The 72,089-nt window shown below is 36.1% G+C and overlaps 2 protein-coding genes across 7 annotated transcripts in view; both read right to left on the bottom strand.

Annotated features, from left to right (window-relative positions):
* LOC131168167 (G2/mitotic-specific cyclin S13-7-like) overlaps positions 1–687 on the bottom strand; it is a 2,877-nt gene extending 2,190 nt beyond the window's left edge. Inside the window, exon 1 of the mRNA XM_058127432.1 lies at positions 488–687. Coding sequence (XP_057983415.1) covers positions 488–524 — 37 coding nt within the window. The 5' untranslated portion in view covers positions 525–687. The remainder of the gene's footprint in view (positions 1–487) is intronic.
* A 20,901-nt stretch (positions 688–21,588) lies between these two features.
* Positions 21,589–45,253, bottom strand: LOC131168168 (stomatal closure-related actin-binding protein 1-like). Of its 6 annotated transcripts, none has more exons than XM_058127437.1 (14): positions 45,203–45,245; positions 44,975–45,045; positions 43,937–44,238; positions 43,498–43,626; positions 40,731–40,823; positions 39,877–40,017; positions 37,916–37,984; positions 37,178–37,261; positions 35,889–36,069; positions 33,806–33,922; positions 33,525–33,583; positions 22,744–22,878; positions 22,284–22,433; positions 21,589–21,894 (listed from the first exon to the last, which is right to left on the bottom strand). In XM_058127437.1, the coding sequence occupies exons 3-14, from the start codon at positions 44,219–44,221 to the stop codon at positions 21,856–21,858; spliced, it is 1,482 nt and encodes a 493-aa protein (XP_057983420.1). In that variant the 5' UTR covers positions 44,222–44,238; positions 44,975–45,045; positions 45,203–45,245; the 3' UTR covers positions 21,589–21,855. The 6 variants fall into 6 exon arrangements, with proteins under 6 accessions (XP_057983420.1, XP_057983417.1, XP_057983418.1 ...); XM_058127434.1 differs by having other exon boundaries at positions 39,877–40,020; positions 45,203–45,242; XM_058127435.1 differs by lacking the exon at positions 44,975–45,045 and having other exon boundaries at positions 39,877–40,020; positions 45,203–45,253.
* Positions 45,254–72,089: the final 26,836 nt, after the last annotated feature.

The following is a 72,089-nucleotide window of genomic DNA, read 5'->3' on the forward strand; positions in this document are numbered from 1 at the left end:
GAAAAATTCGATCCTCAAGGAACTCTTGAAGATCAAATATCATGATTGTCTACAAATCGGGTAACTTTTTTATAGAAGGGAAATAGCATTAAAGATAAAAGAAACTCAAGAAAACCTATTATTTGCCTAAAAGAAGACAAGAAGACAAGCAATTACATCTGGGATCCGAAAATTTTTGTACTGCTATTTTGACACTGGAAAACTATTATAGATCGTTAATATGCTATATATACCCGCATCTGTTCAAATCGTTCAAATCAAAGAAAGAGCATGGAACAAAAATATAAAAGCTATAGATGCCGTGTCATTAAAAAATAAATAAATAAATAAATAACATGATTGAAAACAGATGAGAGAACATCTGATAAAGTAGCGCAGAACATAGTGAAATACATCTAGAATCACAGAGTCGTCGATAAAAAATCAAAGAAAGTTCATCAAGAAACCATCAGGTGAGAGATGACAGAGAGAGGGAGGGAGGGAGTACCTCCGGCTTTCGAGGGAACAATGGGTCTTGAGGCCATCTCAGATCCTTGAATCCGATCAAGAACAAGTATTAGGCGAACGCTCTTTCTGGGCCGATCTGCAGTTCTTCTTCTTCCTGTGCCGATCTGCAGTGGCCAAATCTCTTTCTCTCTCTCTCTCTCTCTCTCTCCCTCTCCCTCTCTCTCTCTAGGGTTAATGCGAATCGGGAATGAGACTGAACGCCTCGTCTCCTTTTGAAGCTGGTGAACCGACGCTTCATTACAACGGTCGGATGTTATTTCAATTTCGACCGTCAGATCTCTCCGTTGATCGAACGGCTTGCATTGGGTTCGTGTTTCTCTATGGGTTTCATAGCCGTTAGGGCGTTGGGGGGGACAAGCCTTCAGAACCATGGCTCTGTAATTTTTTAAAGTATTTAAAAAATTTATAAAAAATAAAATAAGTAAAAGTTAAAATATTTTAACCTTAATTTTATATTGGGTAAAAAACGGCTCTGTAATTTTTTAAACTATTTAAAAATTTATAAAAAAAAATAAAACAAGTAAAAGTTAAATATATTTTTACTTTGATTTTATATTAGATAAATGATACTAACCTCCTTATGAGATTTAATAAAAAGGTAGAGATATCTCTGAAAGTATGTTTGGAGAGCCTTAGATTTGGATAAGATATAATGTAAAAATAAATTAAAATTTGTCTAAATTTATCCAAATTCAAATTCAAAGTTTAAAATTTATACTCACAAATACAAAATAAGATTTTAAAATTTCAAAACCAGATTTCAAAATTTTCTCTTGTCAAAAAGGCATAGATTTCTCCTTTTATTTAGTAAATGGACGAACTTTTTTCGGAGAATAAATGTCCCAAAAATGAAACATCAAGAAAGATATGTGGGATTTTTGAAATCTCAATGAAAGATGTGTGATTTTCGAAACCTTAGGGATGTTCTTGTCTCTTTTTTTTTTTTTTTTCAAACCTCAAGGGAGTTTAGAGTATTTTTCCTCTTATATTTATTTTGAGCAAATGATTGTAATAATAATAATAAAAAAAATTGAAAAAAAAAAAAAGAAGAAGAAAAGAAATGAAAAATAAGAGTCAAAGTTTTTTAAAAAAATTTGATTAGAAGAATTGTTATGATTAATTAGATGAACATTTAAGAATAGATATGAGTAGTTATAAGTGTATTTTGGAATGATTATGGGCAATTATATGGATAAATTTGATATTTGTGAAAAAAGACACCAAAAGGGAATCTGTACAAAGATTTTGAGAAAATAATTGAATAATAATAATAATAATAATGGCAAAAGACACTCAACCCTTCTGAAATTTGACAAAAAGATAAAGATCTCTCCCAATGTTTTAAAAATGTCACAAACCTCTCCTGAGGTTTGTTAAAAAGATACAAACTTCTCCTAAAAAAGCTTTTTTTTTTTTTTTACTATTGCATAAAAACCTCTCAAGTTCATCCCTTACTTAGGCATCGGAGAGGTCCCCCGGAGTACACCTCGGGTCCTTCAAGCCACTTTCATTTGTCTCTTTTCAAGTGGTTGTGATCAAGAATCAATTTGTAAAGATTGTTCAATTTTCGGTGCAACATTTACTAACAAAATTTTTTATCTTGCCAAATCTCAAGAGATGTTCTTAATATTTTTAAAACCTCAGGTGAGATCATTAAAATTTTTGAAATTTTAGGGGAGGTCATTGTCTTTTTGTCAAATTTTTAGGGGAGATTAGTGTCTTTTGTCCTAATAATAATAATAATAAATATAATTTGAAATATTTCTAAATTTAATTAGAAGAGTAGTTATGATTAATTATAAGAGTATTTTTGAATAATTATGGATAGTTGTAAAGATACATGTGATATTAGTGAAAAATGATTCCTTCATAGTATTGGAGATTTTGAGGAAATATTAGAAGGCATAAAAAAGCAGATGTGGGAAGTTATATGGGTATTTTAAGACAATTATAAATAGTTATATAAATAAATTTAACATTTATGAAAAATGACCTCAAAGAAGAATTCCCTTAAAGAGTATTAGAGACTAGAGACTAGAGATTAGAGATTTGAAGTTATCATTTCAAGAAAATAGTAAATACAAGGAAATGTCTTACCAGTAGTATCATGGAACTTTGATTTCTTTATAGTTGAGAAGCGACATGTGACATTGGAAATTACTTTTAGCCCCTTCCACCCTGACTCTGGCCTCTATGGTCATGCATTTGCATTAAACTTTTTTATTTTTTTGAATAAAGTTACTTACAAGCACACAATCACCTAAAATGAACATAATGTTATTTTTCATTATAATAATTAATAAATTTATTTTTTGCATATGAAAATATTTAATTATTTATTTTAAAATTATTTTATTTTATTTTATTTTTTGTGAACTAGGGCTCTATTTGGATTTGAATTATATTCTAGAGATGAAAAGAAAAAAAATTAATTTTCATTGTGCATTTTTTTCTTATATTATATATATATTGTAATATGTGACTCATATATTGAATGGAAGATATGTATAAAGAGAAAATATGAAGAAAATAGGAATGCTGACTTGCAAGAGGAAACCATCAACTGCTTCCCAATAATCGGCGACGATTTGGTCCAGTTTAGTAAAACGGACGACGATTCTAAAGCTGTTATATCGACTGTTTGCTCTCGATATTAAACCGTTGACGATATCTTTGTAAATCGTCAATGGTTTGGCTCGATTACTCAACGTTTGTTTTCAAAATTTGAATTGAGAAGTTGGACAGGTTAGGTTTTGGAGGGAAAGCCTTCTGGACACTTATATATACATGATGTAAATATGTAATGTTCAAGTCTTTTGAACACAAGAAAGTGAAATTACATTGGCAATTGCTCTCGTGCATGTAGGCATTGCCGAACCACATAATTCTGTGTCATTGTTATTGCTTTCATTATAATCTACGTAATTGTGTTTTATGTATATTTCATTATTGGTTGTTGCATTGTAAGATCGTTTTTTTCCGCCGCGCATTCAATTTTCATAACAAATAGGTATCAGAGCATTATTGGAATGGCTTCTAGAACTTCTTCTGCAAAGTTCAATGTTGTTAAGTTCGATGGAATGAGAAGCTTCAGTTTATGGCAGAGAAGGGTTAAGGATTTGTTAGTGCAGCAACGTATGGTGAAGGCTTTATACGAAGCTCAACTGGAAAGCATGGATGAAACAAGTTGTAATGAATTTGAAGCAAAGGCGGTCTCGACTATCAAGCTTTGTTTGGTTGATGACGTGTTGTATCACGTCATGGATGAGGATTCTCCGGCAGCAATTTGGAAAAAACTCTAAAGCCGGTATATGTCTTAAGTCTTTATATCAAACAAGTTGTTTCTTAAACAAAGATTGTATTGCTTAAGATAGCGAACAGATCAGATTTGAACCAACACATCAATGCATTCAGTTAGATTGTAAGTGATTTGATCCGAGTTAATGTGAAGTTCGCGGAGGAAGACAAGACATTGATGCTATTGAATTCCCTACCCGCGTCTCACACGAATGAGAATTTGGTTACCACTAACATAGGGTAAAGAAACCCTGGATTTGAAAGAGGTAACAAGCGCATTGTTGGGATTTCATCAAAGAAAGAAGGCCAGCGATGAAATTTCACAAGGTCTTGGCTTGTGGTAAAGGATTGTTGTGATATGCAGCTCACATACTGAGTTAAAGGCATGCACAAAGAGAAAACATGATGGAAATCAAGATGCTGGTGTTAGCAAGGGAAACCGTCGATGGTAGCCTAGTAACCATCGACGGTTTGGCCCAATTTTAGAGAGATTTTGTTCTTTGTCTGAAACCGTCAACGGTATGTCTACAAAGAGTCAACGGTTTGGCTCGAGAACCCAGTGCAGATTTTCAAATTTTGAATGGGGACGTTAAGTTGATTGGGGTTTGGAGGGAAACCCTCCGCGAACTTTATTTATACATTGTTTATAATGTATTTGTATGTTTGTTCGTATCTCAAACACAAGATAGTAAGAAAAACTATTGATTGCCCCTATGGATCTAGGCTTGCCGAACCACGTAATTCATTGTGTCTTTACTATTGCTTTCATTATAGTCATTATGATTATCATTTCTGTATATTTTACCATTGAGTGTTGCGTTTGTTTGATCCTATATTTCGTTATGCAATTTAATTTTCACAACAAATAGGTATCAGAGCATTGTTGTAATGGCCTTTGAAACTTCGTCTGTAAAATTTGATGTTGTCAAATTTTATGGAGCCAAAAACTTCAGTTTATGGCAAAGATTGGTGAAGGATCTATTAGTGCAATAAGGTATAGTCAAGGTCTTATATAGAGTTCAAATGGAAGGCATGGATGACATAAATTGGAAGGAATTGGAAGCAAAGGTTGTGGCTACTATCAGATTGTGTTTAGCCGATGACATGTTGAACCACATCATGGAAGAGGATTCTCCTACTGCTGTTTGGCAAAAGCTTGAAAGTCGGTATATGTCTAAGTCTCTTATGAATAAACTATTTCTTAAGCAAAAGTTACATTGGCTTAATATGGTGGAAGGTTCGGATTTGAACCAACATATCAACGCATTCAATCAAATCATAAGTGATTTAATGTAGGTTGATGTGAAATTAGAGGAAGATGACAAGACACTGATGCTATTGAATTCACTACCAATGTCTCACACATATGAATACTTGGTTACGATTTTAACATAGGGTAAAGAAATCCTGAATTTGGAAGAGGTAATAAGCACATTGTTGGGTTTTCATCAAAGAAAGAAGGTCAATGATGAAATTTCACATGGTTAAGGGCTTGTGGTGAAGGGTAACCATGAATGTGGGAGAGGAAAATTCAGGAATTGATCAAATCAAAATAAGTCTCGATTGTAGTCTAAGAAGAAGAAGGATATCCGATGTTTTAAGTGTGGTAAAAAGGGGCACTTAAAACCAGAGTATCTGAAATGGAAGAAGGGGAATGTTGAAAATAAAGAGGGCTCTTCAAAATGAGCGAATGTAGTTAAAGAAGGAAATTCAGAAAGCAGTGATGGTGATATGCTTTTAGTTCATCGGGGTTAGATCACCTCACGGACTCTTGGATCCTAGACTCGACGTGTTCTTATCACATGACACCAAATAAAGAATGGTTCAGCACCTACAATTCAGTTAATTCTAGTTCCATTTTAATGGGTAATGATGTTTCATGTAAAATAATTGGAATAGGAAACGTAAGAATTAAGATGTTTGATGGTATTGTGAGAACCTTATGTGATGTAAGACATATACCGAATCTACAGAAGAGTTTAATTTCATTGAGCACTTTAGATTGTAACGGATTTAGTTACAAGTCTGAAAGTGAAATTATGAAGGTGTGTAAAGGCACTTTAATGGGATGAAAAGGTAGAAGTTAGCGGAAAACATCTATACACTACTGGGCACTACAGTTATAGGTGGAGTTGTAGCCATAGATTTTAAGTTTGATGACACCGTTTTGTGGCATATGCGGTTAGGGAATATGGGTGAGCAATGGATGAAGGAACTTCATAAAAGGAAACTCTTGAAGGGTATGAAAACATACAAGCTGAATTTCTGTAAGTTTTGTGTTCTTGGAAAATAGAATAGGGTGCAGTTCAAAATAGCCACTCACAAAACGGAAGGTATTCATGACTGCATTCATTCAGATGTTTAGGGCTGGTGAGAGTAGAATCACGGGGTGGACATATGTATTTTGTGAGTTTCATCGATGATTACTCACGAAAGGTCTAGGTGTACTTCATGCGACACAAGTCATATACGTTTGCTAGGTTTAAATTATGGAAAGCTAAAGTGAAAAACCAGAGTAGGAGGAGAATTAAATACCTTAGGTTATACAATGGGACTGAATACGTTGATTTGAGGTTCATGGAGTTTTGTGAGCAGCAGGGCATAAAGAGATATTTCACAGTTCGTCGAACACCACAACAAAATGGTTTGGCATAAAGGATGAACCAAACTCCGGTTGAGAGAACTCAGTGTCTCGGGTTAAATACAGGACTAGTGAAGAAGTTCTGGGCCGAGGCAGTTAGTATGGCATGTTTCTTAGTAAACTGATCGCCAAGGGGATCACTAGATGGGAAAGTTGTAAAGGAGGTAGGTAATGCGGTAGACTACTCTGGTTTAAGGGTATTCGGTCGTCCTACTTATGTGCACATATCTAGTGAGGGGAGATTGAAACTTCATGCAAAGTATAAACACTGCATTTTTTTGGGGTATCAGATTGGTGTGAAAGGGTTCAAGCTGTCAGATCAAATGCCAAACAAGGTGGTGATTAGTAAAGATGTAGTTTTCGATGAGAAAATTATGGTGAAGCATACTCAAGAAGATGAAGAAGAGAAACAGAAGCCAAAAAAACTAGAGCAGAGACGAGCATGTTGTACAGGTGGAGTTAAAAACTCAAGGCAATGATGATAGTCCTCAGATTGCAGGGAGTTCTAATTTGGGAAACTAGTAGATTGACAGTGTTCCTATACGGAGATCAAAACGCACTATCAGACCACCGCCTAGGTATGGATTTGATGATCTGGTATCTTATGCTTTATTACCAAGGATCCAACTACTTTTCAAGAGACAGTGCACGACCAAGATAAAAGTATATGGATGGGTGCTATGATGGAAGAAATGAAGTCATTGCATAAGAACCAGACTTGGGATTTGGTGGAGCTTACAGATGGGAAGAGGGCGATAGGTTGCAAGTGGGTATATAGGAAGATGGAAGCAATTTCAGAAAAGAAATAAGAGAAATTCAAGGCACGATTAGTGGAAAAGGGATACTCACAAAAGAAAAGAGTAGATTATGATGAAATCTTCTCACCAGTGGTCACTCACACTTCCATTAGGGTATTGTTGGGATTAGTGACACATTATGATATGTAGTTGGAACAAATGGACGTGAAGACAACATTTCTCCATGGTGATTTGGAGGAGCAGATCTATATAGTACAACCAGAAAGGTTCAGTCAACCCGGACAAAAGCATTTAGTTTGTAAACTGAAGAAGTCACTTTACAAGCTTAAACAGTCTCCAAGTTAATGGTATAAACGTTTTGATTCCTACATGATCCAGATAAGCTACATAAGGTGTGAGTATAATTGATGCATATATGTATAGAATCTTGATGATGGTTCTCTTATTTTCTTGTTGCTTTATGTTGATGACATGCTAATTGTAATGACCCGAAGAATAATGGTATTTAAATAATAAAGAACATGGTAAAATGGAATTTGAACAGAAGGAGGTAGCAGCCTTTGTCGACGACGTGGCAACTTGGGCAACTCTGAATTTTGTCGATGAAGGGGAAGTTCATCAACGAATTTTCTCTTAACCTCGTCGATGAGATGACGTGGCTCGTCAACAAGAAGATACCGAGAGGTTGTTTTGGGTGACTCTGAATTTCGTCAATGAAGGGGAGAGTTCGTCGACGAATTTCCTATTGACCTCGTCGACGAGGTGACGTGGCTCGTCGACGAAGCCTCTAGTATAAATAGCCTAAAACTTAGTTTAAACGCAGAAAAAAATCATAAAATCACTATCTCTCTCTCTCTCTCTCTCTCTCTCTCTCTCTCTCTCTCTCTCTCTCTCTCTCTCTCTCTTCTCCTTACGGTTTCTCTCTCCTCTCTCTTCGATTTTGGCTCCTTCGTTCACCGGATCAACAATCTAAGGCCACCACGACGCTCCTGGGGAAGTTCTATCCAAATCTGCCGAAGCGGATCATTGGTGGAAGCAAGTTAAAATTCATCCCTAAGTTGAGGTAAGACTTTTTATACAAAATTTGGTCTTTTCATAGTTATAGGAAATGATATTCACGTGAAAAATACTGAAGTTTAGTTATGGGAGTTGTTGAATTTAGGGTGTTAAACGGGGAACCTTACGGGTGCAGGATGAGTGAAATTTTTGGGGAGTTTCTTTCCAGTGTCAGGTAAGGGAATAAACTAAAGCAATTATTTTTTATACAAATTATTATTATTTATCAGCAAATTAATTTTCAAGAAAGCATGTATTATATTTGAATATTATTGAGAAAATGTGTATTATTGGGACAATACTGTTGTTATACAGAAAATGTGATTTTAGAATGAAATGTATGGATTTACTCAGCTTTGTGTGACATGAATGTTATTTTTCATGAAAAGTATTATGATATGGCAATTTTACGAGTAAAGCATGTTTTTAGGAATTATGAAATAATACAATACATTATGATTTTGAAAACATGATAATTGATTTATTTATTCAAAATGTTATGTAAGAGATATTCAGCGCAAGGCCGTGATTGATAACCAGCGCAAGGCTGTGTTTTACATATGATTTCGACATAAGGCCGTATTTTATGAACTGTTCGGCGCAAGACCGTATTTATGAAATTATAGAAAATGCTATCAATCCATTTATGTTAAACGCTATATTATCATGTATTATATGTTATCAAAACCCAGATGTTTGTTTAGTTCAGTTTCAAGAGCACGGTATTGTAGTTATATAAATAAGATATTTATGTTCAGATTGGTGTTAACCACCTCACAAGGGGGTGGGAGATGGATAGTCGATGTGGCTTTCAATGTAGAGTTGTAAACATCCACCTAACAGTTCGGACCAGAGTATGGGGGGGCCTATCGTACTTACAAACATTCAGCAGTGGTCGGCCAGCCATTGTCGGGTCCCACCTTCGGGCTGCACAACTCGTTATGGGGGGTAATATATGATATCAGCTAGCTATTCATCCTGGGTATGTTTTCAGTATTATTAGCTATACTAGACAGTTATGATTAGTATGATTTATTAAAAATATGAAGGTATATGTTTATGCAGTTATTAAATGATTAATGTTTTCTCATATAAAGAATGTATTGTATATCTATATTATCATTAAATATTCATGTTGTCATACAACTGTATTTAGTTTATTTTCCCTTACTGAAAAGTGTCTTACCCTCGAACTTAAATAATTTTTAGGAAACCCAGAAGGATCGGCGGGGGGTCCTGGCCGCTGTTGTACCACCCCGTTAGGAGGGTAAGTTTGGACTAGGATCAATGGTCTTGTTGTAGGATCCTAGGAAATACTTTTGGTATTTTTGGATATTTTGGGAGATTGTATATAAACACAGTGTTTTGGATTATCGTTAACTTCGGTATTATGTATTTTATGGTAATGAGGTTGATGATTTACATTTACTGCTGTCTAGGTTCCGCTATATATGACAGGTGTCCCCGCTACCCATGAGTTCGGGTTGACTATTTTACTTATTATGTTTTATTATATGATGAGATAAGCAGGTCGTTACACTAATTGCTGCGAAGGACCTAACTAAGGTAAATGAGTTAAAGACTTTGTTGAATAATGAGTTTGACGTGAAGGATCTTGGTGAAGCCAAGAAGATACTTGGGATGGAGATTAGTCGGGACAGATATGCAAAAAGATTGTGGTTGTCTCAGGGTGGTTATGTGGAGAAGGTGTTGGAGATGTTTAGCATGGCTGATGCAAAACCGGTAAGTACACCTTTAGAGAATCACTTTAAATTGTCTACTACTCAATGCCCAAGGATGGATGATGATATCTGAGAAATGTCAAAGGTCTCTTATGCTAGTGTTATGGGGTGTTTAATGTATGTTATGGTATGTACAAGACCAGACTTGGCACATGCAGTCAATATGGTGAGTATGTTTCTTTCAAATCCAGGTAGACAACATTGGGATGCCGTCAAGTGGATTTTCAGATACTTACGAGGTACTTCTCACTATGGCATCATGTTTGACAAGGAATAGAGTAATCCGTCAGTTGTGGGATTTGTTGATGTAGATTCTGCGAGGGATCTTGATGACAGGAGGTCTACAACAAGGTATGTGTTTACCTTTATGGGAGGACCCATTTGTTGGAGGTACATGGTACAATCTTTGGTGACATTATCAACAACTGAGCCAAAGGATATGACAGTCACCAAAGCTGCTAAGGAAGCATTGTGGCTAACTAGACTAATTAAAGAGTTAAGTATACAACAAGGTGGAGTTGAGCTGCGCTGTGACAATCAGAGTGTCATCTATTTGGTGAAGAATAAAGTGTATCATGTTAGAACCAAACATATAAATCTAAGGTTCCACAGGATCCGAGAGTTGATTTTTTCAAGTCAACTTATGCTTGAGAAAGTTCACACTTTTGTGAACGCAACGAATATCTTGACGAAGCCGATTACCATGGATAAGTTCAAGCATTTCTTGGACTTGCTGCATGTCTTCAGTTGATAGAAGGAATACGGTCCCAACCTAATATCCCAAGGTCAAGGTGGAGTAGCGGATTTATGTTTTTAGTTTCTCCTAAGGGTGCATATTCACCAAGATGGACATTGTTGTGATGTGTGACTCACATGCTGAGTGAAAGACATGCACAAAAAGAAAACATGATGGAAATCAAGATGCTGGTATAAGTAGGGGAAACCGTCAACAGTAACTCTGTAACCATCAATGTTTTGGACCAGTTTTAGAGAGATTTTGCTCTCTATCTGAAACCATCGATGGTATATCTACAACCAGTCAATGGTGTGACTCAGGAACCCAACACAAATTTTTAAAATTTGAATAAGGATGTGAAGTTGGTTTCGGTTTGGAAGGAAAGCCTTCGGGAACTTTATTTATACATTGTTTATGATGTATTTGTATGGTTGTTCATGTAACGACCTGTATGTTTTACCATAAATTATTTTTTTTGCTCATATGATATAACAATCTTGATAGAACATGATTAACCTAGACCCGTGGGTACTAGGGATAAACCTGTCATATAACTCTGATTCCTAAGTAGCAGGAAACGTAATTTACAAACATGTTATCCAACCAACCACAATACCAGAGTCCTACTAAAACTATTATATATACAATCAAAAGACCAAAAACTAACCTAGGGTCACTTCCCAAAATAAATCTAACCCTAGCTTAACAACTCACCCTTCTAACAGGGTAGGACAGTCGACCTCTAACACTGTGAAGCTCTATCCGCTCTTCTATCTGGGACGCCTAAAATGTTTATATAGCTAGGGTAAGACACCTCTCAATAAGGGAAATAAACTAATATCAGTGTGTGGCAACATGAGTGTTTTCATGTTATACATAATATCAGTACATACATCATATCTAGTAAAAACTGTTGATATCATATCTGAATAAAACATGATTCCTCATAACATAAGATAACGTACTAAATTACTAAACATGAAAATCATCTTATATAATTGTACAATACATGGATAATACCCCAGATGGATAGCTAGCTGATGTCATGTTTTACCCCCACATGACTAGGTTGTGCAGTCCGAAAGTGGGACCTAACAATGGTTAGCCGACCATGCTAGATCTATCATAAGTCTGTAAGTAGGATGGGCCTGTCCCATCTGGTCCTGGACTGCCAAGGGGACGACTCCACTCTACACTGAAGCCACATCGACTGCCATCTCCTACACTACTGGTCGTGTGGTAGCACTATCATAATTCTAAACATATAGCTACAGTACCGTGCTCCTGAAACTGAAAATAAACTATACCATCCGGGTTCTAATATCATATAATAAGTTTCATATACTGAACATAACTGTTTCATATTTCATAATAACATCTGTCATGATACAATTTCATGAATTTTTTCTTATCATACATGATTATGGCATCTGCGCCAACATGAATCACGACATCTGCGCCGACATTACATAATATACTGAACATAATTTCTCTGTACTGTTTAATATTACAATCATAAAATCATGGTTCCTATATTATTTTATAATTGCTCTAAAAACTATAATATCATGCTTGATCTGAGAAAGCATATTATTCTGATATACATAATTACATGGAAATTTAAACTCATGCCACACAGAAATGGGTAACATTCTAAATGTAAAATATGTTCTAAAATCATAATTTCTGACAAAACACATTTAAATCATATCCCTATTCATAACAGTATTTCCCAAACATAATTCTACAATATACGTACTTTCTTGAAATTTAATGTTGTAGAATAATAGATAATTTTATGAAAAATTTTGACTTAGTTTATCCCCTTACTTGGCTTACTGTGAAGCCCAAAAAACACCCAAAACCTACACCTACAGTGTTCTCAGCACAACACCCTGAAATTAACATTTTCCCCAACAAAACTTCAGTATTATCTTTCCTAACATATTATCCTCAGTCCAAAAACACCAAAAAACCAATAAAACAGAGATTAACTAACTTACCTAAATTTTGGGATGGTTCTCAAGTTATCCTAATCAACAAATCACTCCAACAGGTTTGTAGAGAATCTTCCCAGGAGTAACGTGGCGGCTTCAGATCGTCAATCTGGCAAAGAACAGGTCCGGATTTCTAAAGAGAAGGAGGATAGAGTCGTAGGAGTGAGAGAGAGAGTGTTTCTGTAAATTTTTTCGTAGAAAAAGTGAGTTCTTAAACTTATATAGAAAGCTTATCCATGTGGCCTCATCGACGAGCCACAACTCCTCGTCGATGAGTTAATGAAGGGCGCTCATCAACGAACACCTTCTCCTCGTAGATGAGTTTAAGAGTCAAGAAAAAGTCCTCTCAATAACTTCTCATCGACGATACGCATGTCCCCATCGACGAGCCCAAGAATATTGCTCGTCGACAAGAACTTCTTCACTCGTTGACGAGACGCTACTGAAAACCTTTAAGAAAATTCCTTTTTCTCTACTTATTTTATTATTTAATTGTTATAATTCTCGGGTCTCTACAGTTAATGTCTTTGACACAAGATAGGAATAAAAATTGTCGATTACTCCTGTGGATGTAGGCATTGCCTAACCACATAATTCGTTGTGTCTTTACTATTGCTTTCATTACCGACATTGTGATTGTCATTTCTTTATATTTTACCGTTGAGGGTTACATTTGTTTGATCCTATATTCGATCCATTATGCAATTCAATTTCCACAACAAGGGTAACTAGGAACAAGGGAGAAGCAACTTCCGAAGTGGATCGAGTTATAACAAGTCTCGGTCGCAGTTTGGAAAGAAGAAGGACACAAGGTCTTTTAAGTGCGGGAAAATTAGGCACATAAAATCGGAGTGTTAGAAGTGGAAGAAAAGGAATGCTGAAAATCAAGAGGGTTTGTCAAAATATGCAATGTAGTGGAAGAATGAGACTCGGGGAGCAGTAATAGTGATATGCTTTTTGTTTCATCTGGTTCATAATGCCTTACGGATTCTTGGATCCTAGATTCAGGATGTTCTTATCACATGACGCCAAATAGAAATTGGTTCAACACCTATAGGTCATTTAATTTTGGTTCTATTATAATGGAAAATAATGCTTCATGCAAAATAGTTGGAATAGGAAATGTCAGAATTAAAATGTATGATGGTGTTGTGAGAACTTTATGTGATGTAAGGCATGTACCAGATCTACTGAAGAATGTGATTTCATTGGGCAATTTAGATTGTCATGGGTATAATTACAAGTCTAAAAGTGGGATAATGAAGGTGTGTGAAGGCAACTTGATGGTGATGAGGGGGAAAAAATTAGCGGGAAATATCTATGCACTACTGGGTACCACAGTTATAGGTGGAGTTGCAGCTGCAGATTCTGAATCAGGTAATACTGTTTTATGTAAAACAACCACACACAAGACAGAGGGTATTCTTAACTATATTTATTTAGACGTTTTGGGACCAGTGAGGATAGCATCACGGGGTGGACATGTGTACTTCGTGAGTTTGTCACGAAAGGTCTTGCTGTACTTCATGCGGCAAAAGTTAGAGATGTTTACCAAGTTTAATTTGTGGCTGAGGTGGAAAATCAGACCGGAGAGAGAGATCCTCAGGTCAGACATTGGAACTAAGTACGTTGGTTCTGTTCAAGGAGTTTTGTGAGCAGCATGTCATGTTGTATGTAGGGCTTACAAGGAACTTCTTGGTAGAGTTAGTGAGTATGGTGTGTTTCTCGATTAACTGATCGCAAAGGTATCACTATATGGAAGAATTGCAATAGAGGTTTAGACAGGTTATGCGGTAGACTACTCTGGGTTGAGAAAGTTTGTAGGTCCAACCATACACGTTTCTAGTGATGTGAGCTCTAAGCTTGGTGTAATGTCTAGATGGAACATCTTTCTAGGGTATAAGAAAGGTGGGTTCAAGCTATGTGATCCAACGGAAAACAAGGTGGTAATCAATGGAGACATGATTTTTGGTGAGAAAGCCATAGTGCAGCATACTCGAGTAAAGGAAGAGAAATGGGTGCCAGAAAACTGCAACAGCAATAAACATGTGATGCATGCGGAGTTACAGACTCAGGGCAGAGATGACATTATTCATAATGCAGAGAGTTTTAACTCGAGATACCAGTAGGATCACAGTGGGCCCAGATGCACTATCAGGTCACCTCTCAAGTATGGATTTGATGTTTCGGTGTCTTATGCATTCATTACTACCACAAAGGTTCCTACTATTTTTCAAGATGTGGTGCAAAAAAAAAGGGAAAAATAGATGGGTGAGTGCTATGATGGAGGAGATGAAGTTACGGCATAAGAAATAGATGTGGGAGTTAGTGGAGCTTTCAGAAGGGAAGAGGGTGATAGGATACAAGTGGGCGATTTTTCTTTTATTTTATCTAAATGACATGTCAATTGCTAAGAAGACTTTGATTGAGGTTAATTAGTTGGAGACTCTATTGAGAAAATATTTTGATATGAAGATTTTGGGTACGGCCAAGAAGAGTCTTGATTCAATGATTTGCAAGGACAGAGTTGCTGGGAGATTGGGATTATCTTAGGGTGGCTTTGTGGACAAAACTGCACAGAGATTGTGGTTATCTCAGGGTGGCTTTGTGGAGAATCAATGTAAATTGTCTAACGCTCAGTACTCAAGGATGGATAGTGATGTTTGGGATATGTCAAAGGTCTCGTATGCCAGTGTAATAGGGTGTTTTGATAGGCAACGGAATGATTTGTCAGTTGTAAGATTTGTGAATGTAGGTTATGTAGGGGATTTGGATGACAGAAGTTATACAACAGGGTATATATTAACTATAGTGGGAAGGCCTATTTGTTGGAAGTCCAAGGTATAGTCTCCGGTTGTTATATTTACAACTGAGTCGGGGATCATAGCAGAAGTTGAAGCTGCCACGAACAAGTTCAAGTTTTGGTTGGACTTGGTTTATGTCTCCAGTTGCTAGACGGGAGGCGGTCCCAACCTAATGTCTCAAGGTCAAGGTGGAGCAGTGAGTTTATGTTTTCATTTTTCTCCTAAGGGGTGTTTATTCATCAAGGTGGATATTGTTGTAATATGTGCCTCATATGTTGAGTGGAAGACATGTACAAAGAGAAAACATGATGAAAACAGGAAGGCTGACTTGCAGGAGGAAATCGTCGATGGTTTCCCTCTAACCATCGATGATTTGATCTAGTTCAGTAAAATAGTCGACGGTTATGAACCTGTTACATTGACTGTTTGCTTTCGGTATTAAACCGTCAACTATATCTCTACAAACTGTCAACAGTTTGGCTCGGTTACTTAGTGTTTGTTTTCAAATTTTGATTTGGGTCGTTAGATAGGTTGGGTTTTGAAGGGAAAGCCTCAAAAAAAAAAACTTATATATACATGATTTATGTTATGACTATGTAATGTTCAAGTCTTTTGGACACAATATAGTGAAAATTACATTGTCGATTACTCTTGTGGATGTAGGCATTGCCAAACAGCGTAATTCTTTGTATCATTGTTATTGCTTTCATTATAATATGTGTTGTCCCTAGAGTCGTGTCTAGAGGGGGGTGAATAGACTCTTTTGCGGATTAATAGATTTTTCTACAAAAAAAAATAGGACTTGGCAAGATACAGGAAATTTAAATCACAATATAAGCAAACTGAATAACGCAATGAATAAAGGAGGTAAGAGTGAAAAGCTTAACACCATAGTTTAACGTGGTTCGGCTTCTTGCCTACGTCTACGCCTTGAGAAACACTCAAGAGTTGCAAAATCCACTAACCAATCTCTTTTAAACACGGAGAAGCCTTTACAATCAGGGAACCAATCCCCTCACGCTCACCAAGAGCCGATTTATGAAGTTCAACAAGAACTCCTTTGATTTAATTCACCAAGAACCCTAAGTTCACCAAGAACCCATTTACAATCAAACGGAAGTGGAAAGAATGTGGTTGGTAGAAAAGATGCTTCTTCATGAGATGAATACAACACAAAGTCTCACACTATTCTCTCTAGTAAAGATTCTTCACAAGAATAAAGAGCAAGAGAGATTTGAGCAATGAATGATGAACTAAATGCTTGCAATAATCAATAACCAACTATCAGAGATGTTTATTAAATTCTAGTAGGTTGTATATATAGGCAAAGGGACAAACCGTTATATGACCGTTGGGCATTTAAAACAATTAAATACTTTGAAAACTAGTTGTTTTATGCCCGTTGGTTTCATATTCCGATGCAAACTGTCAACTGTTTACCTCAAACAGTTGACTATTTACCCCAAATAGTCGACTGCTTCATATGGGTAGAATCCATATTTAGCTACTGCTTTAAACCATCTAAGCACTTGGCCAAATAGTCGATTGTTTGCCCTGTTTTTTCTACTTAGGTGCTTTATCTTGGTTTAAACTAAACCGAGACAAGTGTTGATGAGAGATATTGACACTAATGTCAATTAAAACTTGTCCTTATGAAACTACATTTGATTATAAGATATCTTGTATGAAATGCCATTGAAAACTCATTAAGAATTGTTGATATCCTATATACTAGCATGAATATGCAATTGATCAACTTTTACTAAATATACTTGCTAGAATCATAACTACAAGAATTACAAATCATTCCTACTTCAAACACATCCCATTATACATATGTGACTTTACATTAGCTTTAGTTGGTTGTGCTTGGGCTTTTTCGAGTGAGCTTTGATCTTTTTTTCTTGAATGTTCACCTGATCTTGCGTTTGATCCAGTATCTTCATGTTGTACCTGTGCTAACTAGATGTGTAATTATTAGTTTAACACTAAATCAAAATTGAGTTGTTATCATCAAAACATGTCATTTAAAATTACATAGTCACTCAAGCTAACAATCTCCCCCTTTTTGATGATGGCAAATCATTGGTGTTCTTATAGGATATAATCTAACCCCCCCCCCCCCCGTCCTCAATTTATGCATACTCATTGAAAGATATGATAATTTACTCCCCCTTACTGTATGCATATTAGGTATGATAATAACCATTCAACTCTATATTTCATAGTCATGTAAGTTTCAGAAAGTTCATTTAATATATACCAGCAAGCACTTTCATCGAGGGACAATATATCCAGCACATCTAAAGTTCATTTTGAACAAGTCACTCATTTCAGATATGGCAGCAATATCTCAACAACATCGATACCAAATAACATATGCAATGTCAATAGTAGCAGTAGTACTCAAAAACATGAATAAATAACATAGTTCAACAAAATACCAAGAAACACGAAATTGGCACCTTGAATGATGTGTGGATTTTGACAATATATAGTACAAAACTACATTCTGAATCCACACAAATTTAAATTTAAATCCTAAAATCCATACTCCTAAACACTGAGGCGTCACATGCCTAATATTTCAGACCTTTGTGAAAGGACCGTGCAGTGCTAGCTAAAACACTCTTGTTTAACTAGCCAACCTAGCATTCACCACAATTCACCAATAGGATTTTTTCATTGTTATTCAAGAAAATATAGGCAAAAGCAATAAGCAACTTATGAAAGTAATTGCATGCAAGTAGTAAACATTAAAATAACGTAATTCATTATCAACACCTCTGTTAACCCTTTATTAACAACGTGTGTGTAGCGAGGGAGGCAAGTAGGCTAAACATGTTTACAAAAACTAGTCAGTTTTGCAAGTTGATGAACACTCATCCTCCCCTAAAGAGCTTTCTATGCTATTCTCACTCTGGTATTAGAAAACAACACTATGATCGAGGAGTCATACTCCCCTTTTTAGCGTACGTAGGGAAAACTATCTCTAAAAAATAACCTTACACTAGAATTCACATGAGGGAAACTTATCCCAAACACACGAGACAAGCAGTCACAAGTAAGCATAATGCCTTGAACAAGCTCAGCTCGTGACATTCCCTACTTATGCAATCGATGCCCTTGTAAACTTTGACCCTGGATACACTTCAACTTTTCCCATGAATGGTTGCATATCTTCTACAGAAAACCAATTGATTTCTTCGTTGTCAAGGCATTTCCACTTCACTAAGAACTCCTGCCACTTCTTTCTTGAGGTTGTGAACTCTCGGCCTGCAAGGATATCTTCAACTTCTCATCTATTGGGTTGCATTGTCTTTAATTCTACTTTAGTTGACTGACTTCAGCTTGGATCTTCGATGTCGGCATTGAACGGCTTGAGGCTACTGACATGAAACACATGATGCACTTTCATCCAAGTCGAAGAGTTAATTTTGTAAGAGGCCTTTCGGACTTTAGCCAAGATGAGGACTCGTCTTTCATATTTATGAAGCAGTCTCCTATCTCATCCTTGTAGTGACCTGATATGTTCAGGATTGAGCTTAACAAGCACCAAGTCACCTACGTTGAAGTGTTGCGGTCTTCTCCCTGATACTTATCCATCTACTTAGAAGCTTTCTCAAGGTAGGCTTGGGAAATATCTGTATTCTATCTCAATTATTTGATGAAGATGTACGCTCTGAGACTTTTTCCTCTATATGGCTTGTCCACTATGCTAGGTAAACAAGCTCAAAAGGACTCTTGTTGGTTGTTAAGCCTTTTAGGCACTAAAATAGAACTAAGCCAAAATCAAGTAGTTGCACTTAATTCTTCTGGTTGGCGTTGACAAAATGGTGCAAGTACTCTTCTAGTAGCCCGTTGAATCTCTCGGTCTGTCTTTCTATCTATAGATGGTAGCTTGAAGAGATGTTAAGCTATGAACCAAGGATTTTGAAATTTTATGTCCAAAAATGGCCGATGAATCTTGATTCTCGGTCACTGACGATATCATGGGGAACACTACAATACTTCACAAATATTCTTAAAGATTAGTTGTGTTGCCTCCTCTTCCAAACAGTACTTCGATGCGAGTATAAATGTATTGTACTTCGAAAATCTATCTATAACCATAAGTATAGGCTTTGCCTCGCCCACTCTCAGCAAATTGGTGATACCATTCAAGTTGACGAATGCAGCTACGACATTCTATACCTTGATGAACTAGGTACTTTGTGAGTACCTTGACAAGTTTGTCGTGGTGTACTTGGATAATATTGTTGTTATAATTCTACTCTTGAGAAACATACAGAGCATCTACAAAAGGTGTTCGACGGTCTAAAATAGAACAGTCTGTATGTGAAGAAAGAGAAGTGTTCTTTCGCTCAGCGAAGCATCAAATTCCTTGATTATGTGATTAAGCAAGGTCATATCAAGATGAATATGAAGAAGATGAAAGTTATTCAAGAATGGAAGATCCCAACGACAGTGAAGGAATTGTGTTCCTTTCATGGTCTTCCCAACTATTACAAGAAGTTTGTAGAGGGATATTCGAGGAGAACCGCTCCTTTAATAGAATTACTTAAGAAGGGTCAGGGGTAGAATTAGACAGAGAAGTGTTAGGGAGCCCTGATGGCTTAAAGGATTCTATGATGAGAGATACGGTACTTGCTCTTCCGGACATTATAAAGCCCTTCGAGGTACACACAGATGCATCAAACTATGCCCTTAAAGGATTCTTGTTACAAAAGGGACATCTTGTTACGTACAAGAGTCGTAAGTTTATTGAAGCGGAACGAAAGTACACAGCACAAGGAGAGATGTTAGTGGTGATCCATTGTCTCCACATGTGGAGGCATTATCTACTTGGATTAAGGTTCGTGGTGAAACAGATAACTTAGGTGTTAGCCACTTCGTCACATAGCTGAAGATGTCACCCAAACAAGGTTGATGGCAGGAATTCTTAACAGAATTTGATTTCTCATTTGACCAGAAGGCGAGGCATATGAACCAAGTTGTTGATGCACTTTTGAGCTTCATCTAGATTTTCCTTTTAGTATGGAAATTACTTATCCTACATATGGGAGGTTAAATTTCAAGTCAAAAATTTGAATTTGTGTAAATTTGGACAAAAGGAAACACAAGAAAATTATATTAAATTTCCTCCAAAGCCAAAAATTTATTGCCCCAAGTGCTACCTTATGGTAAATTATTCAACGCATCGTGCTAACCAGAACAAATATCAATTGGACATTGTTTTCCAAATTCAAAAATGTTAAGGACCTATTTTGTATTATTGTTGTTTTCTATTTCCATTTCTCTATTGTAAAATATTATAAAAGTACATTTATTTATATTGTCAATTTTCTATCTCTATTATTGATTTTCAACTATTCGTCAAAAACTTGAAAACTAGATTGTTTGTCCAAAAACTAAAAATCAAAATTTATGACTTTCATTTGTTTTGACAACCAGATATAAGAAATTTTAATATCTTGAAATAATTTTTTAAATTAAATTATTCATTTTATACTCTTCAAGTAAAAGTAAAATCAAAATCATATAAATTTAAATATAATTAAAATAAAAATACAAATATATTTAAAAATAATAATAAGGCCAATTAAAAAAAAATACTTGTTTTCTAATTGTCATGTCCAATAAATTTATTATTGTAAAGTATAATTTGAAGGAAGAACAATTACAAAAAAATAATTATAATAAATTTTATTTTTATTATAGTAATTTTTAACATGTATTATTTGCAATTTTATTATTTTAACCATATTTTTATAATATTATTTGATTTAATAATGAAAAGGAGCCTTTTTTTTAATTAAGTTTTTAATACATTGGTTTTATAAATGTTAACAAGCAAGTTGATTTATAGTTTATATATTTGATTTTTTATTTTCATTTCTAGAATTTTTTACAATGATACCAAATGACCCTAACATAGTCATTTGGGCACAACTTGCAATCCCATGCCAGAAATATCACATATACACAAATGCAACATTAAGCAAATCAGATGCAAATAGATCACTCAATTAAATGCAACATTAAGCAAATCAGATGCAAATAGATCACTCAACTATTAATTGAACTTTTTACAAGCCCTCTGTTTTGTTTTTTTTACTTTAAAAAAATCGTTACAACCAATGATTAGGCAAACAAAAACCATGCCTAGGAAGGATGCAACCAGATTAGTTGAAGGCCAATTACAATAACAGACACTCGATATATATCCCATTAGAATCACACAATTACAAAATACTCACCCTTGGAATGATTGCACTCAAAATTGCAAAAACAAAAGCAAAAATTAGTTAAGAGGATTAAATCGAAGCTTGATCGTCAGGTCCAGCAAGCGTGACCTGTCATTCAAGAATTTTCCACTTCAGAAAGAAAATAATAACTACAAATGCAGGTTCAATGGAAATATTTGCTGCTGCCCAACACTTGGTGAAAATCAAAATTAGACAAAAAGGTATAGAGCATTAAAGATTTTTTGAGATATTCAAATGAAGCGATTTGAGTTTGAAAGGGCTTAAACGGAGACATGTTTTGTCATAAAATGATTCGGGTTCGAATGGGTTTGAGCAAAAGACATGTTTTGTCATAAAATGAGTTGGGATCAAATGGGGTCAGTATGGCAACCGCACTTTTCTGCGTTGCAGTCTTGGGTAGCTTCACGAGGAAATGATTTTAACAAAAAACATGTATGTTGCAACTCGCCAAAATACAATGCAAGCAAGTTACTTACGTTGCAATCTAAAGCATATCTCCTGGCAAGCATAATGGCTGCATTCCTGTCACGTTCAGACTCAAAAGCTAATACAAATGAGAGTCCCTTCCTTGCTTGCCAAAACAATGCCTTGGCTGCAGCATTTCCACCTCCCCTTGCTCCACACAGCTAGAGGTCAGCAAAGAAAAATAGTAAGTAATGCCTGCTGCAGAAATACTTAGACAGGTCAACCAGAGAAAAACAAAAATGGCATAACAGGTCCAATTGAGAATAAATAGAGAGAGAGAGAGAGAGATGGGGAAAAAAAAAAAAGGCACACTCAAGTCCACCTCCACAGGAAAGAATCTCTGCCTCTCTGTCTCACATTTCAAATGCCAGGAGAAACATAGTGGAGTAATTTGTACTCATGAGATATATAACTGTAAATTAAGTTAACATCCAATTTGTTCTTTGATCTTTAATTAAATAGAACGTGTACCTGCATTGACATGGAATAAGATTCTCTAGCCTTTGTAATCCAGCCCTTAGATAATTTCATCCTCATCTTTCCCACATGAAATATATGAACAGAATGTGACGCATAATCCTGTCCATTCATCTGGGAAATACCCACCTGCAAAAAATATATATATTACCAAAAAAATTGGTGCAATAATCAACATTGTGTAACCTCTAAATTGCAGACTCACCCATAGGAACAAAACTTGTGCAGATGTTAGATCCAGTAGCCTACCATATTTCTTTCTATGTAACCTTGAAGCATTAAGTTGCATTTATTCTGATTCACATGTATATATTCATGAGTTTCTCAAGAGAACTTGCACAATAGGAAACTACGAAATTATAGTCTCTGCCCCATTAAATTTCCCAAAGATGTCAATCATTGCAGTCGCCTTGTATAAAAATAACTACTTTTAACAACTCTTGCATGCCTTGCCTGTGCAGTTGGAGATAAAATTCTCTCAAGTAGGAACCATTGCAAACCTTGATATCTCAATTCAAGGCTGAATGCATTGCTAGCATTGATTTCAGTTCACCTTGCTGGTCCAAGATTAGATAAAGAACAGCTTCAGATGAATCATAATCAAAGAAAATATCACAAAACAAGAAATCACCCAACGGAACCCAAATTACGTCAGGAAAGACTGACAGGAGCTTTACTACTTTAATCTTTGTATTCCCTCTCAGATATTCTCTGGCTTAAGATGAGTAGTGACTTCTCCGTGATAGGAATGGGAGGACATGGTGTATATCAGAGATAATCTAAAAGAACCAAGTGGTGAAGAAATTGCAGAAGCCAGTCATCGTACTTCCTATTTCTGCTTGTCACTAACTCACTATGTCTAAGTTATCTCCATGGAGTAAATTTTTCAGGTAAGTTTGCTTAATTTGGAAATAGAATTCATTGTAACATCTTAAATATTTTGACTCCTACTTAAGCCCCACAGTAATGATCAACAATAGTCTGGGTCTGACACAAGTTAGCTGATTGTGTTTGGGAGCATTAGTTTTGGGCCTTGGATTTGGATTTGCGCAGATTTGAGAGAAACTCAATACAGTTTGATATTATGGCTTGTCCAAGTCCACACAAATCCAAATCTAACATCCCAATTTCATGCTCCCAAATGCAGGGTGAACTTTAGAAGTAGATCAATCGCCATCTTCCATGAGCAAAAGATACATCCTAGTACCAGGGAACCAGATAAGGGCATACCCAGTGTAAGCTATTTGAAGTTGATCCTTGTGTTGCTAACTATGGAAATCTTAAAACTGGAAATATATGGGTATCTGTCATTTAGACAAATCACTTGAACTCCAATTCTTCAAGGAATTGGGCAATGCCGAATTGGGCAATGGCATTGAAATTGAAATCTGGTTGGTATTGAATGTGGTAGGCTTGGTGGCAGAGACAAATTCGTGCAGAACAGCAAAAATGATTACTTGGGAGCCTTGGTGGCTGAGAGATGAGAAGCTGACTGTGACAACATGATGAATATCAAGCCAGTTTTTTTAGAATAATAATAAGTCCATGGTGGCAATAAGATGGCAGAAAGCCAGCAATGGATGCAGTAAGGAACCACCTGTACGTAGTCACCATTACTAAGCTAAAAATGGCTGCTGCAGTGGTCCAGATGAATTGCTAAAGGCACTGATATTTTCAAAGCAATCTTTGGGCCATCAAAAGTGAATGGAGGTGATGCAACTAATGGTTGAAGCTGTTGGCACTCTGGTGGATCTAATGGCATTGCCAGCAGTAAGTTGCTACAGTGATTGTGGGGTTTACCATTTACTTCAATTCTTGTTGCTTTGTGGCAGCTGCTGCGGTTTTATAAGGTTCAAAAAATGATGAAGTGGGAAGCTTTTGAGCAACGGCCAGTATAATTTTGAAGCTTGCTACAATTAAAACTCAAGTCAAATTTGCCTCCCTTCCACTTAGTCAAATACAGGGAAGAATTATATATGAAAACTACATGGAAAATTATATATGAAAACCCTATTACCCCTGAAATAACCTGGTCGAAATGTTGTTAAGAAAAATGCAATGGCCTCAAAAGAGACTGCCCATCACAAAATTCAATTGACAGCTCAAAAATGCCAAAAAAGCCCTTAACTGCTTAACAGTTTTAAGACAATCCTCCAATAAAACCTCAATTTAGGCCACCAAATGGCCTGGACAATGGATCATGAGAGCCACAACAATGGCAAGTAGCTGACTTCCATTCTACATAAACTTCGATAGTCCAACAGCGTCTGAGATGACACCACACAATTATAAAGCTGATGGCCAAGAAGGGCAAACATCGCAACCTCTGGGCTGAGAGTACCATGCGACCACATTTTCAAATAGATCGTCCGCGGGGCTTCCAGCCCCACACGGAAGCCCAAGGACACCCCTCCAGGATGTCAAGAGCCTGCCTCTAAGCTCTCCTTAGGATACCAGAGGGGAGGTAGGTTGTTCACCTGGTATTCCTCCAAAAGTAATGTCTCTGAAGCATTCTTGTTAACATATGAGTAACCAACAAAGGATCTAATAATCATACATCTTCTTGAGAAAGCCACCAAGGCATTGCCCGAAGCCACCACAACGTCATAGAGACATGTCGAAACCATCCCCATGACAACTCCATAATCAAATCCATGTTAACCAAAGTAATGTAACAGTCTTGGGCTCAACTTTGGTGAGGTATTGTCTACTTTGGCCCACTGGCCTCACGGGTTTGTCCTATAGAAGGCCTCACTTAGTTGGGAATCCAAACCATCCTTATAATCCCAAGATCTCCCTAGTACACATCTGATGCGAACTGTGACAGGCTTTTTTGTTCGATCTCTGACGTCCTCACCACATGATAGCACCCCTAGGGTGGCTCTGATATCAAATGTAACGGTCTTGGGCCCAACTTTGGTAAGGTATTGTCGCTTTGACCCACTAGCCTCACGGGTTTGTCCTAAAAAAGGTGCAGGTATTGTCACTTTGACCCACTAGCCTCACGGGTTTGTCCTAAAAAGGTGCCTCACTTAGTTGGTGTCCAAACCATCCTTATAAGCCCAAAATCTCCCTAGTACATATCCGATGTGGAACCGTGACATGCTCCAAGGCAAAACAACTAGCCAAAGCCATGTGTCACGGTCACAAGACTATAAGACCATGACATCTTCCCCCACTCCATCTCATCAACGTCCTAATTGATTAACATGCACAATCTAACTACCAGTAACACTCCAAGAACAAAAATAAAAGGCATTTGAACAACCCAACTCCAAAAATCCAACTCTTCGAAACACCCAAACTCATTTTTGTTTCCACAGGAGACGTGAAACCAATTTGATCCAAAGGTGCTCTCAAAACACATCTCTGAACACAAGGTCCTCATCCCAACTAAGATCAAAACAAAACATCTAACCAGTTAGATTTAGAAATGGATCATGACCACCCTCGAAAAATAGGTAACTATAGGATACCCTAGCCAACATAATTTCTCACATGAATTACTTTTTCAAAATAGGATACAAAGTTAGGATTGAAATGACCATAAACCCAGAAAGGATATTTCTGATAGTGGATGCCTAGAAAGATAAGCCCTCGTAGAAGGATTCTCTGCAAATCCCCAATATTCTCTCATTGAGATGTACAAAGTCGAGGTTTTAGAGAAAGAGCAAATAGTCCCTTGGTTACACAACCTAGGAGCAATCAAATTCTCAACCTACAACACCTCGGACGGTCTCTTAACTGAAACCATTAACATCCTAGATCTAAAGAACCAGCCAGTAGAAGAAGTTACCTTATCCCTACCTAATAGGTTGAGAAATGGAAGCAATTATCTTCCCAGGAGTAGGAGAGATGCACCTCTCAAACCTCTGCCATGTTAATACAAATTTCCAACACAAGTGTCATCTTAAGTAAGGACAGTTACTGGTTAGAATCTTCATCTAACATGGACTTAGGACAAATAATGAATACCTTAGTGGATGCATCTTTCATCAATAATCAGTTGGTAGACAATAACCACAAGACTAGTCTTTTGAACTTGGAAGTTTAAATCCTCAAGGGAAACCCTCATAGAACTCCAAAAAATGACTGAACCTGTTATGAATAAATTAGTGGTAGTATACCCAAGATTTCCCTACCATGGTTTCTTGGGGAAATGCACTTTAATTAAGTGATTACATGGCCTTATTAGACAAGGAAGATTTGCTAGAGCAAACCAATGACTTATAATCAAGACTTTTTCCAAAGTTTAGAGCCTTAGCCAACAGGTCAAAATTTTTCAGAGAAATCCCAAACCAATTAAAGAAGAAAATTCTAAGGAAATAACCAAAAAATTGGCAACCTTAGAAGCTTCTACTCAAAAGCTGATGCTGGCTCAGAGCTCTAACAAATCTTGAAAAAATTGAACAATACCCTTTTAGGAACAACAGAGATCCAAAAGCTCAAAGAGAGAATTGCCAATTCAAAAGAACAATTCAAGAGATTAACCCTACAATATCTGTCTTAGTAGAATTAAATAAAATATAAAACAACATTCAAAGTGTTTAGAAAGGAGAACCATTTAAAGCCAAAGTTCAATTTGGAGCAACTACGCAACCAGCAATCTTTGATTGATTGATTATACAAGCCATCGTCTAGTTCAAAATCAAGAGAGAGGACCAATGTTCATATAAAACATATGATACAATAACCTTTTAAACCTTCCAAAAAATTAATGATGCAGGCAATTTCTCTATTCCAAATATAGAGCAAAAGGTTTCATACAACACCTCTAGAGCTCCAAAAAAGGTATCTCTTAGAATCTACAAATCCATGACCAAGGATCATGCTTGTGAAACAAATATTTTGGTCCATATTTGGGACAAGCAAACTAATCAAACCAGTGGATGGTACGCCTCTCAGCTTTAAAGGTTCTAGTAAAATGGCGAATACACCTCTTACCCTTGAACTTAAACACTTAAGGTTAGAAGACAAAAAGCAACAGGTAACAGGAATTTGGTCAACCAACCAGTACTCAGGGGCCGAATTATCAGAAATCTATACTGACTTCCTGATTAAAGCAGGAAACAGCCAGACAGGAATATAGATGAAGCAGTCACTCTAGATTGCAAAGCCTATGTAGAAATAAGGGAAGGTAGCCAAGGAATAAGTCATAGACTCAAAAGCTATTACTCTTGGAGCCACAAACAGTATCCATACTATGCTAAACATAATGAGTTCACTGCAGAAAACAGGGTGATAGATAAATCAGTGTACCTCAAACCTTCAGAAACCGAAGCCAAGTACCTAACACAGTGATGGAGAACCACCAATGGCGAACTTATATGTTTATATTATAGCTAGGATTTTTATTTGTTTGGGGAAAATCTGGTTATTTTACAAGTTTTGTTAATTTAGGACAATTTTATCTATTTAAAGTACTTTGTGTTCCTGTCCTATATCACAGTCTTTACCAGTAGATGAACTAAGCATAATCCGGTACTTTGTAATCCAGAGAACAAAATCCAGAATGTCAAAGTGAGGCAACAGTGTCTGATTATGTGCTAGAAACTGGTAAAGGAATCACAATAAGATTATAAGACCACAGAAGAGTCAGCACAAGTGATCGAAGATATGCCTTTGGCAAATATCAATAAAATATGGAGCAAGAAGACTTAAGAGGACTAATGAACTATAAGTCAAAGAGGGGGCTACATATACAAAATTGAAACGGAGACTGTTGCTGCAGCAAAATCAGGACCAGCAATGCAAAAATCTGGACCTGAAGGACATGATTTTGAGTAAGGCGGCTGTCCAGACACCACCACTACACTGGAATAAAACGCATGGGAGATTCATGTAAGTGCTCTCTTGTTCCAAGGAGAGGGAGACTGAAGGGAAGCAGATAGCTCCTGGAGACTTCTTCCCAGTCATGAGCAATTAGGTGGAATAAGAGCTCTCATCATTTTGCACAAAACAATAAGCAACTTGACAAAAGTGTCCAGTGGCTTTGGAGAGAAACCGTGATGCCAGCTTTTTGATTCAGGGGCTACAGATTGAAGAAAATGAATCAGAAGAGGAAAGTGATTTTGATTTTGTGCATGTAGATTGAAAATACCATAATATTTGTTATTTAAAAGGAAAAGAGTATACATCAATGTTTCAAAAGGCTCAATTGAGGCTCGCCTTGAGGCTCAGTGCAATTAGGTGGAATAAGAGCTCTCATCATTTTGCACAAAACAATAAGCAACTTGACAAAAGTGTCCAGTGGCTTTGGAGAGAAACCGTGATGCCAGCTTTTTGATTCAGGGGCTACAGATTGAAGAAAATGAATAAGAAGAGGAAAGTGATTTTGATTTTGTGCATGTAGATTGAAAATACCATAATATTTGTTATTTAAAAGGAAAAGAGTATATATCAATGTTTCAAAAGGCTCAATTGAGGCTCGCCTTGAGGCTCAGTCTAAAATATCAAATTCAAAAAAGGTTGACGCATTACACACTGAGGTATACACAATTGTACAAGAAGCACGCCTTTTCTACCTTTTCACTTGAGGCTTACGCATTTTGGGCATGTAATTCTAAAGTTGGATTTGGCTGGGATATTTTAACTACATATTTATATAAAAGGACAACATAATAGAAGTTGATTTATAAAACTCTTGAACATCAAGTTTCCCCAAAAACTGAGTAGCTTCTTAGATATAGAAAATAATTAAACTTTGTGATGTTATAGCTATCTCTTGCCAGAATATACGTAATAAATCAAAGTTAACAATTTTTTAATGGCCAACAAGTTTGTTTTCAAATTATTCTCAAAATGCTTCCGCCTCAATGCCGTAAGTCTTATGCCTCGCCTCTTAAAGGTTAAACCACCTCGCCTTATGCTTTCGCCTGTTAAAACATGGATTGTGTGTGTGTGTGTGTGTGTGTATTCATGTATCCTTGTCGTGCCATATCCTCATTTTTTTCAAATTGTCATATCCCTGTATCAATAGTGTGGCCTATCCGTTAAGGGTGAACAAACGGTCGGTTCGGTGAAATTCGGTTAATTAACCGAATTAACCGAAAATCTCAGTTAACCATTTCCATTAACTGAACCGACCGAATAAGGGCTATTAACCGAACCTCACCCGACCGAATTACCTGTTAGGGTAATTCGGTTAACCGAATTTAACCGAAATTATTTAAAATTAATTATTAAAAACAGAATATACTTATAATTTTTTTACCAATTCTACATCTGCCATTACCCAATATTAAACTGTTTTTCTGGAAATTGATCAATTAAGAATTTTATTCCAATCAAGTGCACACTCCAGCATTCTAATCTCAGAATCCCTCTCGCCCACCCGCTCCAGTCCAGTAAGATCACGCACCTGCACCGCTGCACGCAGACCCCGTCACAGTGTCACTCCAGAGTCCAGAGCCTCGGCGCAGAAACCCTACTACCAGCAGTAGCCCTCCTCGACTCCTCCGCTCTGCCTTTTTTCCCCCATCCCTAACAATTAACAAATTAACATATTAATTGATTTTTGAAATTTAATTAATTATTAAATCGGTTAATCGGTTAACCGAATTTATATTTCCTATTAACCGAACCGAAACCCGATTCACCGAATTTTGGTGAAGCCCAACCAAACCGGCCGACCCAATTTTTTTGCCCAAACCGAACAGACCGATTTCAGTCGGTTAAATCGGTTAATTCGGGTTTCCCCGAATTATGCTCACCCCTACTATCCGTGTCTCATGTTAGTATCAGTGCTTCCAAGGATTTTCAAGTATCAGTGAGAATCTTGACAATTTATTTTTGGATAACTTAGTCTGGTCCTGATGAGGCTTCTGTATTAGAAAAGGCTTCTCATGTTTCTGAAAAGTCCCATTTTTTTTTTTTTTGGAAGGGTCCGTTATTTTAAAATATGAGAAGGTCCAGATTACAGGTTTTCAATTAATTGAGGAAGATTTTAGAGATTTGAAAATTCCTGGTAATACTAAAGCCTACTTTGGTCATCAGTAATGATCAGTCAGTCAGGAAATGAGGGAATGAACAATAACTGCTTATGTAACAATAAGGAATAGGAATGACAGCCATGAATGAGAATGGGCCATGTTTGTACAGATTAGAAATTGGAAGGACAGTCCCACTCAGTTCGTTTTCCTAATCTTTTTGTGTAAAATTACAAATCCTATCCATTGATTTGAAGAACTTCCAAGGTAGTTTCTTCTTCTTTTTGAATTCCTGATTTGAAGATTTTTTTAAAATAAATTTCAGCTTGGAAATTTCAACTGTAGGCATATGGTTTTTTGTGTCGTGTTAAGCCAGCTGTGAAGAGGTGGAGAGCAAAAGGCCATAGGAGACCTCAAAGTCCAAAGCCCTCTCTCTCTCTCTCTCTCCAGACTGGGAGTTCAGAGTTCATAAAATGCTGCAATTTCAAGGATCGATAAGCAAAGAAATGGAGAAGAATAGGACAACAAAAAAACTTGGAATTTTTTACATGCGAATCTGTAAATAGCTAAGGCCTTTTATAGAAAAGAAAATATTTTAAAAAGAACAGAGACCTGCTGCTGATTCTTCTGCCTGCAAGAGAGAGGTGTTGTGAATTGTGTTGGGGAGCCGTGCTGCGCTCTTCAAACCACATAATCTACTACTTTCCCATTCCCTTTTACACCCACCTTCCAGTGGCAATATTCTAATAACTAGTCTTTTATTTCAGGTCATTCCTTACATTTATCCCCATTACAAGTGACCAAAGATCCAAGTCTGAGACTTCAATCCCATTCCAAGTCTTTCATAACCAGTAACCAAACAAGGCCTAAAATTAACAGAGGGTCTTCTTCCCATACATTGCACCTAGGAGGGTGAGTCCTCTGCTCATAATAGAAATAAGGAGAGGACTGAAAGAAGAAATTTGGAATCACGAGATTCATTAAACAAGATGGGTCTACAGCTGGTTTATCCTGGGGCTAACAAAGTCAAAATCGATATTAACGCCCAAAAAAAACAAAAAAAAAAAAAGTTCTAAGAATAGGAATTGGCAGGGAGAAATGGATAATTCAAAGAGTTCAGTTAATTATGGAGGGGCTTTTTAAAAGATGTTTTCTTCATAGGTAATTGGTTATGTTGGTTTTAATGTCTTTATATCTTTTCTGTTTTGAGTAGAGTACACCCATATCTTTTTCTATTAGTAATTCTCTCTTACCTCTACTAAAACTTCTCTTGTTCTCAAGAAAAGTAGACCATATCCATGCTCGTAGCACAAATGTTGTGGCATGGTCACCAAAGGGGAGCCAGGATTGGGAGTTGGAAGAGGTGGGGAGTCTGCTGGAGGTTCTTTATGGCACTAGAATAAACCTTGTTTTGGACAATTGCATTAAATGGCTGGTGAGTAAGAATTCAAAATACACAGTTAAAATTTTTCCATAATCAGATCATCAGAAGCAGCAGCCTTCAGTTCACTAAGAACTGTGTGGAAAGCTAGTACTCCCAAGAAAGCAACAATCTTTGCTTGGGATGCCTCCTGGGAAGCTATTCTCATAGGGTCAACCTGAGAAGAAAAGGTGCATGTGTAGGGCCTATGGGACTCTATTCACCTCCTGCTGCAGTTTTCATTTGCCTGGGAAGTTTGGAGCCTGGCAGTGGATTCGAGTTGATATGAGGTTGTGCCAAATTGAATCCATTCTTTAATCAGAAAAAAACGAGAAAAGAATAGGAGAGCATTCAAAGGAAATGAAATGACTACATATATTGAAAATTCATTCATATACACTTTTTTTTTAAAGTTTGGGAGATTTTACTCAAGATTCAACTTCCTAGATTGAATTTCTGAATCAATAATTTTTACTTTTCCTCTCTTTTTGTATTTGAGTTGGGGACCCTGACAGAGGACTGCTATGCCACCTTTTAGACATTTTTATAACAGGTGTCGGTTTTGGAAATAAGGGATTTTACATTAATTTAGGATTTGGGCAGTATTGTTAGTCTACAAATATAAACCTATGCATGTAAGGAGTTTTTTTTTTTTTTTTTTTTTTTACTCTCTCTCTCTCTTGTTCTTCTTGCCCTTTGTGTCCCTTATCTTCTTTCTCTTCTTTCTCTCTCTTTTCTTTCTTGGTTGTCTTACATCACCCCTTGGTGCCCTTTAAAGCATACTTTACCTATAAAAAAATATGGAAGCTTAAAGGTAAGTTGATAAAGCATATTGCATTTTGTGAAAAAAATATGTAGATAACCATGATCAGAATTTAAACAGAAGACCCTTTAATGCATAAAGTTGCACATACATGGACATGGACATGGACACAAACAAGGGACACTATGGGTTTAGACATATTTCTTGGAAATATTAAATGTTAGTTTGTTTATTTTCTTTTATATTTTTCTGCATTTGGCCTAGTTTATGTGTAATTTACATACACTTCTTAGATGCTTCTAACTTTATTTTTCTCTCTCTACTTCAGCTTCAGTTATCTTTAAAAAAACCATATTGAGGTTCAATTGCATAAACAAAATAAAATGAGAATCTTATCATGACATGTCATTGTTGTGCCTAGAACACATCAAACAAGTTTAAAATGTGTCCAAGAAGTGTCTGATATTTTTTAAATATATATATATATAAACAAAGTTGTGGACACATTACAGATACATGTCTAAGCAAAGTCCAAGAAATGTCAGTGATCAACATGGACTGAATTCCTTTATAGAAGCATTCGTGTGGCATGTACAATGGAGCACCGAAAAAAAAAGGAGATTTACTCGTAAGCTTTGCTAAAAAATAAATAAGGTGAACATACATTGAATTCAGTATTGGGTTTCCGCAAAAGCGTCTCCACAAAACTTCCCAACCCTACAGCTGTAACAAACAGTTGAATTGGCCTTACCTTCCAATACAAACAAGCATAAAAATATAAAGACAAGCATTAAAGCTATAACAAGAAACCAAAATCTGAAATTTTTTATTCAGATCAATTGAGATAACCATAAGGAATGTAAAAAGAGGAAAAAAGAAAAGCACCGTCATGTTTCTATATTAACATGATAGGTTGGACATACAATTTGGATGATCAAAACTAACCAGGATCAATTGGACCGGCAGTCATCAAGGTGATCTTTTGGCCATTTGAAGCAATTTCAACTTGCAAGATACGTCCAACATCCAAGGGCTCTGGAGCATACACTGATTTATTGGCACCTGATAAAGATGAAAGTTGAAAGTTGAACCAATTAATGAAGTAAGATGTATACTAAAAATTGAAACTGCAGGCTCTGAAGCATAAGATGAATTAATAGCGCCCAATGATGCAAAAATTGAAACCATTTAAGACATGAAAATATATATATTGCCTTTTCATGGGAACAACAAAAGCACATCATATTTGAATCCAGAAGCAAACCGTTTAGGGTTTTGCTTCAATATTTAGAAATTGCAGCAACACCATAGATATTATATTTTCAGTCACTATATATTATATTTAGTGAAAATAAGCACGCATCAGAACTATGGTTGAACCTAAGACCTGCTCATGTTAATAATATGCTTGAATTGCCAAAATAAATAAATGACTACCATTATATAATTATTAATAAGAAGAAAACATACAGAACAGAAAATTTTTTAGAGACCCAGTTTTTTTTTTTTTTTTTTTTTTTATAGAATAGACCACTTTTCTTTTCCAAAGAAAGCACTGAAGTTTTTTAACAAATGATTGCGACATCTGATAAACCCATTTTCTTTTCCATTTTTCCTCTTTTATTCAGTGACAAATGGAAGCTAGGTCAAGTAGAGAAGTTTATCAATTCAATAAGGAATATCTTCACTCAGTGCATCTTGCTTAGCTGTGGAAAATCATTTGCCTAGATCAACCAATGTATCATTTGGTATTTTATGCCCTCCAGATGCAGGGACCTACAAGCAGACTTATTAACTCATTTGTAGCAATAGAGGGAAAGTATATGATAAATTCAAGTAAGTCAAGCATAGCAGTTTCCAATGCACAAGGCTGGTTGTTTCTAGGTCAAAATATAGAAGCAAGGCTATTTAATTCATTTGTAACAAGACAGAAAACAGATGATAAATTCAAGTAGATCACAACATACAGGCTCCCAGTATACAAGGCTGATTACCTCCAAGTCAAAAATTAGGGGCAATAGTAATAAAGCCCAAGAATAAATCACAATTCAGGAAATGTGTCGAACTGCCAACTTCCAAGTTCATTCCAGAAAACTAAAAAAAACAAAAAAAGAAACAAAACAAACGGGAGATAAATGAAGGCACATGTGACAAACAAAACATTTTATCATATTGACACTAAACATAATAATTTTCTTTTAAATTATTTTAAATTGAATGATTGCTGGTATTAGTTATGTCTATTTTAGATATCAATGGAAAATATAATTTTGGTAACCTACTATTGCTAGGCCTAGCACAAGAACTAGGTGATCATTCCTCCGCAAAACATTAATCAAAATTAGCATCAATATTTATCACTACATTGAATTGTTTGCAACTCTTTCTCCAGTTCTAACCAAGTTAATTTGCAAGCAAACATAAATAATCATGAATCCATTAATGCAAGACAATGACAGTGATGAAATGCATAGTATAGTTATATTAGCAGGACTGACTCAGGCGCAGTCCCCCCCCCCCCCCTGGTGCTTTTTAAAAGGACCTTTTAAAAAGGAGCTTACTAAAAGTATTTTTAAAATTGTTTGAACCCTGTGAAAAAGGAGCTATTAGAAAGAGAGCTAACTTTGAGCATTTGGTAAAAAAGTTGTAAGATGTCTAAAAGTAATTAAAATGTGACTAAAATGGATATGTACTTTTAGGAAATGTAATTAAATGCTTTGATAGTTTTGTAATATTTGAAAAACAAATTAAAGACAACAATGGAATAGAATATTTTGTTGTAGAAAAAGCTAGCTTTTAGCTTTTAAAAGCTTCATATCTGTTAACTTCTAAAAGCTCCCCAAAAAGGGCTAAAAGCTGGCATTTAAAAGAATAGGTCAAAAGAGAGCATGAAAAAGAAAGTGTTAATATACTTAAATGTACTAGTGTCATAAAACTTGAATGTCTTCCATAAAACTTAAGTACAACTCATTTAACTAAAACACAAAATGTCAATCACATATAGATGGAGGTTAACAGAATAAAACACCTGAAATGCACTCCCTTTTGCTATCATCAGATGATACACGATACCATTGAAAAGAACAACGTGAAAGCTCAGGAGCCATATCCAAGCAAGGTTGAAGTCGTAGACATGAACCTAAAGTTTCAGAACCATCTAACTTATATAGATGGGATCTACACTCCACAGCTCTCTTGCTTATTGCAATCTGGAAAAACATAAATGGCATCAGTTTGTACAGGAATCAGTACACGACCAAAGCTCTGGCCTATATATTCGTTACTGACCTGGTGTGATTGAGCAACTGTGTGTGCGTGTTTCCATCTCAAAGAACTTTTTTTAATAAACAAAGAATCATATTAAGAGAGAGAGAGAGAGAGGGAGAGAGAGAATAAGCAAAGATTATTAAGAAATGACACTCAACTGTACAAGCACACAAAAAGTAAGAGATGAGATACCAAAAGGACCAAGGGCCTACAAGGCTAGGCTAGAACCACCCATAAGAAAAGTTTATCCAGAAAACACATATAGTCCTAGCTAGTCAACATCACACATTGATAAAATAAAATCACATCTGTGGATCCTATGTCTCCATATTCTAGCATTCTAAGTTTATGGGTAGAATTTTCAGCTGCTAAGCCTGTACAAGTACCAGTCTACCACCTCAAATGTGGACACAGATTGGACAACAAAAAGGAGCCAAAGGAAGAAGAAACAAAGAATACACCTAGTAAATAAGAAAAGAGACCAAATAGAGCCATATAACAAACTATGGCGATAGTTGGATACAAATTGACCAGAAAAAATTAAGGAATTACAACAAAACAAAAACAGGGACAGAGTACTGAGAAAAAGTAAAGGGTGGTGACTTGAATGTCTAGAAACTACAAAATGAAACTGGCAGAGAGTGTTATTGGGTGGACAGAAAGGCAGAGGAAATCCTGATAAGGGCAGAATAGAAGTATGGTGCGAAGTATACGACGGCAGCATGATATATACTGAGGTAAATATTCAGAAGAAAAAATTAAACTACTTATATAAATAAGGGGAAACTTATTTTGGAAACTTCATAAATAATGGACTAACAAATTTCAGGAAAAATAGACTACACATGGAAAGTAGACACGATCAATATTCACTTTTATCTTAGTTTCAAGAAAGAGAAAGCATTAGATGGAAAATGTTATAATCTAAGTTACCCAACTTTCAAAATCAAAAATGTTGACTTACAGAGTAAATTAAAAATTCATAACAAATATCTGTGGAAAAATACTGATTTAATTTATTATTTTTTTTTAAAAAAGGTAGATTTCAACCTCTTTCTGAAGCTTAACCGAAAATATGGACTTCTCTCGAATTTGCAATCTGAGTGCACGAAGCTCGTGTTCCATGTCCATCACCTACAAAACATTATGCTGCAGTCACTCGTAATCAAATGAGTATTTCATCAAAACTAAGTAGTTGACATCCAAAAATATGTACACCAAACAACTCTACAAACATAAGGGGGGAAATCTGCATATAGTATCAACAATGAGAAAATTTGCAAAGAACCCAAAAATAAAAATGTTTTTGACTGCAACAAGTTGACGAGTTTATAGGAACAATGCCAGCTATGCTGAGGCTAAAGACTGATGCCATGTTTTATAAGACCACAGAATCATCAGCAGAAATTAATAAGTGATAATATAAAATGGAAGTAAAGGAATACACAATTGGATTGCTGGTTAAGGCAACAAAGCTAAGACTACGTCCACGTTGCCTCAGAACGAAGATTGTCCCTAGTACCGAGACCAACAAATAACTATCATATTCATCACCATCAAAATTTGCTGCCGAAGACTTAAAAGACCATATATGGAATCAGGTATTAAGACTTAGAGAGGAAAATTACCCTTCTGCCAAGAAGAAAGTGACATGAATTTTATATGATAATGCATAAAGCTGATCATTTGTGTTAGAAACAGCATTAAAAAAAACCACAACTGTTTTAAATGAATATATCATGTGGTATATGTTTCAATAAAATTATATAACCCTATATCTTAACACACCTTGCATGGCTGATGCAACATTTTAATTCTTCTAGCCTCTTGAACCTCTCCCATCATTTCCTCCAAGTCCTGACAATATGGAACATCAAATTGAAGACCATAAATCTCTCCTAAATTCTACTTAAAAGAACAAGGCTGCACATCATGAATTATAAAATGTAAAGCATTAAAAATTTAGCTGCACATCATGAATTATAAAATGTAAAGTATTAAAAATTTAAAACATACTGCCACATCAATTAGATGTAAGGCAGACAAATACTGAGGCTTTTCAAAAGAGCAGGAGGATTTAAAGAACTTGAAAATATAAATAAAACCCAAAGACAAATATCTGAGAAGTATACATTCAAAAAATTGAAGCAGATGAATTTAGTGCACACGTATTTTTCCAAGTATGCTCACATCTATGAGTTTTCAAATGAAAATTATTATGTAAATTATGATAAATGTACATAAGAAAATATAGTTGCATTCCTACCAAAGCTTAATGCTGTATCAATTCCCACAAATACACCACAACATAGTAAAAGAAAAGGGCTACCAATGGAAGAGACCAGAAAATGCCAAAATATCGTAGCTCATGCCATAAAATGGTCTTGAAGTATATTATTATCATATCTAATATCTTTGTTTGATAACTTGAATTAAATGCTGGGAAAATTAAAAACCTCCCAAAAAATATAAAACAAGAAAAAAGCAACTAAAATTCAAGAACCAAAGGAAGAATCAAATGAACTAGGTCTCAAGTTCCTAATATAAGGAATCTAGAATTTTTTTTAATTACACTTCAAAATTCAAAAAATGACTTCTAATTTATGGTTTAAGTTTTTTAGTTTAAACTAGCAACCCTTTTAGGTTATATATATTTTTTCTATTATTTTATCAATAAAGAGATTCTAATAAATATGGGTGATGGAGAATCCCCAAAGGAGAACTTTAGATGTTCATATTGTAACTAGATTGTTATATTTAGTTTGATAAAAATAATTATTTTAAAATTTTAGTTTATTTAGGTTTATTTTGGGTATTTAAGTACTTTGGACTTATTTTGTAATTCCTTGTCTTGTTGGGGCTCTTCTGTTTCCTCTCTCTGTCTCTCTACCGCCGTAGGTTCCCCTTTCTGCCTCTTCTTCCTCCTCCTTTCTTCTTCCTCTTCCTCTCTCATTTCTGTTATGTTCTGGTTCTGACATTCTGTCCTCCTCCTCCTGCTGCTGTCTTACCTTCTCTTCTTATAATTTTTTCCCCTAATTCTCTCAATTCTCTCTCTACCTCTGAATTCTCATGTTTGTCCTACATAACAGGGTCTCCATTCAGTGTTCACTAATGCATAACGTAGAATCGTATCCTCTTAAAACTCAATTTCCAGTTGAGTTTTCAGTATTTAAAAAAGTGGTCACTGTGTTCTACTATTCAAGTATATTCACATTATCAAGAAATTGAGTGGCAGGAAAAGAATATATATATATATAGGATGCATTTCACCAAGATAAGAGTTACTTTGCAAGATCTGCTCTCTTTCTTGATACTGTGTAATGGGCACAGTATTTGACTAATATTTCACTGTTTCAGGACTCTTCAGGTCATCATCAATGTTCTTTCTTTATAGAATTTCACTCAATCAGCCGGAGTATGTCTCTGAATGTGAGTTGGGCCACAGGTTGTGGTGCACCCTCATCAGCTCATGTTATTTAGAGTGGGAACACAGAAAATAACTATTATTATTATTTGAGACTGCAGGAGGTCAAATAATATCTTGTTTTCAAACCTATGAAATGAAGTTTTTGTCAAAAACCCTATAGGCTATTTCCTACACAAACAGCGTTTATCCTCGTAGATCGTATCAGGATGTATGCACAAGCACTTATGTCTGAAATAAAATTTTCACTCAGAAAAGGTGTATCTAAATTTGCTTCTGTTCATTTTTAGAATCAGTTGAAAGAAATCAAATAAGCCAAAATAACCTGCTTTCCAGAAGTATGAGAATTCTTCTCCTGTTCAGCTAGGGCCTCTCCAAACCTCTGCACCACTGCTCTAGCACTCTGAATTTCAGCACAAGCAAAAGATCTTTCTTGGCTAACCAATTTTTTGGCATCTTCTGAAGCCTGCTGATCAAAAAATGAATTTAGCTCCTCACATACAAAATAAACATGGTTAAAAATTGAATATGAAAGAAATCAGAGAAGGGGACTAAGTTGTTTAAAATAAAGCAATACCAAGTAAAAAAAATACAACAACAACAGTTACAATAACATCATGAAACATATTAGCATATTACTATGCCTTAATATAGCTGAGACAGCATGTTAATAAGCTGGGCTTGGCTAGAAACAGAGAGATTTCTCACACAATAAAGAACTATTATTAGTTTTTAAATGCAGTCAACCAAGGAAAAAATCAATTGCTAGGGTTAAACATTAATCATTGAATGAAAAATAATTGCTAATTGTGTATTATGATTCCATGTGATGCTTTCTTCACAACTCCATGCCAAACAAAAATATTCAAAATAGGTAAGTATTGTTCTAAAATTTGTTGGCCTTCAGTAGCCATGACTAAATAGTCTTCTGCATAGAGGAATAGGTTAGGCTGAACCACCATTCTATCACATTATTGGACTTGGGTGGCCCCTAGTAAACTAGTTCCATACAGGCATACATAAAGTCATAAACACTCAGCCCAGCATGGCTCTAGATTACTTATGCATGTCTAACAATTCAATAACTACGGGTCCTTAAGAATCTCTAGTCTAGAGATTATTAAGGAAATGGCAGTTAGCAAAGATTTTATGAGAAAATGTAAAATTCCATGAAATAACCTGCTTGAGAAAGTTCGCTAGCTTTTTGACCTCAAACTTCTCTTGAATTAACTCTCCTTCTCTTTGGGTTAACTTGACTGCTAAAGCTTCTACCTGCATATTTTAAGAAACTTATCTTAATGAATGTGGAGCATAGTCATACATGCGTGCATGTATTTATGATCCATGCATGTATGTAGGAATGTAGATATAAGGGCAGATGAGCTAGTGTCTAGATGTCTGTTTCGTAAGTGCAGGGACAACCTACAGCAACAAAAAGGGAAATACACAACAAAGTATGCAAAATGTATCTAATTCAAACATCCTTTACCAATAAGTGTCTTTAATAGAATGCTTGACAAAAAATACCCCACATCCACACATTAAAGTAACATGTCAGCAAGAATATGTGAAATGCTCAAACCCTATTGGAAACCAAAGGTGCCAGCATGGCTAAATATGTTACATGTACATATGAGGGAAGATTAGTCCACAAGTTTCAAACAAATCCTACGTTGATCACTTGCCTGCCTAGCAAGAAAGAAACACATTACTAGGAAAAAAAAAATGTTTCAAACATATCCTTTGTTGATCACACGCATAGCAAGAGGGAAACACATTCCTAGCTCATTTAAACCCCCTACGAGACTTCTTTAACCAATGGCATGTTCCATAAATATGTCAAAATGTAGTGCCCATGAACATATATTTTACCCAGGCACTTCACTTTTTTAGATCCCTCGTCATAAAATAGGGCATATTAGAAGAACTGGATTACAGGGATGCACCACATCAGGAATCTATATGCAAGTCCATAACAACTATAATCAATTAAAAACCTGGTATAATTTTGCTTCTTCATATTAAAATGGCACTATGTGCACATGTTACAAAATCCATTTGGAGAAGAGAGAGAGAGAGAGATTGTAGCAAGCAAAACTACAGTTGGCACACAATTAAGAATGCCGAAGTCAATTAAGATTTGCTGAGGGCATGGATGCCAGTATGTACAAGAGGATAGCATGCTTCATCCAATGGCCAAAAGCATGTTCATGATAAGGCAAGGTTTTGCTACACATCTTAGTATGGATCTTTGATCTATCATTAAGCTTAAAATACAAGATCAAGAACACTATTACACTCCTATGCAATTACTACTACATATGATTTATACTTCTAGGAGATGAAAAAATAGGAAAAAAATACAAGAAAAAATATAAATCTTCCTGAAATGTGGTCATGAACATAATTGTTCAGTGTTATCAAGAGAACATGATAGAAAATTAGAAATAAAAGTTCATTTCCCATTTTTTGAGTTGGCATATGTGAGAACAATGGACTATAGGGTATCTACTCTTGATTCTCAAAACAATGAGGATTATTAAAGTTCATCAATTTTTTTTATCTTAAAGAAAATATAGAAAAAGTCATATTCTAGAGAAAGAGGTGACTCCAATTTATGCCAAAGATAAGAGCATTAGTGTACATGACCAAGGGATTTTAGATTCGGCCGCTACATTATGAGATGGGAAGGATGAGTTAGGGACTAAATCGGTTTCTTTCTCCAAACTAATGCCAGCCTTAATAAATGCCAATTAAATTCAAATTTTGAAGACAATGAGAGCCAATGATCCTGTTGAATGCCCAAAATCCTCATCTAATTACATGTGAAGCCTGAAGCCATCTTAGCAACATGGTTTTAAATCGCAGTTGTAGGTAGCGTAACGTAACGGTAACGGGTGTAACAGGAAGCAGGAGTAGCGAATGTTACATAACGGGAAGCGACTGTAACGGCCGTGAATTTTTTTGAAGCACGCACAACCTTGTGCATATTTGCATACTTGCATGTTTTAAGCTTTTAGCCCTTCTTAGAAAGAGTTTTAGTGTATTTTGAATCCTTTAGTTTGAGTAACTAAGTTATTTGGTAAGGGCAACAAGTTTACATTTGTTTTAAAGCAACATTGATAGAAAAATTAGGGGTGTGTGTGTGTGTATGTGTACTTATACTTCTCATTGTTCTTATCTGCGATAAATTCTTGTGTGCTAAATTAATTAATAGAACAAAATACATTATACACTCCATTAATCTATTAGATACATAATACATACGAATAATACAAATATAAAATAGCTACAAAAGAAAGAAGGTTGAAGTTGAAAAATATAGAACATAAATATCACATTACTAATATTATCAAAATAAAATATTTTCCTAACAAGTTAGTATTTTGAAATTGTTAATTAATGCACCTATTGTGAGTATTTAAAGAAATAGTAAATTTTGTATCATTGTCATCCTCATTATAATCATCTCCCCCTCTCGCCACATGGTATATTGAGAATGATTTATGAAAGAAAGGGAAAAAGTGAGAAGAAGAAATAACAAATAAAATAATTTTTTGGTGTAACAATCCTGTAGCAGTTACGTAATGGCCGTAGCGGCCTTTACGTAACAGTTGCAGTCCGTAACAGCCGCTACGGCCGTGATTTTTCTTCCCACCAATTTCGCAATGTGTAACGGTATCAGTAACCTAAAAAGCCGTTACGTAACAGCGTTACGTAACGGTTGCGGCCGTTATTTAAAACCATGCTTAGCAATGAAAAGTGAGGTTTCTACAGTACAATGTACAGCATGGCAACAAAATTTAGATAGCAGAATGTATCGGAAAGTAAATGGCATTCCATTAAACATTGCAATGACAGACAAGTAAACCGGAAAACCAACACAGATATCATCTAAGATTGAATGGAGAAACTAACTGATCAGGAAGTAAACAAACCAACTAACCATAGAGATAGCTTTCTCCACATCCTCCTTATTTCGACCTGCCAAGTGACCTTTAATTGATTCCAGTGCATCTCTAAGCTTCTTTAAAAGAACGTGCCCTTCCAAAGATGCAGCCTCTCTAAGTCTTGCCTGATTTCCAAGAGCAAATTTTCACTTGTTTATCTATTCTCATTTGAATTTAGTGACCTTCAAAAATTAAGAGGATGGGAGAATTAAATGGGAGAATGTGTGTGTGTCGGCATGTGTTTTGTGTCAAGAAACCAGGGTTTCGATTGTAAGATGAAACAACACAATGACCTATGTTTTAACACAAGGAATGGTTTTCATAGGATTAAATGACTTCCTCAACAATCTCAAATGTATAAATATACAGTAAAGAACAACAAAAACAGCATTGTTCCAGAGGAAAACAAGAAAAACGAAAATATAAGTTTGGAACCTCGTCAGACAACTTAGCAGCAGCAGCTAAGTTTTTGTCAAATTTACTGGCAAGGTCACGAACAGAAAGACGCTTTTGCTGCTCAGACAGTTGGGTAGTTTCCTGGGCAACAACCTCCTTCAGAGATGGACCTTTGGCGTCCTCTTTTACCTCCTCCAAAATCTGATTGTTAGGTCCTATTTTATATTTTGGAAACTGATCAGAAGCAAAGCTCACATCTGCCGAAACTGGCAGAACTGCCTCCATTTGCATCTGATCTGCAAACTCTGGGCTTATCTTCGTCATTGATTCAATTTATACTTCTGTACATCAAAAGCAAGATAAGGCAAACAAAAGCAAGAAATCAAATGTCCGAGTTATCAAGTTTCTCATTTTACTAATTCGCTGCAATTTTAATATAACTACTATATCAAAATCCGCACTTAAGATGTAGCAGATCATTTTCATTATAAGCCAAATATTTCTCCACCAGAGCTGGACAAAGCCTCTATCAACGCAGTGATTTCATCCAGTTTAACATATTCTTAACGGATTCAACAATAAAAAATAATAAAAAGAAAACGTTACATAAATATACAATTGGGATCAAATCAACGAATTAGTACTTCTAGATTTAATATTTAAAGAGAGAAGTGCACCTTCCACCAATTTGATTTCAAATATTTGTGCTTATTGCTAAATGCAGTTATCACACGCCAACCCTTCAACTACATTCCAACAATTTCAGAGTTAAACTTCTTAATTTCCAACTAAGTGTTCACCAACCTACAGAAATTTTTTCCTAAAAATAAAAAATCTTTCCAACAATTGCTGACCCTTTTGACAATATATCTTATAACACTCATATGCATTAAACTCCAGAAAAACCCAGTTCTGGGAATCATCAAAAAGTCGCGAATAACTGAAAATTCACAAAACTAAAGTCATCCCAGCACAAGACCATCAAAACGAACCCTAATCTTTGGGTCAAAAACAAATTACGAGAACCCAGAAAAAAGATAATAAAGAACGAAACTAAGAAGGAGAAATGGCACTTACAAATTATGAAACAATGTGGGTAGAAGAAAGCACATTATAAAAACTGGTACATCCTTTTATATTCTCCCCAACTTGCCATTGCACAGAAGAGAGAGAGAGAGAGAGGGAGGATGGTAACAGGTGAGCAGAAGAGTAAGAGAAGAAGAATCTAAGGTATTTGCTTTAAAAAAGCAAAGAGAAGAGCAAGAGAGAAGGGGAAAAGGAAAAGCCTTGGCCTCGAGTACTGACCTCGCTGTCTCCTCCAGCACCAACTTGCGTTTCCAAATGCATCATTGTAATTCAGCGAAAAGCTTTCGTTAGAATAGTAAAATGGGATCCCCGCTCTTTCCACGCGCCCGCACCCACTCTCCTTCTCGCGCTTTCGAATGCCACGGCGGCGCGTGTCACAGCGCGAGTGGGGATTCTGATCCCCGACGTGGAGCCCTTTCATTTCCCGGGCCGCCCTTCGCGGGCAATGCGGGTGTCCAGAGGATCCGCTTTTGCCCCTGTTTTGGGCTTATATTACGGAAATACCATTGAATGGAGTGTAGAACGGATTGATCAACTCTTGTTTTAATTTTTTGGTGACCTAACGATCCAGTTAACGGTAACATGCGCACGAGCGTGTCACGTGCGTGGTGATTTCATGCTGTAGAAAAAAACCCGGTCATTGGTCAACCTTGCCAGAGTCATATTTTTTTCCTTTTTCTTTTTTTTTTATTTTTTTTTACACTGTCAGTGACATGAATTTGATATGATAATTTTAAAAAAAAACATTGCTATGCTGTTTGGCACGTGGGGCACGAGCTTTTACATTAAGTTAAAAAATTAGAAATCTTTTATCATTTTTAAATTATATTTTATTTTTGAGCATTTGTTATATTTAAATTCATATTTTTTCAATTTAAATTTAGCATATGCGAAAATACTCCTAAACATATTGTGATTTATAATTGGTAAAAATAAAATATGCTTCTTTAATATGAATTTATACAAATTACTAAGATAATTATGTAATTAATAACGATATTAATATTATAGATGATCAAGCTTAACTAATTGCATTCTACTTATGTACTGTAACTGTATGATCAAATTAATTTGAATAATTATATTAAAATTTTACTACTATAGTTTTTTTTCATAGAACATGTTATTAAAATATTTATTTATATTAAATTTTTATTTAAGATAGAGTTAATATTTTGTGCCCATTAAAAAAAAAGTAAGCCGAAAAGCATACATTTTACTAAAGTCACACCTATACCAATAATATATTTTCGTATTTATTTTATGTTTTGTCATTTTCCTCCCCTCTCTCTCTCTCAAATTAATTTTGGACAATGTCAGAGATTTCAAGTATTGCATCATAAATGATATCCTTACTAAAGACAAGATATTAGGTTCATGAACCTTATATGTATGATTGTATTCCAGGCTATTATATCGTATTGCCCAAATACCTTCTCGAATATATGACTATGATATTATCATCTGTCCTTAATTTACATTGCATATATGTATTTTTTTCACAATTTGTCAAATGCAATTTGTTATTATTTTGCTATCATAGGTATGACTCAGACCCAATTCTTAAATCGTAACCTTATATTACTTAATTGGAAAACTAATTAATTAGTCATGATAATTGTTTCATAACAAAGCCTAAATTGATGTTCTCAAATAAGACAAAAGAGGGATCATCACTTGAAAACAAAACCAAAAAAAAAAGTGAACTATAGCAAGAGTAAAAGATAGTAGTATAATGAAGTTTTGGTATATATTATTTATTTATTTATATGCATTGGATATAGCATGCTTTTAATGACTATTGATGATGATATATATTATAGCTGCAATGCATTGGAGAGAGAGAGAGAGAGAGAGAGATGTTCAATTATGCTTTTTATTTTTTTGAAGATTTATAAAAATATCACATTTCAAATGCATATTATTTATTTATATTATATATAAAAATATGAATAGTATAAATGATTTTAAGGTGTAATTATTTTTATCCAACAAAAAATACCTCATTATTCAGGAAGTTAAAAAGCTATGAGGATAATTAAAATCTAAAATTATTTATTAAAAATAACCACAAGAGAGAAGTGGGGAGGCTTGAAGCAATAATAATAAAAGTGATCCACCCCTAATTATTAATTATAAGTCTTTCATTTTATGGAGGATTTACTCTATAAAAGTGGGAGGATGTAGTTTGGGCATGTAGACATTATTTTACTATTTTTACTATTGTCATTACAAGATCCCTTCCCTCCTCTAACTCAGGCATCAAAGGTACTCTCCCGAAGTACACTGTAGATTCTCCAAGAATTGCCTTGTTTTTCCTTGTAGGTATTGGATTGCGGTTTTCACTTTTTGATGACAAAAAATCGGTGCCCACCATGGAGTAGGGAAGAGATTTTATCGCTCAGCATGTCTGCGTCATGTAACAATAGCTTCCAATAATGGATTGTGTTCGTTTTTGTTTATCTCACATTGGTGGGAAAGTTGTGTTGAAGTTTTTTGTTTGTCCCACATTGGTGGGAAATATTTTTTGGACTTGAGGTTGAAGCTATATAAAGAGTTCACCTCTCCATTTGTAAATCACACCTAAAAGTTGTACTTTATTTGCGAGGAAATTGTGGAAGATATTGGCGGATACATTTCTGATTAAGAGTCTGGAAAATTGGCTCTATTTGAAAAGGTCGCTTCTAGTATCAATCAGGTATTTCAATTAATAACCACATAAATGCTTTCAATAAATTTTGACTAATTTGTTAAATTTGGATGGAATGGTAAAAGATGAGGATAAAGTCTTCTTATTATTGAATTCCCTCCCTGATGATTATGAACATTTGACCACCACTTTATTGTATGGGAAAGATAAAGTTATTTTTTAAGCAGTTTGTACTGCTTTGATTAGTACTGAATGTAGAAAGAATGATCAGAGGATCCATAAGGAAATAGCAAAAGCACTAACAATAAGAGGATGTTCTTAGAGTCATAAATATGGAAGAAGGAGTAAATCTCATAGGAGACCTGCTAAAGATGAATGTGCCTTTTGTTATGAGAAAAGGCATTGAAAGAAAGATTGTCCTAAATTGCAACAGAAAAATAACGAAAATGCACATTCTAATGCCAATATAGGCAAGCATAATGGAAGTGAGCCAGATTTTTCTCTTGTTGGAACATCTTCGTCACATTATTTTGGTGAGTGGATTTTGGATTCTGCAATTCACCAGACTGAAGAACATAGATGTATGGGAACCTACTAAAACTGCTTCATTGGGTGGTATTTTGTCACTTTTGTTGATGATTTTTTAAGAAGAGTTTGGGTATATTCTATGGAGCATGAAAATGAAGTGTGTGATATTTTTCTTTAGTGGAAAAAATTAGTTAAAACTCAAATTAACAGAAAGATTAAACGACTCAAACCAAATAATGGTGATGTGTTGGCCTAAAAAGGTTTAAAATCTTATTTTGATGATAACAAATCAAGGGAACTTAACAAATTTAGTCAAGTTTCAAGGCTCAAATGCTTTCATAAAGATCAAGTGTTTGAAGAGATTGAATGACGATTATGCTTAGAGACATGAGTATGATGAAGCTAAAGTTAATTAAAGAAATAACTCAAGATAGATATAAAGAATGGAAGCAAATGCATGAAAACTTAGTGTTTAGAAAGTTATAGTCTATAAGAAGTCTCATATAAGTACTTCACAATTTCAACATGGATGTTTGAAACTCTTAGGAACTATAGTTAACTTAGATACATATTTTTGAAAACCATGGAAAATATTTTTAAAAGTCTCATTTATGTTTTCCAAGATTAAAAGTTAAAGTTTTGGAATCAAAATTTTGAAAAATACATAAACTGCAAACAGGACAGGCGACTAACATTTTTATGCTATTAATTTTTAAGCAAATAGAATCAAGATAGGCGACTGACCATTTAGAGCACAGTCAATTGACTCAACACTAAGTTTTCAAAATACGCTGAACTTAAAAGGCTCAGACGACTGACCCTCAGGTCATAGTCGACTGAAGTTCTTGTTTTAACTTTTAAACAGCGTGGGAAAGTTTTCAAAACTAATTTATTGACTCCCAAACTTGGAAAATATTTGGAAAATACAGCATGTAACTTGGGGAAAACGGTAATATGCTTTATTACTCTATAAATACTTGTTATTTTCATAAATTATACACAACAATCAAGCACATACAAATTACAAATTCAAAGTTTTCTTGCTGAAATATTCTCTGAAGTATTACTATGCTTTTTACTTATACAACCCACGGTTTTCTGATCTTTTCTACTGAGAATTTCAAATCAAATCAGAACCCTAGTGATACTCTACTGAACTTCATCTTCTATATTATTTATTGCTAAAGTATATTGAATTTAAATTGTACAAATTTGCTCTAACTGAGAGTTTTACTTGTACAAACAAAAGTTGTTCTTTGTTTCTTATTTTCTTGATGATTCAGGATTGTCGGATCATTGCCTAGCGAGAGGGGATTCTCGTTAGAGAGGCAAACTCCACCTTTGAGGGAGAGTGGTTGTAACTTCACCTGGTAACGAAGTTTGGAAAAGGAAAATCCTCACAGCGTGTTGCTTGGGGCAAGGACGTAGGCTTCTAGTCGAACCTTGTAAATAATCTAGTCTTCAGCTCTTCTTCCTTAATCTCTTTACTTTATTGCAAGTTTATAATCTACATGTTTGCCTATTGAGAATTTGTTGCATATTGGAAGTTGCTGAAAAACTAATTTTTGTTCATACTTGAAATCCAAAAACTATTTTGTTTGTCATTGGTTGGTTTAACAAATTCAGAATAGAATTGAATACTAATTTTTGAATATCACATCTGAAGTTAATTTTACTAAATTAATTCCATTGAAGGAAAGTTGTAGGCTCATAAAATCAATCTTTAAGATTGAAGTTCTGAGATTTTTTATCAATCTTATCTTGATTTTTGTTATTGGAATTCAACAGCTAATTTTAATATCATTCATTCATAAAAGATTGAATTTGGATTGTATAAAGGATTGTTGACTGAACTTGTGAGGTTGTTGATCAATATTATTGTCATTATGTGATTGTTATAAATTAAACTTAAAAGGGTAATACTTAACTAAGGTATTTACAAACCTAAGTTACAAAGAAATTTTAAAAACTTAATTCACCCCCCCCCTCCCTCTTGGGAGTATACCTAAATTCTCATGGTGAATACACGAGTGACCCATTTATGAAGGTGTGTCAGGATGAAGGTATTGCTCAACACTTCACAGTTAAAGGTACACCATAGTAGAATGGGGTGGCAGAGCGCATGAATCGGACTTTGCTGGAGAAAGATTGATGTATGTTATCTAATGCTAGGTTAGACAAAAGGTTTTGGGTTGAGGCTATTAAATATGTGTGTCATCTCATCAATCGTCTACCGTCATCTGTAATAGGGAAAAAACACCCGATGAGGTATGGTTTGGAAAGTCTTCTAGTGATTATGATTCTTTACATATATTTGGTACTATGGCTTATTATCATGTTAAAAAATCTAAGTTGAATCCAAGAGCCAAGAAAGCAATATTTTTTGGGATTTGTGCAGGAGTCAAAGGATACCGTCTTTGGTGTCTAAAGATGAAAAAAAAAATGATTTTAATCAGGGATGTGACTTTTGTTGAACTTTACGACGATGAAGAAAACAATACGCAAGGAGTCACCAATTGAAGAAAAGACCAGTGATATTCAACAATAGGTGGAGGTTTAGACAATTTTGGGAAACCCAATGAGAAATGAGACTACACCATGTAACTCTCCAATTACGGTGGGGAATAGTGTACAAGCAAGGGAGATTTCAATCCGAGAATCTTCACAGCAACAAGAATTAATTGTTTCTCAGAGGCCAAGACGAGAAATTTGAAAACCTGCTCGGTATACCGATATGGTGGCCTATGCACTTCCTGTTGTAGATGACGATTTTCCTTGCACTTTCAAATAAGCAATGAGGAACTCTGAATTAGACAAGTGGAAAAGAGCAATGAATGAATAAATGCAGTCTCTTCATCAGAATCAGACTTGGGAGCTAGCCCAGCTGCCCAAGGGTAAGCAAGCAATTGGTTGCAAATGGGTTTATGTAAAGAAAGAGGGATTTCCATATGCAAATAATGTTTGCTTCAAAGTTAGATTGGTAGCTAAGGGCTACGCACAGAAGGAAGGTATTGATTATAGTGAGGTATTTTTTCAAATTGTAAAACATTCTTCCATTCAAATTTTGTTGGCTTTGGCAACACAATTTGATCTTGAACTAGTTCAACTTAATGTAAAAACTGCATTTTTACATGGTGATTTGGAAGAGAAAATCTATATGACTTAACCAGATGGATTTCAAGTTGTTGGAAAATTGGGTGTGTAAACTGGGTAAATCGTTATATGGTTTAAAACGGTCTCTAAGACAGTGGTACAAACGATTTCATCAATTTATGATGGATCACAAGTACATTAGAAATAAACATTATCATTGTGTTTATTTTCAAAGATTACAAAATGGTTCTTTTATATATTTACTCTTGTATGTTGATGATATGTTAATAGCTTCAAAGAACTAGGAAGAAATCAACAAACTGAAAAGTCAGTTAAATCAAGAGTTTGAGATGAAAGATCTTGGTGAAGCAAAGAAGATACTTGGCGTGGAGATATGCAGAGACAGAATGAGAGGAAGAGGCAGTTTGACTCAAAAACAGTATTTGAGGAAGGTAGTTCAAAGTTTTGGCATGTCTGAGTAGTCAAAACTAGTCAGCACTCCTCTTGCTCCTCACTTCAAACTTAATGCAGCTTTATCTCCTAAATCAAAGGAGGAATGCAAGTATATGTCACAGGTTCCTTATGCAAGTGTTGTCAGTAGTTTAATGTATGCAATGGTTTGTACAAGACCTGATATTTCACAAGCTGTTAGTATGGTGAGCAGGTATATGCATGATCCAGGTAAAGGACATTGATAAGTTGTGAAATGGATTTTACGATACATTATGAGTACTATTGATGTTGGTATAGTATTTGAGAAAAATAATACTATTAATCAACGTGTTGTTGGATATGTGGATTCTTATTTTGCAGGTGATCTGGATAAATGTCGATCAACTACTGGATATGTTTTTACATTTGCTAATGGTCCAGTGAGTTAGAAGTCTACCTTACAGTCTACCATTTTTTTGATTACAATAGAAGCAAAGTACATGGCAGCTTCAGAGGCTGTTAAGGAACCTATTTGGTTGCAGGGTTTACTTGAAAATTTGGGAATTGTTAAGAAGCACATTGTTGTATTATGTGATAGCCAAAGTGCTATTCATTTGGCAAAGAACCAAGTCTACCATGCACGAACGAAGTACATCGACGTTCGGTTTCACTTTATATGAGATGAAGGCAAAATACTCCTTCAAAAGATTGCTACAGCTGAAAATCCCGCAAATATGTTGACCAAGATTATGACAACAATCAAGTTCAAACATTGTTTGGACTTGGTCAATATCGTGCAAATCTAAATATTTGGAAGGCTCCGATGATGTGGAACTCCAGAGAATGTTGGTGATTGAAAAATTCATTGAATTTATCGTCAAGGTAGAGATTTGTTGGTTTTTGTTTATCCCACATTGGTGGGAAAGTTGTGTTGAAGTTTTTTGTTTGTCCCACATTGGTGGGAAATGTTTTTTGGGCTTGTGACTGAAGCTATATAAAGAGTTCACCTCTCTATTTGTAAAACACGCCTAAAAGTTGTACTTTGTCTGGAAGTAGTGAATTAATCGTTGGCGCTCGAGGACGTAGGTAATTCTATACCAAACCTCATTAAATTCTTGTATTGTTCTTTATTGTTGTCTTTTATTATTAGTTTTTGCTTTACTTTAGTTTTTATATATTCAATAGCATTAGTTGTAGTATTGGTATTTGGCACAAGCGGGGTGCCCAACACAACAGTTTGAACCAAGGAATGTCTTGTTAAGAATTTCACTTGTGAGTTTGTCCCACATTGGAAAAAGTGAGTGGATGATGAGTGCTTATACACATGATTGGACCCAAAAGCTTAAGCCTATTGGGTCTTGGGCTGAACCATGTTTATAAGCACCCATCATCCACTCACTTTTTTTAATGTGGGACAAACTCACAAATGGAATTCTCAACAATCTCCCCCTCACGTGTAAGTTCTAACTGCTCCCCATTGAACGAAAATCGTCTCCCTTATGGGAGTAAGCACAATTCCCCAACAGTTACTCAAGTGGACCTTACCACTAGCACTTTACGTGCCTCGGATTGCATTTTACGTGCCTCCGAATCAATCCTACCTCCCACGTCTTAAACCTATTCGGATCCATCCCCAACCTAAATGATCCTTATTAACCTCAGTCACACACTTGGTCCTCCAACTATTAGCACATCAAGAGAATTAGTTTCACGTCTCGACTTTTTACGATGTCATTCCGTAGGCTCTGATACCAGTATTAGGTGGTCTTGGGCCTTCTCAACCCCAAAAGTTAGCTAATAGGGTGAGGTTTTCCCTCACATTTAATAACTAACCATCAAGCCCTTCCATAACCGATGTGGGATAACCCCAATATGTCTTAGTTCCAAATTACTTAGAAGGCTAAGAGTATGTTATATGGGGCACAATGCAATATGGGTGATTGTTATCTTGGTAAAGGTTGTATTTATGGTTAGGTTTATGATCCCAATCTAGTAATTTTTACTAGTGACTTGGTTACAAAATTTGTTATTTGCTCAACTATTCTTAATGTTCCATCAACCAAGATTTGCATAATGGATAGCAAATGGCATTGCTTCAAGTTTGGATGCTCTATTAATCAAAATTTTGAATCACAACATGTTGAATATTGATGACAAACACTATACTTATATGATACCATGGGGTCTCATATTTGATTTCATGCAAAAAAAAAACGTCGATCTTGATTTAACAAGGCTATTGTAATTGAGCTACATGGAATGGCATCTCTAGTTTATTCTCAGGGGGTAAAACAACTTGAAGTTGATAGAATCTACTTGGATGAGATGCAAGACAAAATCTCCAATTTATAGTCTAAGAAAATCAACGATAAGATCAGGTCACAAATTTCAAGGTTTGGCTCCCCTTTATCTCTCCACAGAGACATACACCTTTTAATCCTATAAATGTATTACATCAAGATTATAAATCTTTCAGTACAGAAATTTTGATTAAAGTTTAGCAATGAATTTGTTGGATTGAAAAGTGCCACAGAGAAATATTCAACTTCTGGGCAATGAGTTACCCAAGTTAATAAAGATAGGGGTAAAAGATCATTTATATGACAGTTAATAATATGTTTCTTGAAGGGCTAAGGATTTACAATGAATTTCAATGTTAGGGTTCCATATATGCGAAATATATGATAGTGGACTTCATGCTAAGTTGTCATTTATTTCAAGATCCATGATTACTCACAAAAAATATTTGTGTAAGATCTCATAGACTTGTAAAATGGAGTTGTATTCACAAGAATATAAGATCATCAATACAACATTCTTACTTTAGCCAATGGATGAGGCTCCTCTAACAATTTTTGCTCTAAGATTATGCAAATGTTGCTCCAATTTTTCGAGTTGTCAAAAATTAATAAGTATAATTTTTTTATTCTTTATTATGTGGTGAAATACGAAATCGGCCAATAGAAGAACTTATCATCCTTATATTGTGATTTAAAGCAAGACTAAGAGGGCTCATAATCCATGATCTAGGGGCAAAATATCTGTTAGAATGGTCAAGTCCAACAATCCAAAAAGGTTCACTTGACTAAACAACCAAGTGCAAGAGGCCAGCTAACTCCATTCCGATCATATATATGACAAATTTAATCTTGTCAAATAATCCTAGAAAAGAAATCCCTCTCCCAAGGTGGCAATCTTTGGAAATACCCATAAAATGGAAGGTTGCTTCATTAGAGAGCCTAGGTGGTAACTATCGCGACGTTCCCACGGAGCAAGGGTGCCCGGAGGTGGGCGAGATAAAATGTGTTTTTATTTTCATGAAAAATGGATGTTGGAGTCACCACTAACCTTTTGGAGCGTGGTTAGAACACGTGATTTGTAGTGACCCGAAAATTATAATAATAAAAGAAAATGGAAAATGGATTTTTGGCTAAGGTAGGAGAAAATCAGCGACGGTTTTTTGAAAGAGCTAGAAAATCAGTGACGGTTTTGGGTTTTAACCGCGGTTGGGTAAAGGTAAAACAGTTATTTTGGAGCCGGTTAATAGAAAACCGGCGACAGTTTTCTAAGAAGCACAGAAAACTGGCGACGATTTTCTAGCCAGTGCTCAAACTTATAAAGAACCGAGAGCTCATTTTAAGAAATAAAATCAAACTCTCTCTCTCTCTCTCTCTCTCTCTCCCCCCCCCCCTCTCTCCTATCTCGAACCCATGAACCTCTCTCCCTTCTCTCTACAAATTTCGCTCCATTAAGCCTCATTTCAACGATCAGGAACCACCACGAGGTTCTTGGGAAGATTCTGTACAACGTAGGCTAAGTAGAATTTCAATTTTGGGTTTTGGGGCACCACCCCAAAACTGAGGTAAGGGTGTTATTTGAGTGTTTTGGGTTGATTATTTAATTATTGAAGGTATAAGCTTAGATGTGAATGTATTTCTGCTGTTAAATTGAAAAATTGGGATTTTGTATAATTCAAGGTCGGTGTACACATGGCAGGCAAGCTAGGTTTTCAGTGGGTGTATTTCTTTAGGGCCCCAAGTAAATGATAAATAGTTTATAATTCAGGAAATGTGAGTATGAAACTATTTTGGGAAATTCAGTTCATTGACAGGGAAATATATATGTGTAATTTCAGGATTATGGAATTATGATCATTGTGGGCGTGAGTTAGAATCAATAGGCAAGTTCAGTTAGCCAGGTAAGGGAAATATGCTATAACAGTTAAATTAGGAATTTTTATCAGTAAAGTATATGTGTTCTAGTATATGAAATTCAAATGGTTATAGGTATTACATTATATGATTTTCAGGGTTATTATTGAGATCATAAATTACCTTTATTATTAGAAAATATAGATTTCAAGATATGGGATAGTTAATTATTTTAGTTGTGTGGCATGAGTTAATATCATTTAGAATTTATACAGTTTTATTTAAAATATCGTGATTTACAATATATATATATATATATTCAGACATATATTTCACAGATTACATACAGAAAGATATTTTACAGACAAATATTTTACAAACAATTATTTCACAGACAGATATTTTATAGTATTTACAGAATAAAATGATTTCTAGAATTTCAAATCCATAACACTCAGATATTACAGTTTATTCAGTCAAATAATACAGATAAGATATCACACTTATTTCAATAAGATATTATAGTATTTTCAAATCAGATTTACAGTGTTATCGTTATTTTGGAATCATGATGAAATAGTAAGATAATTATATATTAGTATCATATAGTATCAGACCCTGATGAATTATTTCAATTAGATTCAGTCAGTAGAGCATGTTACCGTAACTATTTTAGATCAGAGTGCAACCATATATCTCAGATAATGTGTGGATTTCCATTAACCGTGCCTTAGAGGGATTGCAAGCTCCCTAGAATTATGGGTAAAGGTGGTCGGTTTGATGAGGGAGAGGCCAGTACCGAGCCTTTGGAGGGATTGCAGTAAGGCCGATCTGAGGATTGATAGAGTATTAGTTGACTTGTCCTAGTGGGCCAACCAGAGTTAAGTCCCACCTACGGGCCGCACAACCCTATCATGAGAGGTTAAATCATGACATACAGTTTTTCAGGGTAGTTTTCACAGTTACTTATATATATACAGATTTACAGGATAACAATAGATATATTATAATATTAGCAATATGAATAAATAGAAAACTCAGATAATACAGTTGTATTTTAAGCCACATAAGTGTGAGTTACATAGTATTATATTTTACATGATATCTCAATTCAGTTATTTATCAGTAAATTATTTATGTAAACTCATCTGCCACACACTGGTAATAGCATATTTCGTCTTACTGAGCATTGTCTCATCCCAATAATTTAACATTTTTCAAGTAATCCAATTAGACGAGCAGATTAAGCTCGAAAATAGGGAGGTCAGTTGCACTGCCTTGTTTATAGGGCAAGTGTTTCCAGGAGAAAAGTATTTTTGGGTAAATCTTAGGAGTTTTGATAGATGATACTGGAGAGTTATGTTTTTGTGTATGTATATTTTGGGGAGATACTGAATTCTGATATTGTGTATATGGTTTTACAATTTTATGTTTTCCACTGCATAGGTGTATTTCAGTAGTTATTATAGGGGTATTAAAGTAATATGATTATCAGTCTAATTATAGTTTATATATATATAAATGGTATGAAATTTTGAGGTTGTTACACGATTACTACCCAATTAAGGGTAGAATCGGTCTGCATATACCAAAGTAGGGATCGGGAGTTTGGTTACGGGAGGGGAAGGTATTAGCACCCCCTACACACCCATTCTACGAACGGTACCTAATTAATTGAAGATTATCCCAAATTTAATTCAATAGCCTTTTGTTTTACTCCCATTTGAAAAATTACAAAATAGACATGCAAATAAATAGATCACACAAATATTTACATAGTATATAATATAAATATTTCCCTCAGAACTAGTGTGTTGACCTTATTGGTCACGCCCGATTTTGATTATGACAAATACTTATTGTATCTAATGAGTGTTTAAGGTTTTGTGCATGAACTAAAATTGTCAAAGATTGAGATGTGCACAAAGAGGAACTAAAGTTGAAGACCCATTTATCGATTGTATTGTATTTAATTCATTTGCAAAGGGTCTGTAATAGTAAATAGGTCTTTGGTTTGTAATAAGCTCACACACATCACATGCATGATAATACGTAAGCTCAAACCAACCATAATGAAAAATGACCTTAGAAAGACCTTAGGGTTTACCCTTTGGTGACCCTAAGACACACACCATTACACTTATGATTGTTAGGCACTTAAATAGGGTTTGTGTATTTCAAGATAGGACCGAAATGCACACATTGTGCACTTTCGGTTGATCGGCCAAGGTAGTTCATTTTGCCTCGATTGATCGAAACAGGCGTGGGTCAATAGTTGACCAAGGCCCTGGTCCACCGAACCTGTGTAGTTCAAAACCCCCTGATCGACCAAAACCCCCTAAGGTCAACAAATTGGCCATCTGGTCGACCAAGCAAAAAATGTACACCAACTACCTAGTCGACCAAGGGTCCTCATAAAAAATCTCAACGGTCTAGTCGACCAAACTAACCAATTCAAAATGGCATGATCGACCGAACCTTGGAAAAATGGGAATTCGCCCACTTACGGTCGACCGAGCCTTCAGTTCAAAAACCTCCTGGTCAACCGAACCATATGAACTCTGGTCAACCGAAACTGTTCTAGTCAACCGGACCTCTCGGGTTGCCCTAGTTTTTACCGCGGTTAAACATCTTTTAAATAGGGTTAAAATATTTGAAATGTCATTAAACTTTCCTAATAATACCCAATAGGTCCCTAACGGTCATATCTTTTCCTATGTCTATATATATGAGATCATTTGTGCAAATTAAGAAGAGATTAGCCAATTTGATTGGGAGAAATTCTCTAAAATTTCCAAATCCTATAATACTCATATCTAAGCCCCAAACACTCATACTTACCTTCTCTTATTGCTTAAACTCTCTGTAAGTTGATTGAGTGCTTGATTAGAAAGGTTACTTTCCTTGTTCTGCTTGGTTGATACGATTTTATTGAGAGCTAAACCAAAGTATTCTTTGGGGACTTTGTTAATAAGTCTCTCCTAAGAAGACTTTTATTTGATCTTCTGAGGTTGTATATTCATTGCAATATCTTGAGAAGATCGTATAGTATTTTGGTTGCAAAATATTTTCATAATCACTTTCAAATATCTATTGTGCTTTATATTGAAAAATATATTTGAAGAGATATTTGTTTATGAGACAGTGATCTTTGTTGTAGTATTCATTCACTCATATATTATCTGTTGAATACAAAGATTACACATCTTTTGCAAACCAAGCACATACATTATTTGATATTTACATGCTTGAGACATCCTGCTGATTGATATATTTGAAACTTGACGTCTTTGTGTGAACTTATTGGCTGAACATCTTGTGATACAAAGATTGCCGGATTGATACTCTCACGCACTTATTACACTGATAGTAAATATATATATATATATATATATATCTGAGAGTTAAAATATTGGACCACACTGAGCTTACATATTATATCATTTGTGGTGTATGTAATTGCCCGTATTTGGGTACATATCTGCTTTACACGAAAGCACAATCACTGTACCATTTGATTGTAATACACATCTGTTGTATTTCTAGGCACGGGCCTGAAGAGGGAGACTCGCCCTGGAATAGTCCCGAATTGGCTTAGACATGGTTAGGAAAGCTAGGTGCGCCATCCTGTTAAGGCGTGTAGGTTGAAGTCAGCCCTGCTAATTGACCTAGTTAAGGTTGAGATCAGCCCTGTGCTAATTGACCTGGTTGTAATTGGTGCCACTCCACCCTTAAGTGAGCTATTAGTGGAATCCTCAGGCTTGCGAGCTAGAGGCGGGGACGTAGGCACAGTTGGCTGAACCCCGATAACATATCGTGTGTTTATTTACATTTTCGCACTCTATATTTACCGCACACATATGTTATTGTGTGAATGATGCGCTTGATTTAAATTTCTACATATCTTATACACCCGCGCATTTGGAATTATATAGACCAACCCTAGGTTGTTTTATACGGGTATTTAACCTAGGCGATAAATTTGAAAATTCCAATTCAGCCCCACTTTTGGGAATACACCAATTCTAACAATTGGTATCAGAGACTCGTTGCACTTGACTTAAACGTTCTTGCAAAAAGATCACAATGGCTCACATTGGTGTATCCCCATTCGATGAGGGACAGTCACTTTCCAGTCCTCCATTATTTTGTGGTGTCGACAACACCATGTGAAAAGTTAGAGTGACCATATTTTTGAAATCTGTGGACTAAAGGGTCTGGCTTGTGACTACTAGAGGAAGATGTGCACAAATAAATGAAAATAATTTTAATGTGATTAATTCTAATGTCATGGACATGTTATATCTTGCGTTAGATTCTGATATTTTAGTGAGTTTGTGGCATGTCAGACTGCATAGGAAATCTGGGATGAACTAGAAAAGAAATATGGAGAATCCTAGGAAAAGGAGATAGTAACTCCTCCAAATGCTCCAAGCTCAAATGATCAGGAGAAGGTAAATCATGAGCTAGAAATCAACGAAGAGGTACATGATTCAGACTCTAGCTTGTTTGATGGCTTTTGTGATGAATGCTGTGTTGGGTCATGTACTGAATCATCTGTTGATAATACTGTAAAAGGTTCATGCGATGTTTACTATGAAAAATCTTGTGATGAATCATCTATTTGCTCATGTGATATTTACTGTGATGATTCTCGTGCCAAATCATGTGATGTATCAAATGCTGAATCATTTGAGAATATTTGTGATAGTCCTATTGAACATGCATGCAATGATTCATATGAAAACTATTGTGTTAATTCTTTTGATGAATCATGTGCTAATTTGGATATTAAAAGCATGTTGTCGCATAAAAAACTAGAAAAGACTTTATTGAAAATGCACAAGTTTCTAGTTAGAATTTCTAAGTATAAAATACTTTTGAAAAGTGAGAACAAAAGAATAGCAAAACAATTAAAGGGGTTGGAAAATTTTCATGCTATTCTTGAAAAGAAAAGGATTGAGAAGATATTGAAAATTGCATGCTTGGATGAAGAAATAGATGATTATTCTAACTTATACTCAAAGCTAAAAATGATAAGAATAATCATAATAAACCCTTTGGACCTAAAAGGAAAAATCGTTTCAATAAGGGTTCATATTATAAATCCCACAGTCATACGTCATCAAATAAGAATAAAACAAGTAAGCATAATCTGTCACATACATATAAATTTCGCTTAATGAAAGGGCGTATCCGACTTAGAAATGCTAGAAGCATGGACAAAGAAATGATGTGGGTTATTATGAAAGCAAACCCCATAGGTCCTAAGGAAAATGGATTTAAATTAACATTACTTTATTAAATATTTCCTTAGATCCTAGGTTTAAGTTTATGGGGTTGTGACGACTGTAGGCTTGGGAAGTGATTGTTGTTTAAAATGAAAATCTTAGTATACACACTCACTACTATCTTGTTATACTAAGACTCTTTATACACTTCCAAATGGACATGGTATCTATGCCTAGTGCTTAATTCTCAATGCTTAACCCATGCTAACATGAAAATCATAAAGTTAAGCAACAGTTGTCCATTGCACAAAATTGAGTGTTAGGGTTCCATTATCACTATACCCTAAACCCACTTTTGAATATTAAAAGTCTAAATCAAAATCAAGTCATCACTCTAGGCTTAAAGCCACACACTCCTTAGTGCTCGGTGTCAAAATAGTTGGGACTCAAAGGGATGTAATCTACGTTCAATAAGTCAAATCTTGGTATGAACCTCAATTGTGTAATATCTCTTTACCAAGACTTCCTAAGAATCATGTTTATGCTGCAATATATGAAATTTGGACCTAAGGGAGAACTTTGGATCAAAATGAAGAAAAATCGAGAAAATTCACTATGCTCGCTCGATCGAGCATTGTAGGTGTAAAGTCTCCCGATCGACCGAACCATGTTGACTTTGACCCTCACGATCGACCGAAACTTTTGGTTTTCCCCTGGTTGACTGAACATGGTTACAGTACTCCCTCTCGGTCGACCGACCATCCCAATTCATTTTCTTCTCGGTCGATCGAACAGTGTCGGTGCCTAGGGAAGTTCAAGTGTCGGTTGACCGTATCTACTTCTGGTCGACCGAGCTGCGGTATATATATATGTTTTCTTCATTTGCAGCTCACGTGCATGAAATTCTTGAGAGATCTTTCACCCCTTCCTTGTATTTCCAAGCATCCAAGCCTCACATCCTTACTGCCATGGCACACATTGAAGCCCACGACATTACACACATCGAGGATGAGTACTTTCTTTTAGAGAGGTGCAAAGTCAGATACATACGGTAGTTCCGTCCCAAGGAGGCAATATTAGGTAAAATCCTTGATCTGGACCTCATGAATCAATACTTTAGTAACATAATGGATATGTTTGAGTATCAAGGGTGGAAAACATTTATTTCCTACCAGCCTAGGGGTCATTACCCAACCCATTTAGAATGTTTTATGCCAATTTGGGTAACGATGAAAACGGGTACTTCTCCCATGTATTGAGGACAGATGTGCGTTTTGACGCCCAGTATATCTCAGATGTCCTTGATATTGACCGTGGAGACTTCGAGTGCCCCGATGTGGTAAATTCCTAGATCTTCGAACAGGAATTCACAGTCACCACATTCGCAAATTTGACCCTGTATGACCCTGGCACTGCTAGCCAAAACCATCCTCCACAATACATACAGTTCACATTAGAAGCTAAGGTTGTGCACCACCTGATCACATATAATGTCCTGCCCAAGGCAGGGTCTAGAGTGCACGTATCATTTTTGGACTGTTTTATCATGTGGTGTTTGTTTGCCCGGAAGAAATTGGATCTTCCCAACCTGATAATCTGATGGATAATGGCCAAGATGATTGGCCACCGAAATCATAATGTCGTATGGGGGCATCCTGAACAAGCTGTTTAGGAATATTGGAGTCACGTGCTCAAATGTGGATTCACTAAAGAGGAGACGACCTGCCGATATCTTCTCTAGCGTGACCTTGAGGCTGATGGGGTACGAGCTTGTCGGCAACATCTGGGTGCCTTCTAGGGGAGCATCAGCGCATGAAGAGGCCCCGTAGGAGCCACCACAGCCTCCACAACCATCAAATGTGGATCTTATGGCTGCTATCACCAGTCTATTTGACTCGTTCGCACAGTTTCGAGGATTAGTCCAGTCAAACCTGCGAGACTTGGCATCGTCATCCACTGCACTTCGTGAGGAGTTCCAGCAGTTCTCCATCTCTACTGCCAGTCATTTTATAGATTTAGAGAGGTCCATGACCGTCAACTTCAACGAGCTGAATGGCCATATTCAGGAGATGCAGGATGAGAGGGACAGGATGACTATGAACTTCGAATTTGATGCCGATGATGGTGGTGATGGAGGAGATGATGGAGGGGAGTTCTTGATTCCAGAGTTGTCTGCAAATCAGATTGTGTGGCTCTGATTCTTTTTATTTTTCGTGTCTGCAGAAAGCACATATCCTACGGCTAAGGGAAAAGCCTGCATAGATCGATGACACGGCCTAATCACGTTCATCCAAAGAAAAATAGCTCATACGATCACGATTTAGCCACGTAGCCCTAATTACGCACCAAAATTGCGTAATAAGGCATTTAAAATTCACGCATTAAAGACCATAATTTTGATTAAATGTCCGATTACATCTAATATTTTGATCATCGAGTTCATTTGTTAATTTTAAGATAATTATCCTAATATTATCGTGAATTTATGGATCTTTATGTTTTATTATTTCAGGATACATTTGGGATATTAAAGATGAATTTAAAATTATAGTGAGTCGTGTACGTGAACTGAGTGCCATGCATATGGGCCCGAAGTTGGCCGTGTGCGGGCTTGACATGAAGAGGGTGTCTCAGGTTGCTGTGGGCCTGACATAGGTGCTTGCATGAAGAGGCCTCGGGTATGGGCTTCTCGTGAGTTGGGAGTGCATACAAAGGTGATGGCAATATGCTGGGCATTCGGGCAATAGCTGGGCTTCTCGGCTATTGTGGACTTCTCGGGTAAGCTTGGCTGAACGGGCTAAAGAAGAGAGGAGCTGGTAGAAGAAGAGACTAGGTCTGATGTGACCCGGCCATGCAAGCCGCGTGGAGAGGCACTGGGTCTTAAGGCCGCACGCAACAAGATGGAAGGAAAGAAAAAAAATAAAGAAAAGAAAAGAAATAAAAGAAAAGAAATAAAAGAAAAGGAAGGAATGAAGGGGCAAGAAAAGTCAAAGACGATAGGCTCTTCTAAAAAGGCCACAGTAGGTTTTCTAAAGGGGGAATGCAGTGAGGATGTGCAGAAGGGGCCTATAAAGACCTATAGAATTTATGGTAATTAAATAATAAAAGAAAAGAGGAAGTCAAGGAAAATTCTAAGAAGCTCAACAGGGTCTCGTCGACAAACGTGGAGCATTCGTCGACGAACAGGCAGTTAGGTAAGAGAGATATGCCATGTTAGAAGTTTTAGTAAGTTTACCAAGAAATTTTGTATATATATATATATATATATATATATATATATATATAAGTTTATTATTCAGTTTTTCCAGAATATGAGTTTTATTATTTGTGTGGCCTGAGTGGATATTCGCCTGATACAAAATTTATGTAGTTTTTTTTCCAAAATATCATGTTTTACAGTATATATATATATATATATATATATAGACAACTATTTTTTAGACAGATATTTATCAGAAAAATATTACAGATATTTTTAGACTTGTATTTTACAATAATTACAGAATGTCATGTCTTCCAAAACCATAACATTCAGACTTTACAGATTATTCAGTTAGATATTACAGTCAGACATACAGTTATTTTATTCAGATATTACAGCATTTACAGATCAGATTTATAGTGTTATGGTTATTTTGGAAACATGATGAAAACGGTAGGGTGATTATAGTAATAGTATATATAGTATCAAATCCCTGATGAATTATTTCAGATAGATTCAGTTAGCAGAGCACGGTACCATTGCTATTTTCAGATCAGAGTGCAACCACATATCTCAGATAGTATGTGGATTTCGTCAACCGTTTCCTGGAGAGTTTGTAGTCTCCCCAGTACTCTAGGTTGAGGGGGCTCGATTTGACGAGGTAGTTTTCTACTTTCGTGCTTAGGAGAGGACGCAGTTTGGCTAGGCTGAAGATTGGTAGAGCACAGTTGACTTACCTAGTAGGCCACCCAAGATTAAGTCCCGCCTAAGGGCTGCACAACCCCACCATGAGGGGTTAAATCATGACATACAATTTTCCAAGGAAAAATATCAGTTATATATATGTATACAGATTTACAAAATTTTCAACAAATATAGTATGATATTAGAAGTATGAAAGATAGAAAACCCAAATGCTACAATTATGTTTTAAACTATGATAAATGTAAGTAATACTTTATAATGATTTGCCAGTTTCTACAGTTTCAGATATTGTCATTATAGTATTTATGCAACTCGGTTGCCGCACACTAGTAATAGCATATTTCCACTTATTGAGCGTTGTCTCATCCCAACAATGTAACATTTTTTAGGTGAACCAGTTAGGCGAGCAGATTAGGCTCACAGATAGAGAGATCTTTTATTTTGCCCTGCGTATAGGGTAAGTGTATTTAGGGGATTATGTTTTTGAGGAAATGGTAATGGGGTGATGTGTAAATATGTATATATGGTTTGGAAACACTAAATTCTGGTATTGTAAATTATGGATGTATGGCTTTATGTTTTTTGCTACATAGGTGTGTCAATGTGTGTACAGGAATACCTCAGTGCCCATCTAAGATCTAAGATGTTATAGAAGTTATAACAAGGGTATTAAAGTAATTTACATATTAAATGGAAAAAAAGAATTTGTTGTAATTTTTGGGTCGTTACAATATAGTATCAGAGCCTAGGTTCTTAGGTTCTATAGACTCTAGAGTACAATGGAAAACAATACTAGAATTTAGAAATGGAATCTTAAGAAGAGTGGAACAGGATGACAATGAGTTAAGTTGGGAATTAGGATGAGAATTTAGGGTTCAGTTCTGCAGTTTGGGGATAGAGTTTTAGGGTGGTTTCTGTGTTTTTCCTGGGGTGACAATTTCAGGAAAACCATAGTAAACTATCGATGATTTCTATTTCCATACGGTAGGGCTCAACCTTAAATTAGTGATAAGTAGTAAGGGGTATTCTAGTTAGTATAATATTGTAAGGTTTGGATTCTCAGAATAATTTGGTTATATTATAGGATGGACCCAGGAGGTAGTAGTGTTCATGCTAGTGGCGACAACGGAGCAGGGCCTTTTGGTGTATGAGGCAGAGATTCACATGTTGTGCTACACAGTGTAGCTCAACAGGTCATGGCTGAGATTTTCCGGAGCTCTAGGGAGTAGGGAGTTCCATCTCCAGCTTAAGGGTGCATGATAGAAAAATTTACGAAAATGAACCCACCAGCATTTTCAGGAGCGGCTGATCCTGCAGTTGCGGAGAATTGGATGCAGGAGATAGAGAAGATTTTGACAGTGCTTCATTGCACCAATTAGGAGAGGGTCCTCTATGCCACATATAAGCTGATAAGGGAGGCCAATAGATGGTGGACGGCCACTAGATTACTAGAGGAGTAGAGATTAATTACAGTGTTGATGACCTAGGCCTGATTCAGGGACATATTCTTTGACCGATACTATCCTGCTTCAGTTAGAGAGGGTAGAAAATAGGAATTTCTGAGCTTGTCCTAGGGATCAATGACAGTCCAGCAGTATGCGGTGAAATTTATCGAGTTATCGCGTTTCTGCCCTTATATTGTTCCAGATGAAACTAAGAAGGTCAGGATGTTCGAGAAGAATTTGAAGCGGGATATTTATAGACAGGTGGCAGTATTGAGGATACAGGATTTTTTAGAGTTGGTTGATAGGACCATAATAGCAGAGGAGAGTTTGCCAAAAGAGACTGAGATATAGAGCCATAAGAAGAGGGCCGCACCTTTGAGCTTTCAGGTGGGGTCCAACTGAGACCCTTGGAGATAAGATAGATCTGGTAGGGGTCAGAGGCAAACGGTAGAGCACAGTGGATTTCAGGGTGGACGGTCTTATCTCACCTACCCCATATGTGGACGAAGACATCCAGATGAGTGCCGGCTGGGGGAGAATATCTACTACCATTGTGGGAGACCTGGCCATATGACTCGATCATGTTAGATACCGCTGAATTATGCACTAGCTCCCAGACTGAACCGAGGTGGTCATCAGGCGCCTCGCGGAGGCCAGCAAAGGAACATGGTGCCGGTGAGGGTATATGCATTGACGCTGGGAGACACTGAGACTTTTGGAGATGTTGTCACAGGTACACTGTAACGACCCGAAGAATAAGAGCATTTAAATAATAAAGAGTGAGAGAAATGGAAATAGTAATAGAAGGAGGTAGTTGATGACCCAAGAAATTTTTCAGGCCTCGTCAGCGAACACAGGGGTTTCGTCGACGAGGGTTCTTTAGGACCTCGTCGATGAGAAGATGCCAAGAGAGGATTTTTGGGAAGTTTGAAATTCGTCGACAAGAGTGCAGATTCGTCGACGAACTTTCTACAGGACTCATCGACGAGGTGACGTGGCTCGTTGACGAATCTCGCAGTATAAATAGCCCTAAACTTGGTTTAATCCCAGAAATCCAACGCAATTCTTTCTTTTTTCTTTCTTTCTCTCTCTCTCTCTCTCTCTCTCTCTCTCTCTCTCTCTCTCTCTCTCTCTTTTTCTTTTTCTCTCTCTCTTACGACCTCTCCTCCATCTCTCTTCAATTTTGGCCCCGTCAGTCACCGGATCGACGATCTGAGGCCACCATGACACTCGTGGCAGAGTTGTTTTCAAGTTTGTTGGGGTGGATCGTCTGTGGGATCGAGTTGAATTTCATCCCAGAATTAGTGTAAGGCCTTTTAGTCAGTTTTTGGCCTTTTGGCAGTTGTAGGAAATGATGTAGGTAAAGAAATGTTGTTTTCAGGGTATTGAGTGGAAAGCCCTGCGGGTGTAGGACCCGCTACAGTAGGGGGTTTTTAACAAAAAATAGGGAAGGGAAATATGCTACGCTAGGCAATCTTAGTATTTTTTCAGTATGAATTATACGTTACTACCAGATTATTATTCACAGCAGAAATTTAAACAATTTATCAAGTTTGTTTAATATGTTTTAAAATTATTGTGTGGCTTGAGAATATAAATATAGTACAAAAACATGTTCCACAGTATTTTTCAGTGTTATGTTTTCAGAATATACAGACAGTGAATATATTTTACTGCAATTACATAAATACCATGATTATACAGTTTTACAGTACCATGATATACAGATTTACAGTAATTACAGAAACACAGTGGATATAGATACAGTTTTCTATAGCGTCATGGTTTATACAATTATTACAGAATCATGGTAAAACAGATAGTTGTATATAGAGATGTATTATATAGTATCAGACCCTGCTGGACCATGCAGTTTACAGAGCACGGTATCATAGCTACATACAGTATATAGAGTGCAACCACCTATTCAGATAATATGTGGTATAAAGGTCAATCGTATAGAGCCCACGAGTGGACAGGCTCCCCATCATATATAAGTTGAGGAGGGTTGATCAGACCTATGTAGTATAGTGATTTATCCTGGTCGGCTAGCCAGGGTAGATCCCGCCTACGGGCCGCACAACCCTGTCATGAAGGGTTAAATCATGACACACAGTTATCCATAAGGAAGTTTACAGTTATTACTATGTTTATACAGATTTACAGAGACATAAAATATATATATATATTAGAAGTATTCTGAGTAGAAACCTAAAGTTCAGAAATGTTAAGTAACAGGAGAAAGGTGATGGTTTATATTACTGGTATCGTATTTTAAAGATTCAGAGATATATGATTATATAGTAATATATTTTCATAGTATTGAACTCATTTGCCACACACTAGCAATAGCATATGTCGTCTTATTGAGCGTTGGCTCATCCCATTACTTCAACATTTTTCAGTTGATTTAGGTAGGTGAGCAGACCAGACTTGCAGATAGAGGGGCCTCAGTATTGCCTTGACAGTAGAGTGAGTATTATTGGGAGAATTTTTTTGTAACCCTAGCTAGTTAAGGGTATTTTGGGAAATATTTTAGCACTCTGGTATTGTATATAATTACATATGGTTATGTTTATTTGATTTGTGCTTCCCGCTACTTAGGTTGATGGTTGTGTTTAATTCAATTTGGTATTAGAGCATTATAAATTTCATAGTATATATATATATATATATATATATATATAAAGACCAGTTAAATAGCAGGTCGTTACATACGCTTACTGTATTATCATATAAATTTATTGTTTTGTTTGACATAGGTGCCACCCATTCCTTTATATCGGCGGGGTATGTTAGAGTAACTGGTATAGAGGCACAGTTATTATATGTAGAGCTATCTGTGGTCACGCCAACGGGATCTATGGTAAGATGTAGGAAGGTGCTTTGGAACTTTCTGGTAAGCATTCAGGAGAAAGTACTACCAGCTGATCTCGTGGTACTAGATATGCAGGGGTTTGATGTAATACTAGGTATGGATTGGCTAGCATCTAAACACGCCACTATAGATTGCCATAAAAAAAGAAGTGATTTTCAGACTCCCGGGTGAGCAAGAATATAGATTTGTGGGTTCACGGGTGCGTGCCTCGCCACAGCTAGTGTTAGCTATTCAGGTGAGGAGACTACTACAGGGTGGTTGCCAGGGGTATGTGGCCTACATAAAGGAATTGCCAAAAGAATAACTAAAATAGGCTGATATTCTAGTAGTTAGAGAATTTTCAGATGTTTTTCCAGAAGAATTGTCTAGCTTACCACCAGACCGAGAGATTGAATTTACCGTGGATCTACTGCCAAGGTCAGCACCAGTATCTAAAGCACCATACCGTATGACTTCAGTAGAATTAAAGGAATTGAAAGATCAGTTCCAGGAGTTGCTGGATAAATGATTCATTAGGCCTAGTGTGTCATCATGGGGGGCCCCAGTCTGGTTCATGAAAAAGAAAGATGGGACCATGAGGTTGTGTATAAATTATAGGGAGATAAACAAACTGGCAATCAAGAATAAATATCCTCTTCCTAGGATCGACGATTTATTTGATCAGCTCCAGGGGACCCAGGTCTACTCCAAAATTGACTTGTGGTCTGGTTATCATCATGTGAAAGTTAGAGCAAAGGATAGTTCGAAAACAGCATTCCAAACCAGATATAGGCATTACGAATTTTTGGTGATGCCGTTTGGGTTAACTAATGCACCAGCAGTATTTATGGATTTAATGAATTGGGTGTTCCATTAGCACCTGGACCAGTTTGTTGTGGTTTTCATTGATGATATATTGGTCTACTTAAGAAGTTTTGACGAGCACGAGCATCATCTAAGGCTGGTGTTGCAGACATTGAGAGAAAGAAAGTTGTATGCAAAATTCAAGAAAGGTGAATTCTGGTTAAGGCAGGTTACTTTCCTCGGGCATGTAATCTCCGAGGGCGGTATATCGATGGATCCGAGTAAGATAAAGGCAGTGATGAGTTGGGAAAGGCCAGGAAATGTCCAGGAGGTCAGGAGTTTTCTGGGTTTAGCAAGCTACTACCGGTGCTTCATAGATGGTTTCTCTAGGTTATCAGGTCCACTAACACGACTCACGAGGAAAAATTTGAAATTTTATCGATAATTGTGAACAGAGCTTCCAGGAATTAAAGCAGCGGTTTGTTTTAACACCAGTACTAGTTATTCCATAAAGGGAGGATAGATTTATGATATAAAGTGATGCATCTTTGAAGGTCTTGGAGGTGTGTTAATGTAGTATGGAAGATTCATTGTCTATGCATCTAGGCAGCTTAAAGAATATGAGAATAACTATCCTGTGCATGATTTAGAATTAGATGCAGTGGTCTATGCTTTAAAAATCTGGAGACATTATTTATATGGTGGGAAATGCAAAATTTTCATGGACCACAAGAGTTTAAAGTATTTCTTTACCCAGAAAGAGCTAAATATGAGGCAGAGAAGGTGGGGTAGAACTTATTAAAGATTATGAATGCATTATTAGTTACCCCCCAGAGAAAGCGAATATGGTAACAGATGCTCTAAGCAGAAAATCAGTGGGACCAGTATTGGCAGTTATGGAGGTTCAACATCCGATCCTGACGGATCGAGAGAGACTTGGGGTAGAGTTAGTAGAGGATAATCCTCAAGCATTTATTGCCAGCCTAGTTGTGCAACCTACGCTATATGAAAAGATTAAGGCCGCTCAGGGTGATGACGCAGAATTAGCAGAGGTAATAGTCAAAGTATAGGATGGTCAATGAGAGGAATTCAGTATCTTTGATGACGGAGCTCTGAGGTTTTGTACCAAATTATGTGTGCGTTACAGATGATGATATTAGGAGAATGATTTTAGAGGAGAGTCACATAACTCTGTACACAGTTCATCTTGGAAGTACTAAAATGTATAGGGACCTGTGAGAGTATTTCTGGTGGAGTGGCATGAAAAGGGAGATTGCTGAAGTTGTGCAGCAATGTTTGACGTGCCAGCAGGTTAAGGCTGAGCACCAAAGACCGGCAGGGCAGTTAGAGCCACTATTTATCCCTAAGTGGAAGTGGGACCACATATCTATGGACTTCATCACTAGGCTACCACCAGCACTACATGGTCAGAATGTCATCTAGGTAATTATTGACCAGCTAATGAAGACAGCTCAATTTCTACCTATTAAAGGTAGCTACCTTGTGAACAGATTGGCAAAGATTTACATTTAGAAGATTGTTCAACCCCATGGAGTGCCAATGTCTATAGTCTCAGATCGTGATCCACGCTTTACATCACGATTTTAGAAGAGCTTGCAGGAGGCTTTGGGGTCTCAATTATCATTCAACACCACTTTTCATCCTCAGAAAGATGGTCAGATAGAGAGAACGATTTAGGTACTTGAGGATATGCTGCGAGTGTGTGTATTGGAATTTGGGGGTAGTTGGACCCAGTATTTGCTGCCAGTTGAGTTTGCCTGAAATAACAATTATAAGGTCAGCATTGGCATGACACCTTATGAGGCGTTTTATGGTAGGAGGTGTCGTTCTCCTTTATACTGAGATGAGCTAGGTGAGAGGCGAGTTCTGGGGCTAGAAATAGTGCAGCAGACGTACAATAAAGTCCGACTTATTAGAGATAAAATCAGTGCATCATAGAGTCAACAAAAAAGCTACGCGGATACTCGCCGCCGGAAACTAGAATTTA

Source organism: Malania oleifera, chromosome 11 (genome assembly GCF_029873635.1).
Source record: "Malania oleifera isolate guangnan ecotype guangnan chromosome 11, ASM2987363v1, whole genome shotgun sequence".
Classification (NCBI taxonomy): Eukaryota; Viridiplantae; Streptophyta; class Magnoliopsida; order Santalales; family Ximeniaceae; genus Malania; species Malania oleifera.

Excerpts from the sequence above, each read along its gene's own strand:
- LOC131168168 (XM_058127435.1), bottom strand. The coding sequence starts at position 44,221 with ATGACGAAGATAAGCCCAGAGTTTGCAGATCAGATGCAAATGGAGGCA. Across the intron at positions 33,923-35,888 it reads CAAAAGGGAGTGCATTTCAG|GTGCCAATAAATCAGTGTAT; the intron begins GTGTTTTATTCT and ends CATCTTTATCAG. Across the intron at positions 33,584-33,805 it reads TGCCGGTCCAATTGATCCTG|CTGTAGGGTTGGGAAGTTTT; the intron begins GTTAGTTTTGAT and ends TGTTTGTTACAG.